Genomic DNA, 72,089 nt, shown 5'->3' with positions numbered 1-72,089 from the left:
CAGTCTTTGCCACCTCCTTGGCAGCATTGGTGTCTTCTTGATCAAGAAGCATAAACTCGGCTGCTAGAATCGTCATTTTCTGCATCATTGATAGCAGAGCAGTTCTCCTGTACTCGGTCGTATGCTTCACAAATGAACTTGGGCCAATAACCCCTTTGACGTCATCAACAAACTTGGCGTACACATGCATGTCCTTAAGCAGATCTAGTCTCAAAAGCGCACAAATCTCAACAGTTTCCCCAAAAACAGGCTTGGTGGATTGTTCACGGCTGCCCACACGAGCAGTCTCATTCTTCTTAACAGACGAATCAATATCAGTAGCTTGGAGAGTGGGTTTTGGCACCACTTTAGTAGTGGAGCCCACCTTATCACTCTTCATAGTAGCAAGTCTCTCCAAAGGTGAACCAGTCTTAGCCCTCAATGGACGCTTAGGCACAAATTTCAGTACTAGGGACACGACGGAACTTCTACGTTAAGAAATCCTGTTAGCAATTGAACTAGCCACATTGGAAGCGGCATGCACCACTGGCACAAATCTAGCAGCCTCATCTTTCTCGCCCTTAGGGGAATTCAAGTTAATCACTAGTTTGGGAGTAGCCGATGAACCTTTGCAAGTAGCAGAATAAGTCTTTGGTTTTTTCTCGGCCAACATCTCCTAAGTAGGCAAGGGATATCTCTTATTTCCACCTTCATGCGCGACAGGCTCAACTGCAATGATCGGACGAGCCAACGCCTCAGCCTTGATTCGCTTTATTTCTTCTTTCGGGGGTAGCCCACCTTTTTCCCGACGAAGAGGACTAAGCAGCCAACGCCACTCACGGTACTCAAAAGGGATACTAAGGGCAATATGTACCTTCTTCATATTTAGAGAAGTTTTAGGGGTCGAGCCGAATTCCGAATCTGCTAGAATGGAGAAAAGCGATTAGTTAATCAGAAATTAGCCTAGCAAAACTGCTAAGCAACCGAATGACTAAGCAGTCTACTTACCGAAGATGAAAACCGTTGGAACACGCAGCCTAGGGGAAGAATCAAACTCCTATTCTCCGTTTATCTCCAAAGTTTCCTTGGCATAGTCATGGTCTCCCTTGCTCAAGTGGTCAAAGAGCCTATAGCGAGATTGTAGCTGCCCAACTCCTTCAATGTGGCTAATGTTGAAGAAATACCAAAATTCGTTGACAGTCAAATACAAGTCAAAGAATTGGCTTAGATTGTGAAATCCCACCATCACACGAACCGCATTAGGGGAACATTTGGCAGGGGTGCACTTCATGGAGCAAAGCACTTTTTGCAAGAAACGCGGTATGAGATGAGTAAATCCCAACACAAAGTAATAAGGATGGAACTTGATGGCTCTCTGATCCACACTATATGGCTCACGACTGCCACCTTCCTTGACGCACTTCACATGCGTCCCCGGCAGAATGACATGCCTATACACCTCGAGAAAGTCTCTAAATGAATCATCAGAGCTAATTTTGAAGTCAAAAGCCTTGAAGTAGCCCACCTTACTCAAAGACCCGCCTTGACGATATAACAGCAGAACAACATCATTACCTTTTTGTCTTGAAGAAGACATGCTGGAAGAAATTCTACAAAGGCGCAAGCAAAAATTCATTAGACGGCTACCCAAAAAGAAAAAAAAAATTGAAGATCCAAATAGCAGGAACCCAGTAGCCGTTCCAGGCCCCACGACTTGGCCCATTCTCTCTCGGTCAATAGGTTTCACGGCCCAATACCATAGCCCCTGCGCCTCCCTCTTCCTCTTTTCCCGTGGCCGAAGCCCAATCATCCGACCTAGGAAGGAGGCTCGCGCCTCCCTTCCTCCCATTCCAGCACAGGCTCGAGCCTAACAAAAAAAAAAAAAAAAAATGGCCTGAGCCTTCTCGGTCCAGAGCCCATCAGCTTGGCCCAAGCCGAGCTACTCCTGGCCTAGCCACTGCCACGCCAAGCAATCCCACGGCAGCAACCAGAGCCCATCAGCTCGGCCTAAGCTGAGCTGCTCTTGGCCCAACCACTACTGCGCCAAGCAATCCCACAGCAGCAACCATGCCATGGCCTACTCCAACCAACTTTTCACACATCCTCAACCCCCGTCGAGCCAAATTTCAAGCCCTGAGGCTCCCAAAAATTACAAAGACAAGGAAAAATTAATTTTTTCTTACCTTAATGCCTCGTGAAGACAAAAAAAGCAACAAAAGACGACCATTTGCATGAGCAAGTGTAGAAGATTGCTAGGGAAGGGGGAATAAATATCCTTTAGCTCTTTCTCTCTTTTGTAGGGTAGAATAAATTACTCTCCAATGTTGATTTAATAATCTACTTAAGGTAGACTTAAATAGGCTTTAGAAGTAATTTATTTCCCCTTCCTAGAAGGATCTAATTTCCAATTAAAGAGGGAATCTATATCAAAATAGGAAACAATCCTATGTTTCCTAAAGCAAGAAGAAATCTACACATGCTGCCCTTTTTCTGTAAGCAACCTAACAGGTGTGGGGGCATTTGTGGAGCCAAAATAATCAAGAAAAATATGGAGGTGACACATGGATTCTTGGGTTAAAAAGATAAAATTACCCTCGAGGCACGCCGGAACTCCCACGCGCAAGAAGTAGACAATAATGGCTTAATCAAGGTCAAATATGAACAAAATAGGTATTTATTCAAAACCTATTTCATCAATCCTCATCAAATCCTCCCCATAAGGTAATCCCTATTTATTCTTTTCAAATTAGGATTAATTACCAAAATTAAATAATTAATTTTCTAATTAATTGGTTAATTTTCTAATTAACTTCCTAATTGATTGCAAGATATTATTTTGACATAATATCTTGCAATTAGAGCCAAAATCCACCATATGTGGCCGGACCCCTTTTCTCCAAATAGTGGCCATACCCCTATAAATAGCTCTCATTTCTCCCAAAAACCTAAGTCCAATTCTCTTCTAAAATTCTCCAAATTCTCTAAACACTTTTCCCTCAAATTCTAACTTTGGCATCGGAGGTTCTTCGATCAAAGCTCCCCCCATTCATCGTGGGTGCGTGAGGCTCTTGGCCTTGACCTAAGGTGTTAATTGTTTTGCAGGTGCATTTTTGTCCAAGAAGAAGAAGGCGGAAATTTGCATCCACAATCCTCATCTTTTATATGACTCAAACTTGAGACCTCTTTTAACTAAGTATAAAGAAAAAGACAAATTATTTGTACTCAATATGAATTGTGGTAGCAAAATTCAGCCATCTTCAGTCCTCACAAAATTGTATGTACAAAACAAATGAACACCTGTGATCAAGGCCAAAGCCTCACGCCCCCACGAGATTGGAGGGGGGTGGGAGGAGTTTTGGCCAATGGATCTCTGATGCCTAAGTTTGTTTCTTTGAATAGAGAGAGAGAGAGAGAGAGAGAGAGAGAGAGAGAGAGAGAGAGAGAGAGAGAAAGTGAGTTTAGAGCTTAATTGTGTAGCAAAAAGTTACCAGAAACTAGTGGAGATGGAGTATTTATATGGGGGTGGTTGGCCTAAGTTTTTTTTCCTACTCGTGGCGGCATCTGATTGGCCAAGGTGAGTCATCCATAAAATGGAGGAGAAAAGAATAATCTTAAAAATATTAATTGTTAAATAATATCTTGGGATTATCTTGGAAATACCTTTGATTGGATATGATTGGAAATCCATGTTTGTTTAAGTTGATCTTGAATCAAGAGAATATTAAAGATAAGATGTAGTAACTAATCATATTTTTAATGTCTCAGACTTTTCCTTCTTACCATGAGCAAATGAGCTTGATGATGGCGTAGTCAGCTGCTTTAGCCTCTAAGATGTTGGACTGTGCATGTGAATTTTTGTGGCCCTCCCCATTTAATGAGGGAATTCTTGTCTTATTCCGAAAAAAGTCCACGTGTGGTCTCTAGAAATTTTAAAATTATTTTTTACTCCACATGAATCATATTCAAATAAGTAAAAGACAATTCTATATAAAAATGTCTTTTTACTTATTCGAACAATGATTCATTTTAAGCACAAATAATTTTTTAACAGTTTGGAGAAGAACACATTTTGTTTCTTCATAATGGGTTGTGGTATATCGGATTCATTTTTTTGTTTTCCAGAATCCCTCCTGTGAAAGTTTTTGAGGCCTATTTTACAAACAATATTGGAAGACAGACGGGCCAAAAACATCTAGATTAATATTTTTTACTTTTAAATTCTGAAATAAAGTGTCTTGAAGTGCACTGTTTTTCCAGAGTCATAACCAACCTCATTGATGTTGATTTTAGACTGCTGGCCTACTGACCGCCCTCAGCGTTACCCCCATCAGGTTAATTAAAGACTGCTGCCCTACTGATGAAAATGATGAACATTAAAGTTGATGGTGAGCCAGGAAATCATAAACCCCTTCTGAAAACCACCACTACCACTGAGTCCACCGCCATGCACGAATAACTTAAGCTTTGAGTTTCATATCCTTGATTCTAACTCCTCCTGAAACCCTCGTCAATTCCTTCTGAAATTATATCGATTTCTTTCTGAAATCATACCCAAATTCACCTACAAAATTCACTAACCTTTATTTAATTCATATCTCCTTTAGTGGCAGAACATTTTGAACTTAGATTTTACCAAAAACTTAAAGCAATCTTCCTTGAATTTAGGTCATTGTTCTACTTTTACTTTCAAACTTTCACTATGGTTCTGAACCCTGCTAAACTTTTAGTTTGTTTTGATCCCTAAATTTTCAATTCGTGCCCACTTCTCCTCAACCATCAATCGTTACAATTTTTCGTTAATTTCATCATATGCAATGTGATAGGGATCTTACCACCTGCAAAAGTAGGGATAAAAACACTTAAAAATACTTGTCAATGCAAATTTCCGCCGTCTTCAATCTTGAGGAAAATACACCTGCAAAACAATCAACACCTTTGATCAAAGACCTAAGCCTCTCACGCCCACAAGGTCTGGGGGGGGGGGGGGTTAGGTCAATGGATCTCCGATGCCTAAGTTAGTTTCTCTAAGAGGGTAAAGTGTTTAGGGCTTTTTTAGGGTTGCAAAAGCTCTGAAAATTTGACAAAATACGGGGTATTTATAGGGATAGGGTTGGCTATAGTGTTTAATGGAGAGATATTCTCTAAATATTCCCCAGATATTAAATAGGAAATAATATCTTGAGATAATGAAGTAATTATCCCTAATTGATTTAAATTAGGATTACTTACTTGATTGGAGTCATTCTTCAAATGGGAATGTATTAAAGATAGGATTTGGATAATTAATCCTTATCTTTAATTCCTTGCCAAGGACAGGTGAGATGTGGGCAGTCGTATTCAGCTGCTGAGACCTCCAAGGATGTGAGCTACGCATGAGAGCATCTAAGAAGCTTGCCCATTTATTGAGGGCAATCTTGTCTTTCTTGAATAAAAGCCCATGTGTCACCTCTAGAATTTTTGGCATTATTTTAGGCTCCACAAATGCCCCCACACCTATTGTGCTGCACACAGGAATAGGATAGTAGGTGTAGGAATCCCAAGCTGCTTAGGCTTGTAGAATTGTTTCCCTAATTTGAACTTGATCTTCTTTCTTGATTTGGAGATAGACTTCTTCTAGAAAAGGAAAATAATTGTCTCCAATACCTATTTAATTCTGCCTTAAGCAAGGGATTAAATAAATTTGGAGAACAATCATTATTCCAACAAGGAAGACAAGCCAGAGGAAATTTTTATTCCCCCTCCCCTAGCGTTCTTCTTTTCTTGCCCTTGCAAGAATTTTTTTCTTCTTGAATTTTTTTGGGAGCCTTGGGACTTGAAAAATTGGTTTGGCAGGGGCCGTCGATGTGGGTGACACAAGGCAAGGAGCCACAAGGCTGCTTGGTTGTGCAGTATGAGTTGGTTCGGCTTACTTTGTGTAGATTCGAAGTTTGGCTCAACTCCAAAGACTTCGGCAGATATGAAGAAAGTACATGTTGCCTTGGGCATTCCTGCTGTGTACCGTGAATGGCACTGGTTGCTTAGCCCTCTTCATCGGGAGAAAGGTGGCCTGCCTTCAAAGGAAGAGATAAAACGGATAAAGGAAGATACGTTAGCTCGCCCGATCGCTGTTGTAGAGTCCGCTGCCAATAAGGGTGGAAAGAAGAAGTCTTCCTCACCTGCTTATGAGCCTTCGGCTGAGGAAAAGCCAATGACTTCTTCTGCTACTCGCGGGAGCTTGTCTGCTGCTGAGAAGTTTTTCATTGATCTAACTTCCCCCAAGGGGGTGAAGAAGACCATTGAGCCTGAGCCTGTGAAACCTACTGCTTTAAACGTGACCGCATCAATTGCTGAGAGACTTGCCCAGCAGAAGGGTTCGGCGGTGTCTCTGAAGTCCAGGTTTGTATCGAAACGTCCATTAGAAGCTATGTCTGGTTCCACTTTTGAGAGGCTCGCCGCTATGAAGAGCTGGAAGGTGGATTCTACTACTAAGGTGGTGTATGGGCCTGTTTCTCCTTCCACCGTGACTGACTTGTCTGCTGAGAAGGGGAAATCTGCTCACATGGGCAGTTGTGAGAGATCCACCGAGTCTAAGGCTGGAGAGTTTCCTGAGGTTTATGCGTTGCTGAAGGCTGACCTGTTTGAGGACGTTAATTCATGTGCTAAGTTAGTTGACAGTGTTGGGAAAGTTGTCATCCGCTTAGACTCCTTTGTGAAGTGTCATGTGATGCGTGATTTATACGCACACAAATTAAACCCTCTTTTCGTCAAATTGTAGTATATGTATAAGTAGGGATCGTTCTAGACCGGGGATTAGGAGGGATTGTTAACCACTTGGATTTGACTCAAAAACGTAAACTAACAATATGAAATACTAACTTAGACTCAAAGAATGCAAAACTAAGCTTTAAAACACTAAGACAAACCAAAAGACTCAAACATCAAACCAAAAGACTCAAACATCACCCAAAACACTCAAAACTGCCTTAAAATCACTTTCTGGGCAGTTTTGAGCACTTTGGTGAATTTGGACGAAATTGGGAAATAAATTGAATCAAAACACTTAGAAACATAAACTAAGACACTTTCTAACTAAATTGGACAATAAAGTAAAGGGGGATTGAGGTTTATACGAAATTAAATTAAATTGCACAGATTGTAAATTAAAGCAAAATGTAAATGTGAATGTGTGATAGAATTGAATGGAATTGAAATGAATGAATGCTAGCTAAGGGGTTCATCTTCACATATGTTACACTTGCATAATAAAATGATTTCCAATTGCATTTCAATAAACCATGAAACTCAACACCCCGGGTTAACCGTGATGCACTAATTAACCTTCAAATCTTCCTAACGTTATTGAATTGGATGGGTTAGCGCATACAACAATTCAAAACATTCCCCACAAGTAAGAATCATTACGCTCTATGAAAATTATAAGTGTTGACGAGGCATTCGTTACTATGGAATACGCATGAAACTTATGCCAAGAATTTGTTTAACGCGATTGTTTATAAGCAACCTCCACTACTTGTGAATATAAGTTCGTAACTATTAGGTGAAACTCACTTATATTCTAGCGTCATATTCATGCATGAAAATTAAGTGTGCACTCTCAATGAACATACATAAATAAGTTATCAATCAAACAGTTAAACGAATTGAATCCACAACTTATGAAACGCAATTAGAAGTATTCAAATCAAAATGCAAGCATAAAGATATATTTGAATCACCCCCTAACCAAGGGGGGTTTAGTTCCTCATGGTACAAAACAAAGAGAATCAAAGAAACACCTAAACATTCCAACAACTCAAACTTGAATTGTATGAACGTTTAGGCCCTCTTATCATCCATTCCTCATTCGTACAAAACAAAGAGCATTGAAATTAAACATTGAAATCAAAGAAACACCTAAACATTCCAACAACTCAAACTTGAATTGTATGAACGTTTAGGCACTCTTCTCTTCCTCTTCGTTGTGGCACAAGGTCTAAGGTGAGTTTGATGGTGTGAATGGTTTGGGGAGTGGTGTTTGGATTAATAGGGAAGGCACGGCACAAGGGTGGTTTTATGTCTACATTTCTGCAATGGATGAGTTTATGGAAGAGTGTTTGGAATGGATGAATTTCTGGCACAAAGGCCTTATTTCTGTGGTGAATGGATGTGTATGAATGAGTATTTATAAGTGAAATGGGGGGAACATGACAGCTAGGTTGCATGTGCACATGTTGGTTGAATGATTATGAGTGCATGTGGCTGAAATAGCATGTGGAATGGCTGGAAATGCAAGGAGAAGGCATGTGCATGGTTTTGGGAGAGAATGGGAGTGCAAGTGGCTGAAATGTTAGAGGAACAAGTGCATGTGGCTGCATTGTGGTGCAATGATGGTTTCTGGTGGTGTTTTGGGTGCATGTGGAATGAATGATTTCTTGGTGAGTGGATGCATGTGTTGATTAAAGGGGGAATGCAAAGGAAAAGCTAGAAATGCATGTGGAGTGGCTGCAAGGTGAATGAATAATGAAATGGGAAAGCATGTGCAAGGTTTTGGTGTGAATGATTGAATGTGCATGTGGCTGCAATGGAGGAGGAATCCTTCAATTTCGTCCATCCTCTTGGCTCCAAGCATATGATATCCATTCTAATCTCTAATTTGCTCCAAAAGGCTCCAAAAGGCATCCTTTTACATACTTTGCCCTTAGAACCTGAAAACACACAAAAGAAGCATAAAGGACTAAAATAACTAAAGAAACATAACGTAAATGCACGAGAACAAGCCATTTAAGTCGCATGAATATGCTCCTATCATCATGCCTACTCGATAAGGTCATCCCTGATTGCTACAATGCATAAGACTTTGATCCTGGCAGTTGAGTCTATATGCATTGATCAGGAAGCTGTCAAGTATGCTAAGGAGGCCAAAGTGGGGTTGATGGCTCAGTTTCGCTCGGCTGCTGAAAAAATCGACAAGCTCAAATATGAACTTGCCATTTTGAAAGGGTCTGATGTCTCTGCCTCCACTTCTTTGCAGCTGGAGATCGCTCATCAGGAAGTCACCCATTTGAATGTTAGGCTTAGTGCAACTCAGGCGATGTTGGAAGCTGTAAAGAAGGAAGTCAGTCGTGTTTCTTCGGTGGTCAAGGACCTTGAGCGTGTCAATTTGGAGTTACAATTTGCTTGTTTTGCCAAGGATGAAGAGCTTATCTTCTTGCATGTTGAAGTGTCTCGTCTCAAAGAGGTTGCCAGTAAACTTAAGTCCAAGGAAGTGGATCTACGATATGTGTTGCCTGCTAGCAAGAACCTGAGAAAGGAACTAGATGAGCTGTAGGGTGCTCACACTGGGCTTGTTGAGGAGAATGTGCAGCTGAAGATTGAGAAAGTTGGTCACGAAGTGGCGCTTGCTTTTTGTCAGGCCGATTTCAACAAGCTTGGCTATGTAGACCATCTTCAGGGCAGGCCGTCGGATTATGAGTTTTCCGAGAAGGACTTCGAGACTTTTTCCATTTCTCCAGTTGATCTGCTCAATTTCTCATTTGAGGCTGCCTTTGGTAGAGTAATTGAGGGTTAGGAAGTCCAGGCAAGGGCGGTTGAGGATGAGCTGATGGAAGCTTTGGTTATTAGGAGCGATGCGGCTGCTGAAAGCGTGGCAGTCGAGGAACCAGTGGTTGCGCAAGCTGCCAATGAGTAGTCTGTTTACTTAGACTTAGGAGTTTTCTTCTTTTCCTTTTTGTTTTGTTTTGCTTGAACTTTGTTGGCCTTCAAGCTGGTTTATCAATTTGCTAGAAATTTAATAAACAAATTTCCTTGTTTTTGCTTTATCTTTCTTTTTCGCCATGCTATTTGTGAAGCTTTTCACCGTAGGACGAGCTACTAGGTAGGCTGCTTCAGTGAAACAGTCGATCATCTGTCGCCACTTAGGTTTTAGCTTCGGCTTTTTGGGCTTCTGGAGCCTTGCCTGATGGAGGCGACTTGCAAAACTTTGATGTAGGATGGGTGGTTGCGTTGGTTACTTCGATGGAGCAGTTGACTCGCGTGGTCACTTTAGGCTTCAGTTTTGGCTTTGATGTTCATAAAACTTTACCTACACAAGGAAAAATGCGAGATGTTTAACTTATAGAGCTGGCGGTCGAACTCGTTGCCTCGTTAGGAAACAGGCGAGTTTGCGTAGCTACTATAGTTATGAATCTCGACTTTGGATGGCTTCATAAGCTTTAGCTCTCCCAGGGTGTATTACGAAATTTTTAACCTATAGGGCCGACGGCCGAACTCGTGCTTCTCGTGGAAAGCAGAGGAGTTCGTGTAGCCTCTATGGTTGTATTTCGGCTTTCCAGTGGCTTCTCGAGCATTGGCCCTCCCGAGGCATGTTGCAAAGTTTTTAACTTATAAAGTTGTTGGTCAGACTCATGCTTCTCGTAGGAAGCAAAGACGGTATGCGTAACTACTACAATCGTGCCTCGACTTTGCTCCAGCAAAACTTATACCATAAATTGTTTATCGGAAGCGCTGCTTTTAAGTAAGTAGGCGAGTCTGCGTAGTCATAGTAGGCGTAAGTCTTGGTTTACGGATTGCCTTGGGCTGCCAACCGTTGGGTCGTCGGCCGACATTTTACTTACAGAAGTAAACGACCTGCATAACCACTTCAAGCATCGTCCCTAGCTCTCGGAGGTGTTTTAGGCATGAAGTGTAGGCGAGATCTCGCCTCAGATGCCATATCCTTCTGAGTCGCAACTTGATTCCGCAGGTCGCTTAATTAGTATTGCAACACTTTAAAACCAAGTCACTTTATAAAGATTTGCACGTCGAGGATGAACCATCTTGTTACGTGAACTCTTTCATGGGAAGGGGTCCTACACTTAGCGTCCTTTTCGGTTAGAAACCCGGGATCTCGCAAAATTGAATATTTCAGTTGGCTAAGTCTATTATAGGGGAAGGATTATCGTGGCTAATTTTGGGAGTCGTCTAGCTAAGGGAGTCGCTATATTAAGGGGAAACTGAGCAGTTGTACCACCCATCCACGTCTGGATATTCCAAATTAGTTTACCCTCTCGTATTGGAAAGCACACGTCATGTTTGAACAGGCAGATGGGCGTTTTCTGCTTGTCACAGGGGTGGTTGAGGAATTAGTTTACCCTCTTGCATTGGAAAGCTTACGCCATGTCTGAACGGGCAAAGGGCGTCTTCTGCTTATCACAAATGTGGTTGAGGAATTAGTTTACCTTCTCTGCTGAAGAGCTTACGCCATGTTTACAGGGTAGAGGGTGTCTTCTGCTTGTCACAGGGTTGGTTAGTTTGTTTATGCGGCTCAGGCTTGCTCGTAGGCAGTAATGGCATAACAACTAATAATTCGCGGCATGCGAGGTCTTGTTCGTCGAGCTACTTAAGTTTTCAAACTTTTTTGTCTTGAATAGGCTCCAAGGAATGGTGGGAGGTCACACGTAGTACTTTCTTAGGTTGTAGGCATTCCATTGCCTGTCGATTTCTTTGTCGCTCATAGTGGTGTGGGTGTAGCTGTTCCTTCCGCTTACTCAGCTGATTTTGTACAGACCTTCCCAGATGGGAGCCATCTTTTTTTAGCCTTCCTGTCGAGCAGTGATGAAGGCTTTTATGAGGACTAAGTCTCCTGGCTCGAACTGCCGGATTTTCACCCTCTTGTTGTAGTTGGAGAGGAACTACTGCTGATAAGTTGTAATGCAGGTGATAACCTTCTCGCGCTCTTCCTCTGCCAGGTCTAAATTTGTGGCCATCTCTTTTTCATTCTGCTCGAAATTCGACAGTACAGTGTTGATGCTTGGCACTACAGCGTTAGGAGGAATGATTACCTTAGAACCATATGCCAAGGAGAATGGAGTTTCGCTAGTTGCTTGTCTTTTAGTGGTGCGATATGCCCATAGAACACCAGGGAGCTCATTTGGCCACTTGCACTTCTTGTCTGAGAGGGTATTCTTAAGGCAATTGAGGATGGTTTTGTTGGACGACTCAACTTGCCCATTCCTCTGCGGATATCGTGGCGTACATATGCTGCATGATGCCATATTTTTTGAAGAATTTCTCTAAGTCTTTGCGCATGAACTGCGGACCATTGTCGATAACGATGGAGTGTGTGATGTCAAAGCAGCAGATGATGTTCTTCCATATGAAGCGCTCTATGTCCGTCTGGGTAGTTGTAGTCATGTGATTAGCTTCAACCCATTTTGTGAAGTAGTCAGTCGCTACAATCATTATGCCTCTACCCCCTAGTAGCAGGCGGCATTGGTCATACCAAGTCAATTGCCCACTGCATGAATGGCTAAGGGCTTATCTGCGAGTGGAGTTCACTAGCAGGTAGTACGGGCACGGGCTTGAAGCCCTGACAGCTGTAGCACCTTTGTACATACTCATTGGCATTTTGATGCATAGTTAGCTAGTAATAACTAGCGTTGAAAGCTTTTTGCTTCAGGGAGCGGCGTCCAGAATGGTGTCCACAGATGTCTTCGTAGATTGAGCTGAGAATTTTCAGGTTGTCGGTGGTGTGAGAATTACTTGACACTCAAATTAAACCCTCGTTTGACAATTGTAGTAGAATGGATAAGTGAGGGATCGTTCTAGACCGGGGATTAGGAGGGCTTGCTAAAACCTTCTAAATTGACTTAAAAACATAAAAACACAATATAAAACACTATTTAATGCTCGAAGAAAGCAAAACTAAAAATAAGAAAGATTAAGACTAAGACTTCAACGAAATAGGGGGGAATTGGATTTGGACGAATTTAAACTAAAATGAATACTTGGAAACAAAACAAATTGTAAATATGGATTTGACGGAAATGAATGGATGGGAAGCTAGCTAAGGGTTCTTTCTCTACACATGATATTTATGCATATGAAACAATTTCCAGTTATTCCTTCATTGAATTATGAACGACAATGCCCCAAATTAACCGTGACATCACTAGTTAACCCTCAGATTTTCCTTATATTATTGGATTGGATGGCATCATTCGACAACCCAAAACATTCTCAAAAGTTCCCTACATGTCATCATAATAGAGATACAATCGAAGATCATTAAGAATAATGAAAACCATAAGCATTGACAAAGCATTTGCAACTATGACATCATGTTACTCATGCTAAGAATTAAACTTAACGCGATCGTGACAAGCGACCTTCACTACTTTCAAGTATAAGTTAGTAACGATTATGTGAAACCTTCTTAAACTTTAGCCACATATTCATGCATGCTAATTAAGTGTCGACCCTCAATCAACAAACACAAATAAGTTAATCATCAAATAGTTAAGCCAATTGCATTCACGAATCAAGAGTTCATAACCGGAATTCATCAATTCATATCACATAAATAATCATGGTATTGAAATCACCCCTAGCCAAAAAGGGTTTAGTTCCTCATAACTTTGAAATCAAAGAAACACCTAAACATTCCAACAACTCAAACTTGAATTGTATGAACGTTTAGGCACTCTTCTCTTCCATTCCTCATATTATAAAACAAAGAGAATTGAATTTAAACATTGAAATCAAAGAAACGCGTAAACATTCCAACAACTCAAACGTGAATTGTATGAACGTTTAGGCCCTCTTCTCTTCGTCTTCGTTGTAGCACAAGAACTAAGGGATGTTGTTGGTGTGTTGAATGGATTGGGGGATTATGGAAATGGAAGAAATGGAGGAGAAAGGGAAGGGAATGGTGCAGAAAATGGAGAGACTCACGGCTAGGGAGAAGATGGAAGTGTTTGTGGTGTGTTGTGTATGAAAAATGAGATCCTGAATGAATGAATGCAAGGGTATTTATAGGAGTAGTGGAGGGAACATATGGCTATGTCATTTGTAGGTGAAGTAAGTGTGTGAGGTTGGTGAAGTAAGTGGAGGTTGTAGGTGAAGTAGGTGGATGTTGTAGGTGAAGTAGGTGGATGTTTGTAGGTGAAGTACATGTGTTTAAATGGTTGAAATGTGTAGATGATTATGAGTGATAAGTGCTAAGTGTATGATATGTTAAGTGATAAGTGAATGATTATGATAAGTGATAAATGAATGTATGATATGATAAGTGGTGAATGATATGTGGTGAATGATAAGTGATAAGTGATATGTGATAAGAGAATTGAATTTAAACATTGAAATCAAAGAAACGCGTAAACATTCCAACAACTCAAACGTGAATTGTATGAACGTTTAGGCCCTCTTCTCTTCGTCTTCGTTGTAGCACAAGGACTAAGGGATGTTGTTGGTGTGTTGAATGGATTGGGGGATTATGGAAATGGAAGAAATGGAGGAGAAAGGAAAGGGAATGGTGCAGAAAATGGAGAGACTCACGGCTAGGGAGAAGATGGAAGTGTTTGTGGTGTGTTGTGTATGAAAAAATCAGATCCTCCATGAATGAATGAATGCAAGGGTATTTATAGGAGTAGTGGAGGGAACATATGGCTATGTCATTTGTAGGTGAAGTAGGTGGATGTTGTAGGTGAAGTGGATGTTGTAGGTGAAGTAGGTGGATGTTGTAGGTGAAGTAGGTGGATGATATGTTAAGTGATAAGTGATAAGTGATATGATATGTGGTTATGATATGATAAGTGGTTAAGTGATATGATATGTGGTGATGATAAGTGATAAGTGCATGTGGGTTAACTAATGAAGGAAATGCATGTGCAATGACAATGTGTTAGAATGGATGTGTGTTATACATGGCATGATTGAGATTAGGAAAGGTTTAAATGTCCTAAAACTAAAGAGAACAAGGTTCCAACACTTTGGCTCCAATTAGGTCTTCAATTTCGTCCAACACTTTGGCTTCAAGCATAAGCTATCCGTCCTTAGCCCAAAAGTGCTCCAAAAGTCTCCAAAATGCATCTTTTTGCTCCTTTAGCCCTTTGGACCTACAAACACACGAAAATAGCTTAAAGTACTAAAATAACTAAAGAAACATAACGTAAATGTACGAGAACAAGCCATTTAAGTCACATAAATATGCTCCTATCAGTCGGGAGGCGATAGGCAGTAGAGATGTGGTCGTAAAAGGGATATTCGAACGAGTATACTGTTTCACATGTAGTAGAGTGTTGCCTTCATCTGGGGCTTCATGGACTCTAGTCTATCTGCAAGGAGCATTCCATTGAATATGTAGTCGACGATGGGATCTTGCCAACTCCGGGTTATGTTGATCTGCGCCACCTCGATTGCTGGTTTGTCATCTATGCTTGGCTTTTCCAAATAATCGACTAGGATGGCGTGTCTGAGCTAATGGTCTAGTGCGGAGTCTAAGTTTGTCAGTACGTCTACTTGGGCATTTTTTGCTTGTGGAACCTAAGTGAGTGTGTACGCCTGGAACGTCGCTAGTTGCTCTCATACCTTCTCGAGGTATCAGACCATCATTTGATGCTTCGCTACGCATTCCCTTGAGGTTTGGTTGGTGATTAGCTAGGAATTGAAATAGGTTGCGAGCTTCTTCACCGCTAGGTCTTTCGCCAATCGAAGACCTACTAGTAGGGCTTCATACTCTGCTTCACTGTTTGATGCCTTGAAGCTTAGAGTGATTGCCTACTTGAGCATCGAATCGTCCGGCGTAGTAAGAACTAGGCCTGCCCCTGATCCTTGGTAATTGGATGATACGTCAACGTACAAGCGCCGAAACTCTCCTGCATATGGGCTTGGTACAGCTACAGTATGCTCGGCTGCCTCTGAGGCGTTCTTGTGCTGAATTGCTGCACTCGTCGGAATGTCTGCCAGTTTCTGGGTTATGCTGAACATCGCGTTATGGCGATGACTGTATACGTCTAAAGGTACGGCTTGAACTTCCAGGTTGTAACAACTAGCATCAAAATTAATGTTTTGATTTTTAGGTATGTGGCTTCTGCATTAATGAAAGCTTTTGAACTGTGGAATATAGGTGGTCGGGCTCCTAACTATTCTCGTATGAAGGTAGAGCTTATTGCTGCTTCAAATACCGCCATATAGATGCATAAATCCACTACTGCCTTCAGCTTGGATAGTAAGGGAGGTGATGACAGGTACTTCTTCAAGTCCTATAATGCTTTCTTGCACTTCTTCGTTTCCTTTGTCTCGCTACACGTCCTGATTGTCTTGAAAAAAACCTGCATTAGTTGGTAGGTCGCAAGAGCAATCGGTTGAGTGCAGCTGCTTGTCTGGTCAAACCTTGGATTTCTTTCAGAGTGGTGGGGGACTTCATATCTAGGATCGCTCAGATCATCTTTGGGTGCGCATTCGGCGTGGTCTAACCGCTGCTAAGGGTCAAGGAAGATGTGCTTGGCGACTTCTTTGGGTTTCTATCCTGATTCATCTTCTAGGGCATTATCGACTTCACTAGCCAAGGTTAGCCCAATATCCCGTTATGGGGAGATGGGTCGCTGACAATCATGAAAGTCTGCGATGAGACAATCAGTGGGCTGGTTACGTCGAGTGTGACAGTGCCAATGGCAGTTAAGGTGAGTTCGTTGATTCTGGTCAAGACATCTGCCTTGCGTTGGATCTTACTTTCCAGGCCCTTCTTTTGGATAAATGATAGTTGTATGATGTTGACCGAGCTGCCATTGTCCACCATGATTCTATAAACTATGACATGGGCCAGTTGTACAAAAATCACCAAGGCGTCGTTGTGGGAGAGTCTACTCCCTCAACGTCCTATTCGGTGAAGCCGACAATTGGTCCAGGTACAACATCTATGGCTTGAACTTGATAGACCGATCTCAGCTACTGGATCTTCCTTTTCTTGGAGTTATTAGTGGCCCCTAAATGCTCGGATTCGGCAAATATTCTGTTGATTCATATTGTCATGGTTGGGGGTTCGGCATCGGTGTCTGCTTCTCGCGTTGGCCGGGCAGCTGGTTTGTCGATATACTGGTCACATTTGCTTTCTTTCACGAGCTGCTCAATGTACCTCCTCCATGTGGTACAATCATTGATTGTGTGCCCAGGGCCTCTGTCAAATGCACAGTACTTAGTTTGGTCCATTTTAAAGGTATCACCCCTTATGGGTGACGGTGGCTTGAACCATGGCTTGTTCCTAAGGTCGCGAATGATCTAGTAAATCGGGATTAAGAACTTAGTGTACGTCTTGGGCATTGTGCCTCCCTTTGTTAGGGACCGATCCCTACATCTATCTCCTGGCTTACTTTTGTTGTTAAGCGATTTATCACTCGCCTTCTTCTAAGTCGATTTCGTGTCTTTGCACAGCTACTTAGGCTGCTTCTATAAACGTTTTTCCTCATCCTAGAGGGAGTGCTTTTCTGCTAAAGCATAAGAGTTTGCCAGGGATAGGTTCTCGCCCATAATCAACTCTCCAAAAGTAGATAATCTGTTGGGAGCCTCTTTCGAAAAGCTGAGCATGCGATGTTGTCATCACATCCGACAATCTTCGCATTTTCCGCCTTGAATCTCTTGACGTAAGTGCAGAGTGGTTCATTCGTCATTCTTTATGTTAAAGAAGTGGTCAGACTTCTTTTTGATCGAGTGGTAGGACGAATATTTCTTAGTGAAAACCAAGGACAATTCGCTGAAGTTCCGAATTGAACGTGGCGGCAGGGTGTGGAACCAGTTTTACACCTCGCCTTGGAGCATAGTGGCAAAGATGAGCGTCATTGTTGGTGTAAAGAGTCATGGCGCTTTGGTAATACATAAAGTGTCTGTCCAGATCTTCATCTCCTTTGAACAAGGTGAAATGTGGTGGGCTGAACTTCTGTGGTGGCTTCGTCTGCTCGATCTAGTCTGTAAAATGTAACCAACTTAGGTTGGCCATGTCTCTTTGAAGGGCATCGTCGGTAGTGTCAATGCGCTAGAATTCGCACATCTGCTCTACTACAAGCTTTTGTACTTCCCCATGGATTTGCGCCTAGTGGGGGAAGCGGAGCCTTAAGCTGCCCTCGGTGTTGACCTACTGGTCCATGTTGCTTTTTGGCATGTTGTACTTGTTTGTACCGCAGTTGCGGTACACGTGGTTCGCCCTTTGCTGCTCGTCATCGCTCTTGGCGGGAGCTGCCAGTAAAACTTGAACTATAGTACTCTCATGCTCTCCTCTAGGCGTCATGTGGCTGCCTACTTTGTTGCTTCATATGGACGCTTCTCTCGGAATGTCCTAAGTGCTCGTCGAAGTGTAGACCCAACCTCGAATGTATACGGACTCATGAGCAGAATCGAGAATGAACACTTCTCTACGATTTTAGGCAGGAGAAGACGTTTCCCTAAGGGTCCAAACGAGAGTGCACACCACCCAAACGCATGGTTCGTAGTAGGTTGAGCGGCTCTTTGCCAGGACGTCGCTGGAATGAGTTACATTCTTCCGCCCTTGTCCTGCTTCGGGGCACTTCGTCTGGGACGCGCTGCATCACGATGCGCTCAAGGAGTTGGTTCACCAATATGGTCTACTGCACGAGGGCGCTCGTCAAATTAGTGACCTGCTGAGGTAGGTGGTGCTGGCCATTGGGATTGGAAGAGTTTGGATAATGGGCGTCTCCATATGTGGTGGAAGTATAGTGGACTGTAGGTACAAAACTTGAGCCCAAAGCAGGTATTCCTGCATAAAAGTGGGGTGAAAGTAACACTAAATCGATCACGGGATCAATGGTTAGAATCCGGATCATTGGAGGTGGCCTTGGAATGGATTGGGCAGCCAATCAGGTCGTCGGAGCGGGTCGCGAAGCCCTCTGGGCTGGCGCCTACTCACCTTGGGCCTGCATGGCTGTTGGGCTGCCACATTATGGCCTGCTGGCTGGGTGCCTTGGGCTTGGGCCCGTTGAGTTGCTTTGCTGGCAGTAGCTGTTGGGTACTGGGCTTGGGTTTGGGCCTGCTGTCGCAGTGGGCTAGGCCTCCTGCCCTAGGCTTGCTATGGCAGATGCCAAGTTTTGGGCCTCCTGCCCATGGGCTTGGAAATAAACCTGGGCCTCCTGCCTAGGGTTTGGTTAGGTGTGGCGTTGCAAGGGCAGCTGCGATGGAAGTGGTGCCGTGGCCTGGTGGCCCTGCAGTGGCTGCTGAGTCACGGTGGTGGTGGTAGTGGCGTGGCAAGACTCATTAAGTTTTGTGAAAACCTTTTGAAAAACCATATAACGCTTACGATGTGTCGTCCATCCTAAGAAGTTACACATATTAACCACAAGAAGCCATCGCCAATTTTAGGGACAACCCTCGGCCAAAATTGCATCAAATTACTTTTTTGAATATCCTAATGGTGGCCAATCATCAAGACAATTAGATAGTTTAAACCAGTGATTAATACTTCAAAACTTGCATGCATAATATCATAAGCAAATTGAAAAGAAACTACATATTCTTGCTAAGGCTCGTAACCTCGCCCTAGCAAACGGAAATTAGTTACTAACAATCATAAAACAAAATATGATTAAAAACATGGATAGAAAACACCTTGAAAATAAAATTGAATCTTCCAAAGTAGTGTGTGCGTTCTCTCCTTTTCTTTCTCCCTAGCTAAATATCTTTATTTATACTACTACAAAATAAAACCCTAAAAGGTCTTAGAATAAAACTAGGAAACATAATAAAATAATAAAACAGAAAATAAAAGGTTTCCTATTTGAACTAAAATTCGGACTTCGCAGATATTTAGTCTTTTGACCGACCAAATCAACTCCAATTTGGTCACAAAAGGTCTCTTTTGAAAGCTAAAGATGTCCCCTACAAATCCTCAGAATGAATCTTCCTCAAAATATACCATCTTGACCTTCAAAATACCCAAAATGTCTAGAAATGTCAATCTGGCAAAGCGCTGGGTCTTCTTTTCTTCGCCACGGTCAAAGGGTTTGGTAGAAATATCTGAAACTTTGACACAATTATTTTGAAACACTCATGAACATTCTCCAATTGGAATCATTCCAAAATTCATTCGTTTGATCACTTCTTGCTCTAGAGGAAGTCGAATGTCCTACATTGAAGATACATAACAAAATATCAAAGTTCTATCAAAATAACCAATAAATTAATACTAGGATTAGGGTAAAATATATAGTATAATATGGACTCATCACAATGCCTAAAAAAATACGATGCTACACTCGCAATAACACTATAAAAAAACAAGTTGCTTTCGCAGCAAAACTTCTCCTAGTGAACTTGGTATTTGTCGGAAAAAGTTTTTTAATCCGGCAAAATTCTAACGTTTCTTCGGACGAAAATTGAACTCAAATTTGTCAACACAGTCGTTCGGAAAGCTGCTTTTTTTTTCCTGTTAGTGTAAAATTAGTAAATACTTAGACTTCTATTATTATTTTTGTCAGACTCAGAATTCTATTCATGGCCCTATTTGGCACACCGTATAAGGTACCGGATAAGACTAATAATACAGTGTATCGTGTTTGGTGACTATTTGGATTAAATAGGCATCGGATTAAATAATCCGGGCCTACCTTTTTTACACGGCGCTTACCCCCTTACAAATATTGTGCAAATTCATGGTATAACTTAGTCGGGCTCGCTGAGAGACCAGTATTCCGCGCCCTCTCTTCCTCTCCAGGCACTCTCCAGGCGCTCTCTCTTCCTCTCATCCCAAGTTCGTCTTCTCAACTTTTTCTTCTTCATTTGAATCACAGATCGTCTTTTTAGATTTCTTCTGCTAGGATTCCACCCCTCCCTCTATTCTTCCCCCTCCTCCTATTTTTCTTGCAATTTTCTTTCAATTGATTAAATCTAGTTATTATTTTCTCTCTAATTATGCAATTGATTATGTAATTTTGTGTTTTAATTAGAATTTTTGAATTTTAGGGTTTGCTATTAGGGTCGAATTTAGGGTTTGTTGTTGGTGTTGAACTTACAATTTTAATGATTGGGTAGAGTGGGAGTGTGCAGGTTCACTTACCTAAACAAAACTTTGTCTCTGGCGCAACTCCCGTTTCACTCGCTGTCTCGCAGCCGCAACACAACCATACGGAAACTTGACCTTGGGTACTAAAACTTGACCTTGGGTACGACGGTGACAACTCTTTACCACACCTGAACTACAAATCTTGTTCCAAATTTTTTTAATTTTTATGTGAATTTTACTTTATATATATATATATCTGTGTGTGTGTGTGTGTGTGTGTGTGTGTGTGTGTGTGTGTGTGTGTGTGTGTGTGTGTGTGTGTGTGTGTGTGTGTGTGTGTGTGTGTGTGTGTGTGTGTGTGTGTGTGTGTGTTTGTGTGTGTGTCTGTCTGTCTATCTGTCTGTGTGTGAGAAAAATTTCGAATTAGGGTTGTTGAATTGTTGATTGGCATTTATTCCAGTTTGTAAAGTAATTACCTTAGAGTGTGTGTTTTTGAATTCGATTCATAACATGCTTCCTTGACTGATGAATGTCAAGACATCTTTCTGATTTCATTATAATTTTTCCTTCTGATCACCACAACAGTCTATAGGATTTATTATCTGCCTATGACATTTTTTTGTAGGACTTATTAACATGCTTCCTTCCGTTTTCAATGTTATTATCCAGTTACTTAATTTTTGCCACTATCTAATAATGTTATTTTATATTTTCACTAGACATGGATCAAAGAAAGATTGTGGTATGCTTCATTGTTAACGTGTGGTACTTGAATATTGTGACTTGGTTGATGATGTGGTTCATCAAGAATCATAATTCAGCTAGAAGGCAGAATCGGCAACTTGCACTTAGAAATCGCACATTTGTTAGGAGAATGGTAGGGTCAGCCTATTTAGATAGCATAATAGGATATGATGATGTTCAGTGTGTGAACCAAATTAGAATGGATAGAAGAACGTTCCATTATTTATGTAAAATGCTTTGTGACCACGGTAGAGTAAAATTGGATGGTGTAGTGACAATGGAAGAACAAGTTTGCATGTTTTTGCATATACTTGCACATCATGTCAAGAATCGTACAATTGGGAGTAGGTTTTGTCGATCGAGGGAAACCATAAGTAGGTATTTCAATTCCATTCTACATGGAGTGTTAAGGCTACAAGGTACACTTTTGAAAGTTCCAGAACCCATTCTGTGACATCCCGTCCCGAGATTATTAAAACGTACATGTGAATTGTCAACTTTGCCCTAGTTCATTTTTTTTTTTGACGTAATTGGTTGTTTTGTGTGTTGGCATGTCCTTGGGCCACACACACACCCCCACACCTGCACCAACTTCTGTCTCTCTCTCTCTGTGAGTTCCCCGAGCCCCATTCCCTTTCTTCTTCTTTGAAAACGTACGGACAAACTCACAAACCACCAAACCATCACAGATCGAGGGAACCAAGACCACCCTCGTGCTCGTGGGGCTGAGAGGAGTCCAGTGGTACCATTTTCAGGTAAGGACTTCGACGTTTTCACGTCGATTTTACAAGCTCCGTTTTAGTCACTGTTCATGCAAGATTAATCTAGTTAGTTTTTGGACTTTTGAAGCTTGTAGATGTGTTGGTGAGGTCCCAAGGAGCTTGGGAGTGCATCGTTGGACGGAATTGGACGTCGGAACCACGAACTGTAAGTTTGGCCGAATTTTCATATTTTTGGAAAGTTTGATTCCGTTGTTTTTAGGCCCTAAAACTTGTCCAACATGGTAGATTATGTTTAGGGCTTCATTTTGGTATAAATTACGTGAAAAATAGATGAAAAACGAAGGAGAATAGTGAGTTTAAAGTTTTCCCAGTTTTCCGGTGACCGGAGTCCGGCGAGGGTAGGCCGGAGAAGAAACAGGAATATTCTGTTAATTTTAACGGAATATTCCTAACGGCAGTAACGGTATCCGGTTAAGTTTAACGGAATATTCTTAAACGGCGTCAATTGACACCGTCAGTGTGCATGGCACGTGGCCGCGCGTGGGGGCGCGTAGGTCCGTGCCTATTTTGGCGCGTGGGGGCGCGTGAGAGGTCCAAAAATTATTTTTAAAATATGGTTGTGATCCTAAGGTTGTGTAGAGCACGTTGGTATATTCAATTGTCCATTTTGAGCAATGTATGAGAAGTTATTACGAGGAATTGGTTATGTGCTTTAAAGTTAACGTTTTTATAGCTATTTCACATATAGGTGACACGTACCCCGAGGACGAATGTGCACACGCGAGGCAGGGGGGCTACGACCCTTCTACATACCAGTGAGTGGGCTTTTGGTTTTTCGTATATACCTATATACTATATTTTTCCCATAAATTGATTAAATGGTTATCAGTTATGCCATGCATTACATTATCGTTAGTCATGCATCGTTGGTTGCATTAGTAGTTGCATATATCTATATATATGCATATTGGGTGCTGTGGACGCACAGGTAAGTGCCAGGTAAGTGTTATTCATGTTTATATTTCCGTAGTGGTTTGAGATGCTTAGAGAGCTCATAACCTGCACCCCCGGTGTCAGTGCTCCCGCCCATAGTAGGGCACAGTCCTTCACGTGATGTTCACCTCCCGCACCACACGCTCAGCTTGGATCCAAGTTAGGTGCACAGTCCTGTCGTACAGACCACTTTAGGTGGTTCCGACTCGTAGGTGACCCGCGATTATTCGCACAGCCTTCACGTGATCGTAGCACTAGAGCGTATATATGTATTACACCCAGGCCTCTCGTACAAACCACTTTAGGTGGTTTCGACTCGTGGGCAGGTTCAGTTGTTGAGTTTGAGATTTGAGCTCTATATGCAGCCGTACAGGTCACGTTAGGTGACTCCGGCTACCAGATTACATGTTATTGACCTACTTTATACCTGAGCACTTGCATTGTATTATGAGATTTCCGACATGGCATATATATATTGAGCATGATTGGCATACCCTTGAGCATGTTTGGCATATCTATACATAGATATATATATATATATATATATATATATATATTTATTTATTTCTGGGAAGTATACAGGTTTTACGGCGAGGGGTTAGAGTGTATTTTGCTAAATGGTTTTCAAAAAGCTTTGTTTTTGCCCACTCACGCAGTCTGTTTTGCGCCCCTCCAGGTTCTAGTTGAGTAGCAGTTCCGGTGGTTTCCCAGAGGGCTTTTCCGGCACTTCTGATAGACACCTATCATAGTAGGGTCACCTTCGGGTGTACTATTGTCGCTTATTTTTTTTTCTTTTGGATTGCTGTTGTCTGGCTCTGAATTTGTGACTCGCACGCTAGCACTTGTATTAGTACATTGTGTGCTAGTTGGTTTTTATTTACTCGTACTTTTTATTACTGTTCTATTAACTTCCGCACGTGCACATGGCTACGTCACCTTCGTGTGATGGCCAGCACGCCCTGATCTCGGTCGGGGTGTGTCACATTCCTAATGCCTACCCAGATCCTAAATAGAATTGGTTTGAGGTATTCTTCATATTTTATAAAAATTACTTCTAAAATTAATGTAATTAAATATATTAAGCATAATAATGTTAATGATTTTTTTTTAGAATTGCTTGGGGGCATTGGATGGGACTTACATTAACGTTCATGTCCCTGAGCGAGATAAACCAAGATATCGATCAAGGAAGGGAGAGATTGCGACCAATATGTTGGGAGTCTATAATGTGGACATGAATTTTATATTTGTGTACCCAGGTTGGGAAGGGTCGGCATCTGATTCTAGAGTACTCCGAGATGCCATAAGTAGACCATCAGGATTAAAAGTTCCCACGGGTAACAATAGATTATTTGTTTATATTAGTAATTTGAATCCTCATTTTTCTTATATATAGTAATATACATTTTTTTTGTGTGTTAGGGTGTTACTACCTTGTGGATGGTGGGTACACAAATGGTCCAGGATACCTTGCACCGTATAGGGAAGTGCGTTACCATCTCTCGGAGTGGAGAAATAGAAGACTCCCGATTAATCATGAGGAGTATTTCAATATGAAACATGCTCAAGCTAGAAATGTCATTGAGAGATGTTTTGGACTACTTAAGATGCGTTGGAGCATCTTAAGAGGTCCATCATTTTTCCCAATTAAAACACAATTTAGGATTATGACAGCCTGCTGCCTATTACATAATCTTATTAGAAGGCATATGTCAGCTGATCCAATAGAAAATGAAATCCTAAACTTGGACAAATCTGAAAGTAGTGATGATGATGAAGGTATGATTGAGAATGTTCAACCTACACAAGAATGGACTGCATGGAGAAACACTTTGGCTATGAATATGTACAATGAGTGGCGTGCACAAGTGTGATTTGATTAAATTTTCTTACATATGCATGTTGTGATTTGGTTATGATTTGTTATTTGAACAAATAGTGATTTCTTATGTATTCGGTTATGATACTTTATTCGAACGAAGTGTGACCTGGTTATGTATTTATTTAAAAAGTGTGATGATTTGCTTATGGTTTTTATCACTTACTATTAATTATATGCATTATTGATTATATGTCCTAATGCCAATACAAAGGCAGTTCCACATGTTGTGTTTGTAATTGTAGGAATGGAAAGTGAACAAAGTAGTCAACCAAAAGGAAGTAGAAGGGTTTGGAAACAACATGAAGAAGATGCATTGCTCTCCATACTTGAGGAGGCAGTTGTTAAGAATTTGCGATGTGATAACGGTTGTTTCAAACCCGGAACAATGGCTCAGTTTGAAACAGCTATTAATTTGAAATGTCCTTATGCCAATATAAAGGCAATTCCACATATTGAGTCCAAAATGAGGAGGTGGAAAAAAGATTATGCAATAGTTTATGACATGATTAATAAAACTGGTTTTGCATGGAATGATGTACGAAAGTGTATTGAGGTTGATAGCACTGAAGTATGGCAATCCTATGTAAAGGTAATTCTCTAACATAATACTAGAATTTAACTTTACATATTTGATTACTTAACATGTTCCTTTACATACAATTTAATAGTATGATTGTGTCTACCAAACCATATCCTTTAGCCCCATTCATTATAACAGCTTAATTAAATAAATAGATGCTTGATTATATCAAGACAGGTTGAAGGGAAAAAAAATAAGATTGTTTGTATTTTATGGATAGTGTGATTTGTTTTCGCATTGCAGGTTAACAAAGAAGCAGAAGGCTGGCTAGGAAAATCGTTTCCATTGTATGACAGATTAAATGTTATTTTTGGGAAAGACCGAGCAACCGGAGTAGGAGCTGCAACTCCTACTGAGATGATGAATGAGCCTGAGCACATTAATGAAGATGAAGATGAGGCGGAGACTAGTTCTCCCTCTGTTGCTTGACGGTCCAGTAGTTCAAGTACCCGGAAAAGGAAGAGAGCTACTAATGATAATGAACTTGCTGTGGCATTTAAAGAAATGCTTTCTGAATCAGTTGATAAGTTGGGTGAAGTTTTACAAGTTGCTTTTGGGAAAGGAGTGGATCAAAAACCTGAGATTGTTTCAGAATTGTCAAAGATGGATTTGTCTATTGAGGATCAAATCAAGGCACTAAATATCCTTTTTGAAAAGCTACAGAATGAGAAGAGATTCTCGTCTTTGGATGGTGCAATGAAAAAAGCCTTTGTACTCATGTTACTTGAACAAAGTAACCCCAATTGACATTTCAAACCAACAACAATATATTTTGTTAAAAGTTGTAGCATGCATATATTTTGTTAAAAGTAGCATGCATATATTTTGGCTATCTGGACAAACTGTTTTTTACTGAAACCACCTTGCATTTGTATATTTTATGAACTTGGATATGTGGTTGGATTATATATCGTAACGATTGTAATTGTTTTTTGTGAACCTTCTTTTATGTTATTGGAAAATATTTTGAATTTGATGTATGAAATTTACTATTTTTCTTTGTTATTTGAAAATTTATGTGGTTTTCAATAGGTATAAATATGAGAAAAGTTCAACAAACAAAGAAAGATCTGTTAAATTATTTTTTTTCTCTTGTCCTATCCGGTTCAGCACCAAACACAGTATAAATAATACGGTCATTAATCCGATATTGTACCAAACGCCTGACTAATTTAGTCAGTACTATCCAGTGGCTATTTATCATATCCAACAAAAATAGTCAGTACAGTTCGAGCTGCCAAACGAGACCTTAATAAGGAGAAAAATTTAAGAGGAATTGAAACTCAACTCATCTACAAAATATCCGAAGGCGTACTGTAAGTGGACGAAAATAATCCTCAAATAGACCAACTTAATATAATTGAGGACTGGGGGATATTTACATGAATGAGATCAAAAGTAAATCGAAAGTTTGAAGGATGTTGGAAAACGAAGCCTATGCAATTCAAGGGGAATTGCTACTCGAATTAAATAATCGAATTCGGGGGTAAAGTGGAACAAATTACAATGCAAGAAACAAAGTAAAACACTTGATAATAACTTATTTATTTACAAGTAATGACAAGGGCTGACACTAGACATAATTTCAATTAATATTTTTCATCCACATATAACCACGGTCTTAACAATTCCTGTCTAGGTGTTAGGAGGCTGTCTATTATCCCAGATAATGCATAGGAGTTTAAAAATTAAAAAAAGGGGTCTAAGCTTTTTTAGGCATTTGCCTAGCCCGTTTAGACCTTCTTAGACACCATTTTAGGTCGCGACTCTCACTTAAACAGAAAAACGATAACTTTCATTTTACATTTTATTTTTATTTTGTTCAGTAAATTGTAAGAAACTTGTTGAATACTTGGATGAATACTCATTATATGCGTGTTCTCCATATTTTTAATATGTTATAATATTGCAATTTATATGTCATTTTATTTTACAATTTATGGATGTCAATACAATTACATTACATATTTTTTAGTATAAATAGTCACTTATTTATACAATATAAATGGATTTACTTAAATCTGTATAGTCAGCCTAGATTCCGCCTAGGCGTTAGGCCCCAACCTACGGAAACTAAAAACAATATCAATTGGAAATTTGGAAACTAAATTAACTTGAAACCCCTTAGTACTATGGTCAAGTGACATTTATCTTCACTCGTAAGTGAGAGATCTTGTGTTCGATTGTCATCAAAGGCAAATTTGAATCACATAATTGCTAGCCTATTGTGAAGCTTAGCCCACTCTCCCATCTCCTTAGTGTAAATAATGTCGTTTGCTCAAAAAACAAACCCTAGCTCCAAAATAACTTGAAGATATATAATTTGGTACACGGAGAAGCTAACAACAAAATGTGAGGTACATAAAACCTCTTCAATGCCTTCATTTATCACAAAATGGTCCATGATCCCAACTTCCAACCTACCAAAAGATTTAGACAGATTTTGGCGCTTGATCACTGGACTTTTACACGAAAAGTAGGTCATGGTTATAGCTAGCTGCTAGCTAGGGCCTATCTAGTGTTAGGTTTCATTTTCATCTTTCCCGTTGATGTATTTTTAAACTAAGTTAAATAATGATTAATTTAAACCAAATTAAACTTGCAAGCACACGATCAATTATAGTAAGATATACAAATAAGAAGTTAAACTCAAAGAGATTACTTTAACACCAATTTGACTAATTAATCACGCTAGACTTAATTAAACAAAAAATAAGTTAAATGAATAATGAATTAAGACTAAAACTAATAATAAAATTAAAACAACAAGTAAATAATATAAACAGAAGTCAAGAAGAATTTCAAAAACAATGAAGCCTAATGTTATGAATCCACCAACAACAATCTTATATATTTTTCCTAGAGCCAACAACTATCCAATTACCAAGCCAATGTTAAAGGTTGTTATTTCTAATGTATGAATTAATCCGTAGCGAGATTTGTGTATCTCTACATGATAACTATATCTTATCAGTTAGGCACACACAAAAGCCCATTAAGCTTACAAGAATTATGTCAACCAAGTAAGACTAACTTGATATTGTTCATCCTTACTAGTTTATCTAATCTACTTAATCTTAAATCCATTAAAACTAATTGATTGGTCATTCTCATAGATTTATTTTGGTAACTAGATGCAAAATTTCTAAAAGTGACCAGTTATTAGAAATTCAAATCTAGAATAAATTGTGTACAAAGATTAAGAATATAACATGGCTTAGAATCAAATAGCAATTAACAAAGTACTTCTCAAATATTCATGTCAGGACTTTATCACAAACCTTAAAAAATAACCTAGTTACACATAAAAATAAAAATAAAAGAAAGAACCCGAAATCCATGGCAAGGCACGTCCCTAAACTCTTCTTTGCGAATTGCGTAGATGGTGATATTGGTATTATGGTGTGGTGGTGATGTGTAGAAAGAGCTTGAGATGCCTTATTAATACTAGAAAAACCCTAAAATGTCTTTTAGAAAGTCTCATAAAACAAAACAAATTCCTAAACAATTAATGACATAAACTAGGAAAGAATCCTTCATGGCTTGGGAAAAACGTTATCTATCTTGCATGCTAGATTTGAGGATGATTTAGCTTTTGGAAAATTCTAGAGAAATAGGAACCATTATAGCTCTATGTCTTAGGTTTGTAGGAATATATCACACGCCACTAGGAACAACCAGGAAAGGCTTCGAATCTTCATTCTCCCACAGATGTGCAGTTTTCACGAGAATGCAACTTCTGTGGGAAGGATTTACAAAACTAGAACATTTGGCTCTATGAAAAATTATGAAATTTAAATGCAATTATATTCAGCCTCTTAACATTCTTCTCCAATTGGCCTTGCATCAAAACTCCTCCAGAAAGTCGATTTATCACCAAAAATGTTATGAACATGTTGGCTGAAATTAAGGAAAAGAAACTAATAAAGCTCTTTTAAAATAAATTTTTAGCAAAACTTAGGGATATTGGCCTGAAAATATGAGAAATACTGCAATTATCAAATAGCTCCAAACTTAACTTTTGCTAGTTCTCGAGCAAAACAAAAGTAAAAGACAACAAGAAATAAATAGATTTTCCATAAATTAGCCTCAATGCAATGTAAAAGGGTCACCAAACTTAAGTGAATTAAACACTTTTCCAAATAGAATTATCCAAACCTTACATAAGATTCTCAAGTGTAGTGAGTGAAATAACCAATATCAATACAACTTACTCAACCTAGACATATATACGTAAACCAAAGCTTCCACTTCAAATTCTCCACTATGAATATCACTCACAAAGAAACCATACATTAAAGGGTAAAGTGCCACTCAAAACATTATAAGCAGTATAAAACCCCATAAGCTTGCTCTTCATATCATCTCTCCCCTTATTTAAATTAATGCAACACCAAAGACCAAAGGTCTTTACAAGGGTTGTAATGTTAGACTAGGCTATAGGCTACGAAAGAAAGGATAAGGAAAAATTAGAACTTAGGAAATACCAAGATATCTTCATCATGAAATTTGGCCAGCCCTCTTTTGAAACTTGATCTTCAATTCTTAGGGTCCAGACTCATATTGTAGGAATAGAACAATTTCAAACTACCATTTTCCTAATTTCTTTGATACTATCGTTTTCTTTTTCTTTTCTTTAGAAAAGATGATTGAAGAAGAAAAAAAAAATATATATATATATAATATGACACGTGGTACCTCGGTGCATGCGACTTCTTTGTGTAGAACCCAACCTTTATCGCCCTCGGCATCACTTTGGGATCTCTCAAACTACAAGGTATGGCTAATATAGGTTAAATGCATAAGGAATGTGGGCAATGAAAGAAAATGCTTAGTGTTTGGCTTCAAAAGGATAACTAGGGATATATAACATAAAAGGTTAGCTAGAAAGGCTCAAACGACCCAAAGATGGCCAAAATCATCTCCCTAATGTTGCATGACTTAGGATTTCTCCTCGAGAGATATTGAAGCAAGTTCTAGTGAATGATAATGTTATCTTAAAACTCACGAGAAAGAATATGCAAGAGGCTCAAAATCTCACAAATGTTCAATAAATTTTCACTTAAAATTCACATATAATTCTCGAAGTTAAAAGCTGGTCATACTAACTGTCTATATAAAATGAACCTGAGAATAATCATGTAGGAATCTGTTTAACCATATAAAATAACTGAAGTTCCACATAAAAAACACCAATTCAAATAAGCTTGTGACCCTGAAAGAAAAGCAAAGTATTATCATTGACTTATGGAATGTCTAACTAAAAGAAAACGACTCTAAGAAAAAGAAAACCTTTGACATTTTTTTTTTACTTTTGGTTAATCTATGTTTACTACCTTGAAGTCTCGTGGTTTTCAACATTTGGTACATGAAATTTTTTTCATCCCAGAGTCATACTTCAAGTCTTAAATTTGGGACAGTTTCATACCTCCATTAAGTTTTCCGTTAGAACTTATGTTAACTGATGATGTGGTGCCCACGTGGACAATAACTGGACAGCACGTGGATATTAAAAAATAATAAAATAAATTAATAAAATAATAAAAACTAAAAAAATTTAAAAAAAATAAATAAAACTTTTGTCTTCCTCCTCCCTCTTCCCCCGCACCCCACTTCCCTCTGTAAAATCCTCAAAACCATGTTTAGGCCTAAACCCACCTCTAGATTTGTCCTATGCACCCTCACCCTCCTACTCCTACTCCATTTCCCAACCTCTGTTTCCGAAAACCACCTCCAAGTTCTCGAATTTCGCCGACCACAATTTTTAACAGCCTGTTACCTCAAAAAATTATGTGGTTTGTCACCAGGTTCGGCCATTTCTGCTTCCATGAAGCTTCAGCTCGAACCCACAGCCACCCACAACGCTGACTCGGTACTGAGTCTGTTCAGAGTCGTCGATCGGAGGTCCAGATCGAACACCCAGACCCACCACCGTTGGATCTGAAAAATTGCGTTCTGAGGCGTCGGAGGTCCAGATCGAACATACAGACCCACCAACAACGCCGTATCCTCCCGTTCTCGCTCTTCCATTCTTTGCCACACTTACTCCTAATGTCGGAGCAGGAATCGCTCCTGACGATGCTGCTTTTCCATCTTTGGTTTTGCCTGCGGCGGGATTTCGGGGTTCTGAGGATTTGATGTGCAACACAATGGAGCTCCTGATGGTGCTGGAAAGCTGAAGCTGGGACTCGACAAGTCGAAGAGGGAGGAGCCTCAGGAAGTTCCTGAGCCGCCACAGGCTGCGGAAGAAGCGGACCAGATATTCATGAAGATGAAGGAGACGGGTCTGATTCCGAATGCGGTGGCAATGCCTGATGGGCTATGCAAAGATGCGCTGGTCCAGGAGGCCTGAAGCTTTTTGGGTCGATGCGCGAAAAGGGTACTATTCCTGAGGTTGTTATATATATACACTGCTGTGGTTGATGGGTTTTGCAAAGCACAGAAGTTCGAAGATGCTAAGAGGATTTTCAGGAAGATGCAGAGCAATGGGATTGTTCCTAATGCTTTTCCGCCTTCGGTACTGCTTTTAGTTCTAGGCATGGTTTTGGGGATTTTACAGAGGGCAGTGGGGGTTTTGGGAAATGCAATGGGGTAAGGAGGGCGGGGGAAGAGGGAGGAGGAAGACAAAGTTTTATTTTTTATTTTAAATTTTTTTCTTAGTTTTTATTATTTTATTAATTTATTTTTTATTTTTTAATATCTACGTGGCGCCCAGTCATTGTTCACGTGGACGCCACGTCTTCAGTTAACAGAAGTTCTAACGGAAAACTTAACGGATGTATGAAACTATCCCAAATTTAAGACTTGAGGTATGATTTTGGGATGAAAAAAACTTCATGTACCAAATGTTGAAAACCATGAAACTTCAATGTAGTAAACAGAAGTTAATCCTTTAATTTTTATGGATTTTTTTTATGAAGAACTATGACACAAACTAACAAGACAAAGATAACAGAATAATTAACGAACTTAAAAAAAAGAAAAAGGACAAAACAACTTAATTTACTAACTAAAAAAATGGACCCAATAACACAACAAATTCCATGCACATGATGGGACAAAATAAGTCTGGATGTTAAAATTGCAACTCGCGGAATTTTGGATAACCAATGTTAATGCAAACAAGAAGCACAAACTCAATACAAAAAGTGAAGGAAATTTTAAGAAAGCTTGAGTTAGTCTCTCAAGAAGCGCTTCTTTATAGTCATGAGCAAGCCGGAATTAAGTGGAGGATGGTGATCATATGGGGAACAACTCCATGAATCTTCTTCTTAATCCCTTTCTTCCATCCTTGTAGCTTTGAAATTCGGTGTGGATTTTTACTTTTCTTCAATCTTAAATGGTGATCATATGGGGAACAATAAGGCGCTGCATATTTTTTCTTTTCTTCAATCTCAAAGCTCGAGACTTCTTTCTCTTCTTCATTTTTTTCGTTGTCACCATATCTTGGCCATTGGTGTGAAATCGAATTTATCATTCACATCTTCAACTTTTGGTTCAATTCCAAATTCTCTTCCATAATTTGAGAAGTGAACTTCAAGCGGGTTCTTGGAAGAATTTATAATGAAAGAATCTTCAGCCTTTGGTTCAATCAAACAATTGAAAATCCAACTACTTGTCACATCCCTCGTCTCTTTCTCTGTCGTACGTCTTCCTCCTTTGGGCTTTCTAACTCTTTGTTTGGCTCCTCCTTGGATTTATGAAGCATTGCAGAAAGGGCAACTCGTCTTCATAAGTAGGATTTTTAAAAAGTGGGGTGACATCGTCTGTTCTTCTCTGCTTCCTCTTTAGTTAGTTCACCGAGTTGTACAAATTTTCCCTACTCTCGAATTTTTCAATTGTATGGCACGCACTTTGCTCAATTGGATTAGCTTCGGGTTCACTTGGAAAAATTACTTGGTCTCTTTCAACCAATTAATATCGCTGCAATTTGACCAACTTGCTAATTTTCCAAATTTGCTATTGCTCGATTATTTGCTTGCCCCTTCCTGTTGGAGAATTTGATGCCCTTCAGTAAGAATTTGCAAAAATTGAGTGGTTGTTTGCTAATATTGCATGTTACCATGAACCAGCTGTGCAAAAGCTTCTACCCTAATCGACCCTAAGGAGGCAAGGTTTGAAATCGAGAAGCAATGAGTTGAAGAAAAAGGCACTAATTATAAGAATAATCTTCTTTATATATATATCAATAATAAAATGAGAATGCACTACCTCAATGTAATATTATTTCTGAAAAGGAAATATAAGAGGTTTAATTAGGACAGCATTACCATTAACATTCAATTTCAAATTTCCAAAAACTATTTCAAATTTTTGGTTACATGGTAAAACATCACTAAAGAACAATAATAATTAAATAGTAGACATGGTCAATACCTATGTCATTGAACTTATCTACTATACTCTCTCAGAAACTTGCATACCAAGTCTCTTTATTATTGTTTTGTGCATTGCCTTAATACTGTGTTTCAACATCGATCGATCAGTAGCCACGAAACATTGGGAAGACAGGGAACCTCATCAATCCGTCCTTACAATGTAAACCATCACGCTCGCCGCAAGCGAAGTAGTAAGGCTGCCACCTCTTGAGAACAAACTCAAAGCCGTCTCCGCCTCCTTGTGTTTGATTTCCCACCATTCTTGCTCGACTCAAGTCACAGTTCAAGAAGCTCCGAAAGTCTTGGAACAAGTAGACGCTGTGAGGATGTGTGGTGTTATTCGGTGGATCATACTTGAAAACTGCAAAACACGCAAAACACCATTTTATCATGTAACTATAGTTGTTCAATTCTATGAACAAAAGAAAAAGCGTTTCTCATGGTGAACAAATTGTGCAGAGAAAACATTCTAGTTACATTAGAATTTAAGTGGGCGATATTTTTTGATTTTAGGTCGACTGCTTGACATGTTATGTTTCAAAGTTTTCGATAAAATTTGCAACAAGAATTGAATACCTGGGGGGGAGCTAAACAAGTAAGATCTTTGCAAACAACAATAAGTAAAGCCGAAAATGCACAGAAAAATGGATACTCACCGAGAGTGTCCTTGATGTAAAATGGTCCATTCTTCAAAGCCCATTCTGTGTAGTTGAATCCGAAATGCCAGTTTTCTGAGCCACCAACAACGATCTTGTTTGGTCCTTGGGTCTTATTGGGGTGATATGAGCCATGGCTGAAGCCCCAACCGCTGTAATTACCATACTGCCAATCCTTGTTGGCTGTGCTAACCGCCAGCATTGAAGCAATTAGCACCATTGCTAGTGTAATTTGAGCATAATTGGAACCCATTGTTCTCTATCAAATGCAACAACTGGAGGACGATAGGGTGAAATTGAGAAGCTAGAGGAGGATGAAACTTAAGAATGAGATTGTGGTGAATTTAGAATGAGTAAGTTGGTGCTTTTGTAGGCCAATTAAGTAATGCAAAATGACCGAATTTATAACACCTTTTCAACGTTGGTGGGTACGATGAAGAAAATAAGTCCTAATTAAGTTTTTAAGTCTCCCCCTAAGAGTCACTCTTCCACTTATGTATCTTAATTTCTCCCTCTCTGTCTCAATCTTCATGCTTAATGCTTTGCTATGTCAAGAATGAGATTTGTGTTTCCTAATCACCAGAGTTAAGGAATCAAATTAATTGTGATGTGGATTAGAAATATCCATATTGTTTTTGTTATTGATTCGAGTGGTATTTGAATTAATCTTGTCTGAACTACGGAAGAAGAATTTGAATTTGGGTGTAAAAGGGAGATCACACTACTCTTAACTAACTAGGCTAAAAATAAGTTTGCTAAGCCTCCAGTTTTAACAAAAATATAGTAACAAATTGCAGAGTCTAGCAAGGACTCGTATGTGATGTGCTTCCTTCTAATTATGTCTCTCTATTTAAGGGACCTAAAGCTGTCTATATCAAGCGTATCGGTGGTATTACTAGCAACCTCCACTCCTCTATGCATGTACTTAGGAGGAAGTTATTAAGAGAGCTACTAGACCCAATCTATTGTCTTATTTTTCCACTCATATTATAATCTCACCCGTCATAAAAAATTACAAAATTAAAATGCTATTTTCTCATCCACTTTTATTCCTAAAATATTCTCATTAGCACTCTCTCTCTACTCCGAGCTTGTCTGGTGAAATAATTTTAGAGCGCTTAGTGATGGACTTTGCACCATTTTTTTTTTCTACTAATCAAACTCAATACACTTTACAGAAGACTACCCTTCCTCAATTCTTCTTCCACACTTGTGTATAGAAATGTTTGCATCTATACATATGCAGCAAGTCCATATTACATATCAATTCATGCTGATATCCATTGTTGAAACATCCAACCACAACAAAAACATTAAATTTGAACCGCACAGTGGCCGGAGAAAGCAGAGAAGAGTCAAACTATGGTTACCTGGTTTTTGGGTTCATCTTCGTCTTCAAGATTTTTAGGAGAATTAATTTGCAAAAATGTAGAAAATGTGTGGAACTGAAACGATTTCAAGCTAAGTTGCACTGGGATTTTATCAGGTGAGTTGGGGTTTAAGGGTAGATAAATTGTTTGTGATCAGAGGGTTATCTTTTAAGGTTTTTATTGGTCATTTTACAGATGAATAAACTTGTAATTAAAATTTTCATTAAAAAGTGGGTGAGGAAATAAGACACTGGAGTGGAAATAGCAACACTAGTTAGTAAATGGTTGAATAAGTGAGAAAAATTAAAAAAACAGAAAGTGAATGCAAAATATGAAATTGAATTTCTATGTATTAAGTTAACACCCTAAAAGCTTCACTATATATTAAGTTAAACACCCTAAAAAGCTTCACAATACCAAGACATACTCTTCTTCCAATTAGAGTTTCAAAACAAAACAATTAAATATAATAAGAATAAAATAGTAATTTTTCAACATGTTTCAAATTGATCTCAAAATCCACCTAGTGGGCAGTTAGTTATTTTTCTTTGGTTTCTATATATTATAATAAAAAATCATTATCATAAATGTTCCCTAAAATTGATCTACACCATTAAGATGATCCCTGAAATTGAAAATCGATCACTGTAGTCCTAGAAATAAGTGTCTCACGTCAGAATGGTCCTTCCTTTGCAATTATATAAAAAAAAAAAAATTGTTATGTGCTGTGTGACACAAAAATAGGTCCCGCAAGTCTAATTAAATTAAAAATAAATTAGAAATAGATTTAATAATTTAATAATTAATTAAAAAAAGTTATCACCAACTACCCGAACTCACACTCATACCTCCATCTATGGTTAGCCTTCACCTCCTTTTCTCTGAAAAAATAAATTTCTCAAGACACCCATCTTTACACCTTTCATCGAATTGCACCAGGATCAAGACCCACTTCGGTGATAGCTTGGATTGGCTACGATTTTTGTGACACCACTATCAACATTTAGGCGATCAATAGTCTCAAAACTTGGCACTCCTCCGGTGATCTTGGTGACGCGGAGAACGGCGAGCTCTGCCTTGAGATAATCTCACTATGCAAAAAGGTATTTGGATAATTTTTTAAATTAATTATTACTCACATCAGCACATAATATTATTTTCAAAAAAATTGTGACGGAATAACTAAATTGATTTGTGACACAATTTTCAGGGACTATATTGATCGATTTTCAATTTCAAGGTATTTATGTGTTACACCAATACATAACAGAACTTTTGACATAATTGTGACAGAATGACCACATTAATTTGTAACACCTATTTTCAGGGATTACATTTATTATTTTTCAATTTCAGTGACAATTTTAACGATTTGAGTCAATTTCAAAGTCCGTTTATGATAAAAAGCCAAAAATATAAAGTTTGATTCCTTAGGTACGTGGTTTCTCTACTTTCCTAGTGAACTTGTGAATTAACACTACGGAAGCGAACACCTAACAAATTCATAAACATTAATTCCTCCCAAAAAAATGAAGCAAAAAAGATCGATACCTTTCCAAAAAAAGATTGATAAAGGAGTCAATGGGTCGATTCAGATTGGACGGATACTTTAATCTCAACCGAAAACTGGGTCAACCATTTTCTTTTGAGTTTGAAAGTTGTTTGAGATAGAAAAATCAATGTCAAATTGTCAATGCAAATTTTTGGGGCATTGCGATTTTAACCGAACTACTCGAGTGGGGGAAACTAGTAAGAATTGCCGCCTATAAGTTGTGGAAACTTTCATCATGGTTATGTCATACGTACGTTGACATATTGATGACATCCACAAATTATATACAAAATCATAGCATAACTAGGAGGAATCTTTCTACATACGAGGAACCATCTCTTTACATCCTGAGGTGAAGTTTTGAGGCGAAACAATAGCGGTTTCATTAACATCTTAATAAAATGTACAAACTTCAAAGGAGCATTTTGGATTAAATTTAAGGGCTTTTCATACAAAATGGACTCCAAAACAAAAAACCAAAGAAAATACGTGGTCAATTTGGCCCATTTAATTAGGGATGGGCATGGGTCGGGTCGGGTTGGGCCCAAATTTGGAAGGACCGGACCGGATCCGTTTAAAAATCTAACAGGGCGGGGCGGGGGCGGGTATAGCAATTCTGAGTTTTGGAACCGGACCTAATTCTAAGTTTTGGAACTGGGTCAACATTATCACCTCTGCTACAAACTCCCAATTCCACACAAGAAAGGGGAAAAACCGGAGCTGACTTTCAGATCAACCCCACAAAACCAAACGGTTCAAAACACTAAATTTCACATATTTTTCATAAAACCCATTACTATAAACACATATTTATGCAATACTTTGCAATACATTTTAGTAAATTTTCAATTCACAAGTCAACAAACCAAAATTTGGACAATGAAGGTGCCCAAACCGAGAGAAAAATACCACCGACAAGCATGAGGGAGAAGCTGAACTACAATGTGGTATCCAATGAGCACCACCGACAAGACCTTGCATAGCCGTGTGAATCCAGAGAACACACCTGCGCTCTGCAACATCCGGAGTAAAAAATTCGAATTGAAACCCGCAAATCAGAAGAAAATTTGAAAGCTTTACCCTTGAGAGTGATGGAGTGCCCATGGCGGGCGGGCGGGCAATGGATTTGCGGCGGCGATGTGAGATCAGAGAATTAGATTTTGGGTCTAAGGAAGGTATGGATTATACAGGTTGCGAATGGGCAAGAAACATGAGTGAAGGTTGTTAAAGAGGAGAGAATCGAGCCAGCAGTGATGTTGTTGAAGAGGAGAGAACCGAGCCAGTGGGATGTCGTCGAGGAGGATGGGTGGTGCCGTCGTGTTGGTCATGATGACGGAGGAGAAGACGACTAAGAGTTGGATTCGAGGGACGGACAGCGTGGAGTGAGAGTGACTGATTCTGGAATTAGGAGTCGACTCGGGAGGAAGGATGACTAGGGTAGAATCTAACGGTTGAGATTGGATGATGGTTGATATGACCAATATTGCGTACATTTCAATGTCATTTAGTTTAGATTTTTGTTATGTTTGTGAGTGAATTTAGTTCGTTTCATTTAGTTTTATATTTTTCTTAGATTTGAAGAGTGAAGATGAAGAAAGAAGAAAAATGAGCATTTTTGCAATTGAAATGAGTTTGGTATGCTGGAAGCAGAAGCTGTGCAGCCGACTTTACAGATTAAACTGTACTTCCTCAGAATGAACCAGCTGTTGAGCTTTATACCATTGGAAATATATGGAAGTCAGCTTTTAGAGGAATTTTACGGTTTGTGATTCCGAGTTTCCTAGAAGACGTTATAGTGGTTTTTGTATCAGACGTCTGCCGGCAAGGTTTACGCGGGATTTGCAAAGAGATTTCAGATTTACTAAGTTTAATAAAAGGAAATGTGCAGAAAAAAAAAGAAGCTTGTAGAAAAGTTCAAGAGTCAAGACTATTCTAAACGGTGCATGGGTGATATATCTAATGGTTTGATGTGCCACATCATCAACATACTAATCCAAGTCATAAGAGAAAGTCAAGAGTCCTATTAAAAGAGGGACTTCAGTATTTTTTGCAGGAAAAAAGGAGGATTTTGGGGAGAGCTTTTGGGAACTCGCTTTTGGGGATAAGAAGGTGTGGAGACGTAGCAGCGGGACACGAATCCAATAGCAGCAGCCATCAACCACTTTAGAGATCCATCTTCATCGTTAGGGAGTTCGTCATGTTTTTAAGATTGTTAATTATGTTTTCATATTCTATGAGTAACTAAACTCTTTTTCTTAGGGTCAGGATGATGCCCTAGCATGGATGTTTATGGTTTTTAATGTTATTCATTGGATTTCTAGTTTCCTTTAGATGAATGCTTAATCACTGTTTGAATTGAAACTTTTTGCTTGAGTTCTTTGATTGAGGACTTTGCATCTAGTAAGATTGGAAGATGAATTTGAGGCTGAACTAGCAATATAATTCAATTAGCTTCGTGTGGTTAAGTGTGGTAAATTACATTGTTGCTTGACAAAGAATAATGGTTTGCTTGGTTCCCTTGTTTTCTAGAGCGTAAAGAGTCCTACTTGTTAAATTTATGCCTTAACCATGATAGATTACATGTTAGGATATACGACCTCTACCTGAACTAGGAGATAATCATTCACTTAAGGAAAACTATGGTCTAATGTGCCTGACAAGGACTTAGATACGGGAATTATCATCTACAGAATCGAAAGATCCATTGAATGCATTGAAACCTGAACTAGATTGCTTGTGGTTGATTCCAAATCCCTAGACTTTTTCATCACTTGCTTTAAAACATAACATTTTCTTCTCTTTAATTTTAATTTTTATTTAAGGTTTTGTTTTTATTTGTTTATAAAATCATGACAACAAACTCTTCACATCTTTGATTGATTTATTAATTAAGATCGAGTCTAGTTCGTTGTTTGGGTTTATATTTTAAAGTTTTGGGTTTGTGTGTCTTTAATATAATTAGATTTGGTTTGGTTTATCAAATTGGAGATTGAATTAGAATCCTCGTGGGAATGATACTTGGACTTGCAAAATACTATATTACAACTATCTTGTGCACTTGCAAGTTTACACCAAATTTTTGACGCCGTTGCCGGGGACTCTAATTGAGTTCCCCAATTTGATAGCTTATGCCATATCTAATAAGTCGTTTATTGTAGTGTGTTCAAATTGATTTTGGTTTGTTATCTAGTTTCGAGTAAGAGTCATAACTATTAAGACAAGTAAAAGTAATTTTTGTCACTGTCTTATTTCAGTTTCTGTATCACTTTTTCGACACAGTTTTGGACTAAGTTATTCAATTTTTTACCAGGCATAAACCCAAAAAAACAAATCAACGATTGGAATTTGAGCTGCAAGAAATTTGCAAAATACCGAGCAGTGGTCAAACAAGGAGCAAAGTCTGATCGTATATGCAAGGTCGTTCGTTGCAACTTGAGTTGATTCCTATAGATCAAGAACTTGAGCGTACTTTAAGAGAACAGCGGAGACAACGAGTGCTTAGAGAACCAGCCATGGGTGAAGTAGTCAATAATGGTAGAGATAATCCTCAACCATTGCCACCACTACAACCAAGGCTCATGCGTGATTATACAAAACCAACAGAGTACAACGCACCTTCCTAGGGTTAGGATGATGCCCTAGCATGGATGTTTATGGTTTTTAATGTTATTCATTGGATTTCTAGTTTCTTTTAGATGAATGCTTAATCACTGTTTGAATTGAAACTTTTTGCTTGAGTTCTTTGATTGATCACCTTAGGACTTTGCATCTAGTAAGATTGGAAGATGAATTTGAGGCTAAACTAGCAATATAATTCAATTAGCTTCTTGTGGTTAAGTATGGTAAATTACATTGTTGCTTGACAAAGAATAATGGTTTGCTTGGTTCCCTTGTTTTCTAGAGCGTAAAGAGTTTGCTTGGTTCCCTTGTTTTCTAGAGTGTAAAGAGTCCTACTTGTTAAATTTATGCCTTAACCATGATAGATTACATGTTATGATATATGACCTCTGCCTAAACTAGAAGAGAATCATTCCCTTAAGGAAAACTATGGTCTAATGTGCCTGACAAGGACTTAGATACAGGAATTATCATCTACATAATCAAAAGATCGATTGAATACATTGAAACCTGAACTAGATTGCTTGTGGTTGATTCCGAATCCCTAGACTTTTTCATCACTTGCTTTAAAACACAACGTTTTCTTCTCTTTAATTTTTATTTTTATTTAAGGTTCTGTTTTTATTTGTTTATAAAATCATCACAACAAACTCTTCACATCTTTGATTGATTTATTAATTAAGATCGAGTCTAGTTCGTTGTTTGGGTTTATATTTTAAATTTTTGGGTTTGTGTGTCTTTAATATAATTACATTTGGTTTGATTTATCAAATTGGAGATTGAATTAGAATCCTCATGGGAACAATACTTGGACTTGCAAAACGCTATATTACGACTATCTTGTGCACTTGCAAGTTTACACCAATGGTTTATCATTCAATCTTCTCCGTCCATTGCAATTACAAACAGGCCGGTCCGGGTACCCGTTTTTCTATACTTTTGGAACCGGCCCACACCTAAAATTTCAAAGACCCGCCCTGCCCTACCCCGTTTCTCATTTTAAAAATTAAGAACCGCCCCGTACCCATCCCGACTTGTGGTTCCTATATCCGTTTGCCCACCCCTACATTTAATAGCTACCAAAGCCATAAGAACTTCAATCCCATCAACTAAAAATTCAATCACTTCATAATTTGTTGCATGGGAGAATATGCGCACAAAACTGCCAACAAAAATGGGGAACACACTTTACATACAAGCAGTGCCGACTTCAAAGATGAATTCCAAAAGAAAGACTGCTACAATAAAGACTTTGGGCATAAAACAACTTGACTTGACAATTTCTTACATGGCATGTTAACGACACAAAAATTACGGATTTCGAGTCAACAGAATAACTAATCGAGTCGTTATCGGGTCACATGATAAGAACCCGTTAATAACGGGTCCTTAACAGGTTTACACGAGAGTGACACGCGAGTAACCTGTTCCGACAGGATAAGGAAAAAGTTATTTTGATGATTTTAATTTTTTAAACTACTAAAAAAACTTACTAGTAAATACAATAGATATAATGGATATGTATATATTGTTTATAAATTATTATTGTATTATTATTCTATATAAATTTTAAAATTTAAGTTTTATTTATTTATTTATTTTTATAGTATACTATAGGCAAAGAGTGATATTAAAAAACATTATAATAATTAATCTACAAGTGCAAAAAATGTGAAAAAAATATGCAAAAGCCCGTAATCACATCATCTACGCTTTGAGGTTGGGTACATTATTGTTTGATTTATAAAACCATACAAACCCTCATGAATAGTATTTTTAAGGGAAAATTCATAATCATTAATGTATAAGTCTAAAAAAATGTGAAAGTGTATATAAACACTCGTAATTGCATCATCTACGTTTAAATGATGGTTAAATGGTCGGTTAGATTTTTAAAACCCTCCAAATCTCATGAATAGTGTTTTTGATTTGAGTGCAAAATTAAAAATAATTATTGTAGAAGCGTGAAAAATGTAATATATATATATATATATAATCACTAATAATAACAAGCTTTACAACTTTCGTGAAGTGGTCAACTCTGAAATTTAGTATGTATATACTAATTTAATTATGTTTTCCTTTTTTTTTTGGGTCAAATTATGTTTTTCATTTTCATTATTTATGACACACCCTGACCGAAATCAAGTCGTGCTGGCCGTCACCTGAGAGTGACGTAGCCATGTGCACAGTGCGGAAGCAAGAGATAAATAATAAAAGTACGAATAAATAAAAACCAAACTATTAAGTAAGCTAGTTAAGGTAACACACTAATGCGAGACTAAGTGTGATAAACATAATCAAAGCACAGAAAATCTAAGTGCAGTCCAGAAGAACGAATACTAATTACAACATCCAAAGGTGATCCTACATTTATGATGTTCTATCAGAACCACCTTCAAGTCCTCGTGAACCACCTTCAAGTCCTCGTGAACCACCAAAGTTGCTTCTAACTAGAACCTGGAGGGGCGCAAAACAAAAAGTGTGAGTGGGCAAAAACAAAGCTTTTCAAAATCATTTTATTATCAAAAGTTCTAACCCCTCGCCGTAAAACTTGTATAGTTTTCCAAAAAATAGAATATACACATATATAGAAAACATGTTCAAAAGTATGCCATGTCGAATGCCTCCACATAAACTGTAAGTAACCCAGGTAATGTCAATCAATGCAAGTAACATGTCAGCCGGAGTCACCTAACGTGACCTGTACGGCTGAATCTAGAGCTCAAATCCCCAACTCACTAACTGTACCTGCACACGAGTCGGAACCACCTAAAGCAGTCTATACAACAGGACTGGGTGTAAATAAATACGCTCAAGTGCTACGATCACGTGAAGACTGGATGAATAATTGCGGGTCACCTATGAGTTAGAACCACCTATAGTGGTCTGTATGACATGACTATGCACCTAACTTGGATCCAAGATGAACGTGTGGTGTAGGAGGTGAACATCACGTGAAGGACTATGCCCTACTCTGGGCGGGAGCACTAATGTCGGGGGTGCAGGTTATGAGCTCTCTATGCATCTCACATAACCACTAATTCACAATCATAAACCATAAACTAACCTGGCACTTACCTATGCGTCCGCAGCACTAAACATACATATATGCAACTACTAATGCATAATTAAATAGGCAAACGCTATGCATGGCTTTTAAAACATATAAACATTCCATATCATTTTCTGGGAAAAAACCACAAGTATATAGGTATATACAGAAAACCAAAAGCCCACTCACTGATATGTGGAAGGGTCGTAACCCCCTTGCCTCGGGTGACTGTGCTCGTCCTCAAGATGGGTCTCACCCATATGCGAAACAACTATAAAACCGTCAATTTAAAGCACATAACCAAAACTAGGTAATAACTTCTCATACAATGCTCAAATGGGGTGTGTGAATACACCAACATGATCTACTCAACCTCATGAACAACCCCATATTTTTAAAATAATTTTTTGAAGCTCTATGCGCCGACGAAGGCACGGCCCTACACGTGACCACGTGCCAGGCACACTGACGGCGTCAGTTAACATCGTTAGGAATATTCCGTTAAACCCTAACGGATTCCGTTAAATCTGATTGACTGCGATAGAATATTTCGTTCAAATTGACGAAATATTCCGTAATCTTCTCCAGCGAGTCACCGGTCGCCGGAAACCTGGAAAAACTTCAAACCCTTCGTTCTCACTTGTTTCTTCACCAATTTCTGTGAAATTTACACCAATGGAAAGCTGGAGATGAGAAGAACAACGTTATACATGTTTGAAACCTCAAAGATCACAGGATCTCGTCGGAAAAATTCAAGAAAAATCGGTCAAACTTGCAACTCACGATCCCGATGTCCAATTCCACACAAGCGTCCTATAAGCTTCAAATTCCCTGAAAGTCAATATTTCACGTGTGTATAAACAGTGACCAATTCGGAGATTCTTGGTTCGACGTGAAATCGAAGGATTCCTTACCTGAATTTGGTATGGTTGAACTCATATGATCTTCACGAACACAAAGGTACCATTTTCCACTTCGATCTGTGATGTTTGCAAAGGTTTTGGACCTCGTTTGTACACGTGAGAATGAGAGAGAGAGAAAAAGAGAGAGATAGAGAGAAATTGTTCGAGACAAAGGGTGGTACACGGAAGATGATGATGGGGAGGAGGGTGTGTGTGTGGTCCAGATGCAACCAGCCAAACAACAAAACCACCCAAAATGACAAATAACTACCAAAGGCAAAATCGTCATTTCACACCTACAGTACAAATAATTCGGGACGGGCTGTCACAACCTACCCCTTTAAGAAAATTTCGTCTCAAAATTCATAACAACTCAAACTAACCACTAATAACCAAAGAATAAACGAGGATACAAATCTCTCATCCGGTTTTCCGTCTCCTAAGGAGCCTCATCTGTGGAGTGATTCCTCCACAAAACTTTCACTAAACTCACATTCTTGTTCTTCAGAACCTTTTCCTTCCAATCCAGAATAGTTACTGGTTCCTCGTCCTATGTCAAATTCGGGTTAATTTCCAATGGTTGATGAGGTATCACATGCGACGGATCCGTAACGTAATGACGAAGCATGGACACATGAAAAACATTATGCACTTTAGCCAGATCAGAAGGCAACTCAAGCCTGTAAGCCACTTCACCAACTCGCTCGGTGATCAAATATGGTTCGATAAACCTAGGACTTAACTTACCTTTCTGTCCGAACTGTACTACACCTCTCCACGGTGAAAGCTTCAGAAACACCCAATCACCAACTTTATACACTCTATCAGTGGCATGTCGGTCCGCTAAGCTCTTTTGTTGATCCTGGGCCGCTTTCAGGTTAGACTTAATTACCTGAACATTCTGAGTAGTCTCATCTACAATCTTGGGGCCCACCAAAACTCTTTCTCCGACCTCTGACCAACATAAGGGTGTACGACAAGATTTACCATACAGAGCCTTAAATGGTGACATGTCTAAACTCGAATGAAAGCTATTGTTGTAGGCAAATTCCATCAAATCTAACCGCTTGTGCCAAGCATCACCAAACTGCAACACCGAAGATCTCAACATGTCCTCCAACGTCTAAATGGTCCTCTCTGATTGTCCGTCTATCTGAGGATGATATGTCGTACTATAGAGTAATCTCGTACCTAAAGCTTCCTGAAAAGCCACCCAAAATTTAGAAGTAAATATTTGGTCATGATCCGAGACAATACTCACTGGAACACCATGGTACTTCACAATCTTCGATATGAATAATTCAGCTAATCAGCCCAAAGAATACTTTTCCCTCACTGGAATAAAATGTGCTGACTTAGTAAGCCGATCAACTATTACCCAAATGCCGTCAAAACCATTATGTGTATGCGGAAGCTTGTACACAAAATTCATAGTAATATTTTCCCATTTCCACTTTGGAACGGGAGGCGGTTGCAACAACCTAAACGGCATCTTCCTTTCAGCTTTAACCTGGGCAAATGGCACACCTACTCACATACTCAGCTATCTATTTTTTCATACGAGTGACATAGCCATGTGCATAGTGTGGAAGCAAGAGATAAATAATAAAAGTACGAATAAATAAAAACCAAACTACTAAGTAAGCTAGTTAAGGTAACACACTAATGCGAGACTAAGTGTGATAAACATAATCAGAGCACAAAAAGTCTAAGCGCAGTCCAGAAGAACGAATACTAATTACAACACCCAAAGGTGATCCTACATTTGTGATGTTCTGTTAGAACCACGGTCAAGTCCTCGTGAACCACCAAAGCTGCTTTTAACTAGAACATGGAGGGGTGCAAAATAGAAAGTAAGAGTGGGCAAAAACAAAGCTTTTCAAAATCATTTCATTATCAAAAGTTCTAACCCCTAGCCGTAAAACCTGTATAGTTTCCCAGAAAATAGAATATACACATATATAGAAAACATGTTCAAAAGTATGCCATGTCGAATGCCTCCACATATACTGTAAGTAACCCAGGTAATGTCAATCAATGCAAGTAACATGTCAGCCAGAGTCACCTAACGTGACCTGTACGGCTGAATCTAGAGCTCAAATCCCCAAATGTACACACGAGTCGGAACCACCTAGAGTGGTTTGTACGACAGGACTGTGTGCAAATAAATACGCTCAAGTGCTACGATCATGTGAAGATTGGGCGAATAATCGCAGGTCACCTATGAGTCGGAACCACCTATAGAGGTTTGTACGACAGGACTGTGCACCTAACTTGGATCCAAGATGAGCGTGTGGTGTGGGAGGTGAACATCACGTGAATGACTGTGCCCTACTCTGGGCAGTAGCACTTGATAGGAGCATATTCATGCGACTTAAATAGCTTGTTCTCGTGCATTTACGTTATGTTTCTTTAGTTATTTTAGTACTTTAAGCTATTTTCGTGTGTTTGTAGGTCCAAAGGGCTAAAGGAGCAAAAAGATGCATTTTGGAGACTTTTGGAGCACTTTTGGGCTAAGGATGGATAGCTTATGCTTGGCGCCAAAATGTTGGACGAAATTGAAGACCAAAGTGTTGGAACTTTGTTCCCTTTAGTTTTAGGACATTGAAACCTTTCCAATTCCCTTATGCCGTGCATCTCCACCTTTCTCCCAAAACCATACATATGCATTCATTATTCATTCCCTCACATGCTTCCATTACTTATCATAACCACATATCATATCACTTATCATTCACCACTTACCACTTATCACTTATCATATCATTCACCACTTATCATTCATCACTTATCATTCACCACTTATCATTCATCAAACACATGCATTCACATGTTTTCACAATCCAACTCACATGCACATTCATCCACCTTTCTCCCTAAAACCGTGCACATGCAAACACATTCACCCACATGCACCCTTTATTCTTTCATCATTCCATCCACTCATTCATCAAACCACTCCCATCCATTTCATCATTGCAAACATTCAAACAAACATCACTCATTGCCGTGACTTCCCCCTTTACATTTCAGCCATTCCACATGCACTCATTGTCATTCCCCCTTTAATCAACACATGCATCCCCTCACCAAGAAATCATTCATTCCACATGCAATCAGAAAATCCACTTCATTGCACATGCATTCCTTTAATCCACATGCATCTCCATAATCAATCAAAAACACCCATGTCATGGCTCCTCTCCCATTTCCAGATTTCCCCTTTGCATTTCCCCTTCATAAATCAGCCACATGCACTTTAATCATTCAATCACACCAACACACATTCAATCTCCAACCTTTGCCGTGCATTACTCATCAGATTTCCAACATATCACATGCACACACATGCATTTCCAGCTCATCCACCACTCATGCCGTGCACAACCCATACCATTCCAGCATTTTCACATGCTTTCCTAGTTGTCATGTTCCCCCCATTTCATCTATAAATAAGCATTCACACTCATTCATACACAATTCATTCTCATACACTCTTCCATATTCCAGAAATTCGTCAAAACCTCTCCACACCCTTGCAGCAGCCACCAAAACACTTTTCTCCTCCATTGCAGCCACTCCAACCACTCCCCAAACCATTCACACCATCAAACTATCCTTAGACCTTGTGCTACAACGAAAAGGAAGATAAGAGGGCCTAAACGTTCATACAATTCAAGTTTGAGTTGTTGGAATGTTTAGGTGTTTCTTTGATTTCAATGTTTAATTTCAATACTCTTTGTTTTGTACGAATGAGGAATGGAAGAGAAGAGGGCCTAAACGTTCATACAATTCAAGTTTGAGTTGTTGGAATGTTTAGGTGTTTCTTTGATTCCAATGTTTAAATTCAACTAAACCCCCCTTGGCTAGGGGGGAATTCGAAATATATGTTTATGCTTGCATTTTGATTTGATTACTTCTAATTGCGTTTCATAAGTTGTGGATTCAATTCGTTTAACTGTTTGATTGATAACTTATTTATGTATGTTTATTGAGAGTGCACACTTAATTTTCATGCATGAATATGACGCTAGAATATAAGTGAGTTTCACCTAATAGTTACGAACTTATATTCACAAGTAGTGGAGGTTGCTTATAAACAATCGCGTTAAACGAATTCTTGGCATAAGTTTCATGCGTATTCCATAGTAACGAATGCCTCATCAACACTTATAATTTTCATAGAGCGTAATGATTCTTGCTTGTATCTCTATTATGCAATTCATGTAGGGAACTTGTGGGGAATGTTTTGGGTTGTCGTATGCAATCATCCAATTCAATAACGTTAGGAAGATTTGAAAGTTAATTTAAGCGGACCTAATTAACTTGGAGCAATGAGTTTAATAATTTATTGAAATGCAATTGGAAATCGTTTTATTATGCAAGTATAACATGTATGAAGATGAACCCCTTAGCTAGTCTTCATTCCATTCAATTCTATCACACATTCATATTTACATTCTGCCTTTAAATTACAATCTGTCCATTTAATTTAATTTCGTCAAAACCTTAATCCCCCTTTACTTTATTGTCCAATTTAGTTAGAAAGTGTTTTAGTTTGTGTTTCTAAGTGTTTTGATTCAATTTATTACACAAATTCGTCCAAAGTAGTCAAAGTGCTCAAAACTGCCCAGAAAGTGTTTTTAAGGCAGTTTTGAGTGTTTTGGGTACTGTTTGAGTCTTTTGGTTTGTTTTAGTGTTTTAAAGTTTAGTTTTGCATTCTTTGAGTCTAGTATAGTGTTTTATATTGTGTTTTTACGTTTTTAAGTCAATTCCAAGTGATTAACAATCCCTCATAATCCCCGGTCCAGAACGATCCCTACTTATACATATACTACAATTTGACGAAAAGAGGGTTTAATTTGTGTGCGTATAAATCACGCATCAAATTTTGGCGCCGTTGCCGGGGATTAGAAAATTTGCTAATCCCTTGGATTGTTTTATTTTCGTTTGTTTTTATTCCAGATTCTTAATGTTGTTTTGTTTCTTGTTCTAGGTACTAGTTTATGACTCGGAGTTCTCATCCGATTCGTGAACATATCCTGGAGTGATTGGGTTCTTCGTCCGGCTGCAAGACGTAAAAGAAAGCGCTACTTGGGAGGCAACCCAATGCATTTTGAAAAAAAAAAAAAAAAAAAAAAACATGGCAGAACGATGGAGGCTTCACAAAGGTTGTTTACTTAAAGACCCACTACGTTGTAAAACTCTTGAAGCGGAAGGCATCGAGACGGAAAGCATCGGGGCAGAAGACATAGGAGCGGAAGGCATCGGAGCTGGAGGCATCGAAGATAGAGCATTCGAGGCCTCAATACTTGGCCAAACGCTGGATGATCCAGGAAAAAGGTGCCTCTGGAGGAAAGACGAAAACCTTTGACGGTCACTTTGAATCCGACCTTCAGACTCTTGCAGTTCATCAAGCTTCCTCTTCATGCCCGTCGAATAGTTGTTGGCAAGCACGTGCAAACTTCTATTCTCATGCTTAAGCAGTTTGATCTCCTGCTTAAGACTTTCCACCTATGCCATCAATGATTCCACCTGACGGGAGCGGGCAAGCAGGCGTTGGCCCATGTTGGACACAGAACTCGCACACTGAACACTAAGTGCGAGGGACTCTTGAACGGCCAACTCATCGGACCGTCCTGACAGCAGCCTACTATCTTTTGGAGTAAGGAGGTTCCTAGCTACTATTGTAGCTGTTGTGGCGTCCTGCATCACGGAGTCTTCACCTGTGAGAGGACCGTTAGAAGATAAGAAAGAAGGGCGCCATACATTACCTTGACGCGGCGCGCCTGTATCACTGCTAAGACTCAATTCTAAGCTAAGGTTCGATGGGTTTGCCATTTTTCAAAAGTGTTCAAAGAGATGGGGTGGATGTAGTTAATTCTCAAAGGGCCGGAGTCGATTTTCAAGAATGGGAATTCTTCAGAGTGTGTTTGTTGTGGTGATCGATAGCTCTATAAGAAGCCAAGGCGACGCGTCCACCAATTCAAAAAGCCAGAATTTCCGGCGTAAGTTCGGCGACGCTTTCTCAGCTTTTCAGAAAACGCGTTCAACTTTGTCAAAAGATTTCTGATAAAGCTGAAAACACGTGGAGGCCATCATCGCAACTACACATCTTTAGCCGACAAGCGCAAAGTTCGGCGACGCTTTCTCAGCTTTTCAGAAGACGTGTGCAGCTTTGTCAAAAGGAGCCGCATCTGCACTACCACGTGTCGTTCAGGAAGCGAAGGGGCGTCGCTCAGAAATCGAAAAGGCGCCACTATTTCAAAAAGCCGGATTTGCGGGATAAAAACGTTTGTCGACAAGGGTAAAAAGTACCACCACTTGATATTATCTCTATATATGTCGACCTTCATCTTTTATGGCAGGGCAAACCTGAAGAAAATGCCCAACTCTCCCTCACCTCTGAGGGCGCACTCCCAGCAAAGCCTTTCGAAATACTCAATTCTTTCTTCTTCCCCAAAGATGATACCAGATGCCTGGAGTACATATGACCCAGGAGGAAACGGCAGATTGAAGCATGTGCTGATTCATTCACCGCTTCTTCAAAGCAAAGGTATCTCATATCATCAAGGTCAAAAGCAAAAATATCTCATATCATGCTCTTTCCCTGTCTTTTTCTTTGTCCTTGTTCTTACTTGCATGGCAAAGTAAAAGAAGCAATCAGCCGGCACTTGGAGTCAGTCTACCGATCTGGTTTCGACTGCCTGGAATTTATTCCTGGTTGCTTACCTAGCGTTGCTCTCGAGTAGTCATCTTCAACGGTTGATACACTTCCAGAGAAGGGACCACTCCTGCAAAGATTGAACAAAGATACAGATAGCAGGAGGAAGCTCAGACCTTCGGGGGAAACCAAAAGAACCATCCTGCTGCCCAATTCAAGAAGTAGCACAAAGGAAAATCAACGATGGGCAGAAACCAGTTCAAGAGTAAGCCTGTGGAATCACAAAGATCAAAGCCTCAATGCAATCACCAAGGAGAAGAGGGAATTTACACTCCATAACCAGATTTGCGTCCCTAAACTCTTCTCTTTGTTAATTACATTCTGCCATGTTTAATATGTTTAGTTGCTTTTTGTGTGTTTACTTATGTTTTGTGTGAATCTATGCTTAAAACATTGAGGACAATGTTTGATTTAAGTGTGGGGGGGTAACTAAAGTGTTTTGATGCAAATTCGTAGGGTTTTATCCACCATAACTTCTAATGTTGTTCCTTGCTGTTTTAAGGTGTTTTTAAGTTGTTTTAGAGTGTTTTAGTGTGTTTTGTTTTATAATTCGAAAATCCCATAAAATTTTGAAAAATTGTTTTGAAAAACCCAAAAAGAGTTGTTTTAAAAGTCGTTTTTGTGTGTTTTTGTCTTAGGGTACCTTCCAACACAATGATAAGGATTTGGTGTATAATTGCATGACGGTTAGAAAGAGTTATAAACATAGAGAAAAGTTTGATTTACTCTTGGTATATGCTTGATTATGGTTATAATGTATGACTTCACATGCAATCATAAAAGAAAAAAATTCGTTTTTGTAACATGCTTGAAGGAAGGAACTCAAACAAACGCTACAACCCTGAGAGACTTGAGCCTATAACGTTCTTTGGAGAGTATAATCTGTGATTTCTTGTTTTCTAAAGTCGTTGCATGATCTCATTATTCTTTGCTTGGTTACTACTTAGAAGGCGTTTCATCATATAGTTCCAAATGCTAGAACTCATGCCCATTTCATTCAAAGCATGTTATTGATTTGCATAACACATATTCAAGAAGAAGTTGTGTAGTGACCACCACCATAGCCAAATAGCCTTACTTCCCATACTTCGTATATGTTGTAAGTTTTAACCCCGTTGAGCCTTGTTTAGCCTTTATTCTTTGTTTACCCACATTTTCCTCACCTAGCCTAGTTTAGGACAATCCCCACCCTTGTTCTTAAAGATAGTGAGCATGACTTAATTGAATTCCTTTTGAGTTACATTATGAAAGAAAATAAGTGTGGGGGAGAGAATGTTTAAGTGTTGATGTTTTGAGATTCAAAAGAAAAGAAAAAGAAAAAAAAAATGAAAGAATAAGTGATTGAAGAAAGGTTCCAAAACACCAATTCTGGGCGTAAATTGTCTAAATTCTCCCTTTTTGTTCAAAAGTTGAGTTTTCATTCAAAAGTGAATTCTAAGTTGATTCAAATGCTTTGCTCACTATTTCTTTAAAAATCTTTGTTTTCCATATCCCTTCTTTGTTATCCACATACCCCAAGCCCCGTTACAACCCTTGACTTCTATCTTGAGTGTTGTGTATTTCAATTTGTGGAGTTTGAACTTGGTATGAGCATATGGTATCACTGGTTCTCGCGTCTAAGTAGTAGCATTCCATTCATGAGATCATATCTAAACATGCTTATTAACTCCAGAAATTGCTTCCTTTGAAATACATATATGTGAGTGTTCGTTTTTATGATTACATCAATCTTCTCACATATAACTAGTTTAGGGTGTGTAGTCAGAAAATCTGTGTGAAAAACGAGAGCATATCTTGTAAGGAATTGAGCAAATTCTCTAAGGCATGTTACTACATTCAAAATATAGTTTTAAATGCTTAATTGTGAATTAGTATGTGGTGACTATGATTAAGAATGTACTTAAGTGTCAAGATGGCTAAAATCTGTGGGAATAATGATTTTTAACTTGTCTTGTGCATTGGAAATCCGTGAGACGATTGTTGGAAGGTGTAGGTTGTGTTTTGTTCGTTTTGTCTAGTTTCGTGTTCTTTTGTTTCGTTTTGCTCGAGGACTAGCAAAAGATAAGTGTGGGGGTATTTGATAGGAGCATATTCATGCGACTTAAATAGCTTGTTCTCGTGCATTTACGTTATGTTTCTTTAGTTATTTTAGTACTTTAAGCTATTTTCGTGTGTTTGTAGGTCCAAAGGGCTAAAGGAGCAAAAAGATGCATTTTGGAGACTTTTGGAGCACTTTTGGGCTAAGGATGGATAGCTTATGCTTGGCGCCAAAATGTTGGACGAAATTGAAGACCAAAGTGTTGGAACTTTGTTCCCTTTAGTTTTAGGACATTGAAACCTTTCCAATTCCCTTATGCCGTGCATCTCCACCTTTCTCCCAAAACCATACACATGCATTCATTATTCATTCCCTCACATGCTTCCATTACTTATCATAACCACATATCATATCACTTATCATTCACCACTTACCACTTATCACTTATCATATCATTCACCACTTATCATTCATCACTTATCATTCACCACTTATCATTCATCAAACACATGCATTCACATGTTTTCACAATCCAACTCACATGCACATTCATCCACCTTTCTCCCTAAAACCGTGCACATGCAAACACATTCACCCACATGCACCCTTTATTCTTTCATCATTCCATCCACTCATTCATCAAACCACTCCCATCCATTTCATCATTGCAAACATTCAAACAAACATCACTCATTGTCGTGACTTCCCCCTTTACATTTCAGCCATTCCACATGCACTCATTGTCACTCCCCCTTTAATCAACACATGCATCCCCTCACCAAGAAATCATTCATTCCACATGCAATCAGAAAATCCACTTCATTGCACATGCATTCCTTTAATCCACATGCATCTCCATAATCAATCAAAAACACCCATGTCGTGGCTCCTCTCCCATTTCCAGATTTCCCCTTTGCATTTCCCCTTCATAAATCAGCCACATGCACTTTAATCATTCAATCACACCAACACACATTCAATCTCCAACCTTTGCCGTGCATTACTCATCAGATTTCCAACATATCACATGCACACACATGCATTTCCAGCTCATCCACCACTCATGCCGTGCACAACCCATACCATTCCAGCATTTTCACATGCTTTCCTAGTTGTCATGTTCCCCCCATTTCATCTATAAATAAGCATTCACACTCATTCATACACAATTCATTCTCATACACTCTTCCATATTCCAGAAATTCGTCAAAACCTCTCCACACCCTTGCAGCAGCCACCAAAACACTTTTCTCCTCCATTGCAGCCACTCCAACCACTCCCCAAACCATTCACACCATCAAACTATCCTTAGACCTTGTGCTACAACGAAAAGGAAGATAAGAGGGCCTAAACGTTCATACAATTCAAGTTTGAGTTGTTGGAATGTTTAGGTGTTTCTTTGATTTCAATGTTTAATTTCAATACTCTTTGTTTTGTACGAATGAGGAATGGAAGAGAAGAGGGCCTAAACGTTCATACAATTCAAGTTTGAGTTGTTGGAATGTTTAGGTGTTTCTTTGATTCCAATGTTTAAATTCAACTAAACCCCCCTTGGCTAGGGGGAATTCGAAATATATGTTTATGCTTGCATTTTGATTTGATTACTTCTAATTGCGTTTCATAAGTTGTGGATTCAATTCGTTTAACTGTTTGATTGATAACTTATTTATGTATGTTTATTGAGAGTGCACACTTAATTTTCATGCATGAATATGACGCTAGAATATAAGTGAGTTTCACCTAATAGTTACAAACTTATATTCACAAGTAGTGGAGGTTGCTTATAAACAATCGCGTTAAACGAATTCTTGGCATAAGTTTCATGCGTATTCCATAGTAACGAATGCCTCGTCAACACTTATAATTTTCATAGAGCGTAATGATTCTTGCTTGTATCTCTATTATGCAATTCATGTAGGGAACTTGTGGGGAATGTTTTGGGTTGTCGTATGCAATCATCCAATTCAATAACGTTAGGAAGATTTGAAAGTTAATTTAAGCGGACCTAATTAACTTGGAGCATTGAGAATTAATGGTTTATTGAAATGCAATTGGAAATCGTTTTATTATGCAAGTATAACATGTATGAAGATGAACCCCTTAGCTAGTCTTCATTCCATTCAATTCTATCACACATTCATATTTACATTCTGCCTTTAAATTACAATCTGTCCATTTAATTTAATTTCGTCAAAACCTTAATCCCCCTTTACTTTATTGTCCAATTTAGTTAGAAAGTGTTTTAGTTTGTGTTTCTAAGTGTTTTGATTCAATTTATTACACAAATTCGTCCAAAGTAGTCAAAGTGCTCAAAACTGCCCAGAAAGTGTTTTTAAGGCAGTTTTGAGTGTTTTGGGTACTGTTTGAGTCTTTTGGTTTGTTTTAGTGTTTTAAAGTTTAGTTTTGCATTCTTTGAGTCTAGTATAGTGTTTTATATTGTGTTTTTACGTTTTTAAGTCAATTCCAAGTGATTAACAATCCCTCCTAATCCCCGGTCCAGAACGATCCCTACTTACATACTTACTACAATTTGACAAAAAGAGGGTTTAATTTGTGTGCGTATAAATCTCGCATCAGCACTAACACCGGAGGTGCAGGTTATGAGCTCTCTATGCATCTCACATAACCACTAATTCACAATCATAAACCATAAACTTACCTGACACTTACCTGTGCGTCCGCAACACTAAACATACATATATGCAACTACTGATGCATAAATAAATAGGTAAACGCTATGCATGGCATTTAAAACTTATAAACATTCCATATCATTTTCTGGGAAAAATCACAAGTATATAGGTATATACGGAAAACCAAAAGCCCACTCACTGATATGTGGAAGGGTCCTCAGGATGGGTCTTGCCTATATGCGAAACAACTATAAAAACGTCAATTTAAAGCACATAACCAAAACTAGGTAATAACTTCTTATACAATGCTCAAATGGGGTGTATGAATACACCAACGTGATCTACTCCACCTCATGAACAACCCCATATTTTTAAAATAATTTTTCGAAGCTCCACGTGCCGCCACGCCCCGGCGAGGGCACGACCCTACGCGCGGCCACGTGCCAGGCACACTGACGGCGTCAGTTAACGTCGTCAGGAATATTCCGTTAAACCCTAAAGGAGTCCGTTAAATTTGATTGACTGCGTCAGAATATTTCGTCCAAACTGATGGAATATTCCGTCATCTTCTCCGGCTAGTCGCCGACTGCCGAAAACCTGGAAAAACTTCAAACCCTTCGTTCTCACTTGTTTCTTCACCAAATTCTGTGAAATTTACACCAATGGAAAGTTGGAGATGAGAAGAACAACGTTATACCTGTTTGAAACCTCAAAGATCAGAGGATCTCGCAGGAAAAATTCAAGAAAAATCGACCAAACTTGCAACTCACGATCCCGACTTCCAATTCCACACAACGAACCACCCCGAGCTTCCTAAGGACCTCACTAAGCGTCCTATAAGCTTCAAATTTCCTGAAAGTCAATATTTCACGTGTACATGGACAGTGACCAATTTGAAAATTCTTGGTTTGACGTGAAATCGAAGGATTCCTTACCTAAATTTGGTATGGTTGAACTCTTATGATCCTCACAAACACAAAGGTACCATTTTCCACTTCGATTTGTGATGTTTGCAAAGGTTTTGGACCTCGTCCGTACACGTGAGAAGGAGAGAGAGAGAGAGAGAGAATGTGTGTGTGTGTGTGTGTGTGTGAGTGTGTGAGTGTGTGTGTGTGTGTGTGTGTGTGTGTTCGAGACAGAGGGTGGTACACGGGAGAGGATGATGGGGATGAGGGTGTGTGTATGGTCCAGATGCAACCAGCCAAACAACAAAACCACCCAAAATGACAAATAACTACCAAGGGCAAAATCATCATTTCACACCTACAGTACTAATAATTCAGGACAGGTTGTCACAATTTATTGATTTAAAATATATTTTTCTTAACGGGTCGATTTCAGGTCGGGTCATATTACCCATTTACTTTAACGAGTGTTACATGACATGACCAGTTAAGCTATCGGATATGACACAAAAACGACACAAACACCAGAAACACGTCACGAATGTCAGGTCTAAAAACAACCAACGAAACTACAAGTTGCATCAGAATTTTGAACATTACTTGTTTAGTTAAACTGACCTTGAAAAGGCCAAAAAAAGGATTGCGGACATCAACTTGTTTTTATCATGTGTGCATTATACCATGGGTTTTTATCACAAATGGTTCCTGAAATTGACCATCAGAATCAAGATGGTCCCTGAAATTAAAAATCAATCAATGTAGTTCCTGAAAATATGTGTCGCAAATTCATATGGTTCTTCCATCACAATTATGTTAAAAATTCAGTTAAGTGCTGATGTGATATATAAATGGGCCCCACAAGATTTACCGGTTTTTATCACAGATGGTCCCTCAAATTGACCCACACCATCAAGATGGTCCCTAAAATTGAGCCACACTATCAATATCGTCCCTAAAATTGAGCCAAACTATCAAGATGGTCTTTAAAACTGAAAATTGATCAATGTAGTCCTTGAAAATAGATGTCGCAAATCAATATGATTTTTCCGCATAATTTTGTAAAAGTTTTTGTTATGTGCTAATATGGGGTTTAATAATTAATTAAAATAGTTGTCTAAATACCTTTTTGCACAATGGAATTTTTTTTCTTCTTATAGTAAGGCCTACGCCGAAGAGAAATCTCTTCCATAAATTCTCAAAGGTAAGAGAGAGTGTGGAAATAGTTCAACTAACAATAGACTCAACTCGGGTATAACCTCATTATCTCAAGGCATACCTCGCTATTTTTTGCATCATCAGACCACTAGGGAAGCGCCGAACAAGCTCTCCAAGATTAAGGCTGTGAGAATGTTGATCACCTAAATGTTAACGATGATATCCCAAAAGTCGTTGCCAATCGGTCAAGCCGTCACTAAAGGTGATCTCGATCCATGTTCAATTCGGTTAAAGGTGTCGAAGTGTGTAAATATGAGTATATTGAGATTTTTTTTAGAGAATAGAGAGTGAATGATGTAGAGAAATGTGGATTCGGCTCAAAGGTGATTGCAGGACTAGGTTTTTGGGTTGACAACTTTTTTATTAACTATTAAATTATTAAGCATATTTGTAATTTTTTAAATTTGATTAGACTTGTATGACTCGTTTATGTGTCACCTTAACACATGCAAAATTTTTGACAAAATTGTGACGGAAGGACTCCATTGATTTGAGACACTTATGAGACTACATTGATCAATTTTCAATTTCAAGGACCATTTTGATGTCCCAGGTCAATTTCAAGGACCATTTGTAAGAAAAAAAAAAAAAAAGACTTATGGGGCCCATTTATGTGCCACATCAGCACTTAGCATAATTTTTAACAAAAATTGATTTGCGACACCTATTTTCAATGACTAAATTGATTGATTTTTAATTTTAGGGATCATCTTGATGGTGAAGGTCAATTTCAGGGACCATTTGTGATGAAAACCCTTATAACATTGATGTTTTGTAAAATTAAATTAGTATTTGTTAACTTTTTTTTTTTTTTTTTCTTTTTTGAAGAAACGATATTATTTACACTAAGGGAGAGGAGGTGAGCTTAGCCTCACAATGGGCTAGTAATAATATGGTTCAAATTCATTTTTGGCTATAATTGAACCTAAGACCTCTTATTTAAAAGTAAAGAGGAATACCACTAGACCGTAGTACTAAGTGGCTAATATTTGTTATCTTTGTTCTGCAGGATGTGCTTGTTCTTATAAATTACAAGGTGAACGATTGATTTTAATGCCATGGCTATTCAATTAATTGTACATGCGAAGGAGTTTTTATCACTTTACTACTTCTGCTTGTTGTGGCATGTTTCTTACTTTAGATAGTTGCGAACCCCGGCTCTCGATTAAACACCACTCCTACAAGTTGTGATCAAATAGACTTCAGTTAAAGTCGCTAGTTGTTACTAATAGGGTTATAGTTATAGTTGTTATTACTAATTTTTTTTAATCATGAAGAGTGGTTGTGACTCAATGCTTATTAGTTCTTATAAGGGATGACACATGATTACTATGTTATAACTAAAAGGATGTTATGACTGAAAGTTAGAATTTGGTTTAATTTTCTAGTAACAAAGTATGTTGTTGCTAATGCATTTTAGTCAGTCAATATGTTTTCTTGTGATTAAATCAATTAGTTAAGAGGTTTTTAGTCACAATCCTTTCTCTTTTAAAGCCCCAGCAAACCAATTCAAACCGTACTACTCCAGTTACTTAAAAAAATTCCCATATTTTCTTCGGTTAACACAAAATCCCCCTATATTAACAAATCCATGTTTAAGTAAACCTGCATTAAGCTTCTAGCAACGACCCACCTAAAAACTCACTCAAATTTTCTTCGTGCAAACTCAATTTGACATGGATAATCTCTTAATTTTGTCATTAACACCAGAGTGTATAGATATGATTGTTTTCTGCTATTGTAATAAAACGTCACCTGAAATGACGAATTTACAATTAAACTAGAAGCAGAATGTAACATTTGATTGCTCAATCTCCAGCCTACTCATATCCATTACCTTATTCATCATTTTTTTGGGTGTCCCAATCAAATTATTTTGTGTGTATTTATCTATTGTTTGACAAAAATAAAATTACAAGGCTAGAGAAAAAAAGAATGAAAAGAAAATGAGAACATAAAAATTATATTTATTTAAACACCCAATAATTTTAGTGACAGGTGGGATGACATAATTGGCTGTGAGCAGAGTCTGATGGCAGACTAGTAACCCCCAAATCAAATCTCAGACCATCCCTGGTTTTCAAATCGGCGCGCTGCCTTTTGCCACCCACTCTCTCCACTCTCAACTCTCCAGAACTCTACTACCATCGTCCATCCCAGGCACCACCACAACCCAGTGCGATCGGACGGTGCCGGAAACTGTAGAGATGGGCCCACCGAAGAACGCCGCCCGTACGATCTCTCAGGAGGCCTTCGACGAGGTGGTGAAGGAGAACATGGAAGATCTCGGCATGGACCCCACCGAGGCCCTCGAAGACGCCATCCAAACGCTAACTCTCCAGGGCGTCGATCTCTCCGGTACTCTTCTCTCTTACACCCCCAAATCCCCCAATACGATTCGTTTTGTAGAAAAAGTAGAGCAAACAGAGAGATTGCTGCAATTTCTATTCCCGCATTTTCTCGGAAACCAAACAGAACCCATTTGATGAATGCAGCATTTGTTTCGTTTTGTTATGTAAATTTTAGTTCTTTTGTTTGGCAGGGATCGTGACCTGTGTCCCCGGAGAGGGTAGTGTGAAAGACAATCCTGTGTTACAGTGCTTGGATAGATTGAGCCAGTTGAATTCTAGTCCAAACAGTCAAATTGGCGATGAAGTTGTGGATTTACTTGATAAACTTACCGAGCTCTGTAAAGCCGAAGGTTCTGGGAATGCAGCAATAGCTTCTAGAAATGGAGGGGTTGAAATAGTTTGTTCTATATGTTCTAAGATTGAGATCGGGTGCGAACGCGCTGTTTTTTTGGCGTTGAGGGCATTGGCTTCATTGCTACATGGTATGATGGACAGCCTATCTTGCTTCTTTGGTTTCTCATGAAGTCTTTCTAAGACGTTGCATGAGTTGTGTGTAATTTTCTGGATTTTTGTTGATTTGTAGATTTGCAAAGTAGAGAAGCATTTAGGGCAAGTGGTGGACCAAAGATTTTGGTGGGTATTCTAACTGATGGATTTGAGAATATTGACATAGTGAGTAGTGGTTTTTCTGTCGTTGCTGCGGCTGCAACGAGTAATGAGGTCATAAAGGAGTTATTCATGGAGTTGAAGATTGATGAGCTTATTCTGCGAGTATTGAGTGTAAAAAGGGAAGTCAGCATTGAGAGTTTGTATGATGCTATACGGGTTCTCTTAACACCTGATGATAATCGTGTTTTGGCTTCACAAGTAAGTTGAGGTTTATTGCAAAATTCCAGCAATTTTTTTTTTTTTTTTTTGTCTCAAATGTAGAACTGTAATAAACATAAATGAGTTGAGCGATAGTTCATGATTAGATATCCAGAAGCTTCTTTATGGAACCTTTTCATTCAAGTGTTTATAACATGTTCCTTGACGACTAATGCCGTGAATGCAAAATTCAGGTTTATGGTTATGCGCGGAACTTTGCCAAAATTGGAATTGCTGGAGCTCTGGTTGAATCAGTACGTGCGGGGCTTAGCTCATCTAGTCTTGTTTCAGCAAGCATTGCTTTAAAGGCTGTCGCTGTCAATGTAAGACTTTTGTAATCTGATGCGATACAAATTAAGAGTTGATGTTTTAATAATGACTGTTTGGCCTTCATAGTTTTAATGTTCAGTCAGTGTGGAACATTCTGACTTGTGTGTTAGACTTTGTTATAAGATCAGTTAATCAATTCATTATTTTCACCCTATATGTCCTTTTTGTTCTTTGATCGGTATGACTTATGACTGGAAAATGTGTCTGAATGATATGGAAATTTACTAACAACTAATGTAGTATTTTGTACGCTGAATATTTTCTTGTTCTAATTCTGTTATTTATTGGTCTTCAATTTTCCACAGGATGATATATGTACATCCATTGCCGAAAATGGTGGAATTGATGCAGTTCTCTTATGTATTGATGACAGTAGTGAACAAGGCAACAAAACTGTTGCTAAAGTTTGCTGTTCTTTGCTCTGCAAGGTCTAAATCACACTTATCATTTGCATGTGAATTGGCTTACTATTTAGCTTTTGAATCCAAAATTGAATGTTTTAAATTTCAACTCTATCTTCTATGGTTTTATATATAACTCTTGGACCACAATTCGTGTGAGTAAATACATTCATTATCATTTACTCGTGCTACTTAGAAAATTATTGGTGTTACTTTCTGGTGAAGCATTTTAGTGCCTCTTATGCATTATTGTATTTTAGTTGGCAGGAAGTGACACAAATAAGAATGCCATTGTTGAGAAGAAGGGTATGGATAGGCTAATGAAACTGTCATCTAGATTTTTTGATGACCCTTCTATCCTTCAAGAGGTAAGGAACCACAATTCTTTCACATTGAATTTGCATACTTTTGAACACATTATGGGGCTGAGGTTTCCGTTCAAGGGAAATTCTCGGTTTATGTGCTAGTATCGCTAGATGTTAGCTGTATTTTTCTGAATGTTTCAACTCTTGCATTCTGTATTCATCTGAATCTTTCAACTGTTGCATTTTAGGTTTCTATAGTGTCACTGTAAGTTGATTGGATGACTTTAATGATATGGCAGAGTTAACATTCTCGTTAGCAAGAAAATGTTGTGTCTTTGTTTGAATTTTAATATGGAAGAATGCTGAACAAAATATTTTCAGCGATGAGATCCTTGCGAAAGCATAATGTTGAAATGATTTCCCAAACTGCTAATTCTAACTGTGATTTGCAGTTGATACGAACATTTGTTCTTTTGCTCAATCTTCGCATTGATTCTTTCTGTTATGGTTCAGATTATGGCTGTTATTTCTGTACTCTCCTTAAGGTCCCCAGACAATGCAGCCATTGCCATTGAAGCTGGGGCTGGAGAACTTGCCCTCCAAGCTATGCAGAAGTTCCCTGCGGCACAGCAAATGCAGAGGAACTCCTGTCTCATGATTCGGAATCTTGTCTCAAGAAACGCAGCCAACAGGCAAGTCTTTTTGTTATAAATGCATCTCACTCCCCGTGACACTTTCTCTTCCCGTCTTTTTGTTTTCAGTGTCACATCTATTTTCTCATATCATGCATGGCATTGTTTTTTGCTGTGGTTCTTGCATAATACCCAACTCTTGTGATATCAATTTTTTCACTTCACAGAACTATTCTGCTCAATAGCGGTATCGAGAAACACATAAGGATGGCCAAGCAAAACCATGTAAGTTGTAAGGAAGCCGCTACCGATGCATTGAGGGATCTGGGACTTGACGACTACAACTTGTAAACTTCAAAGTGCATATACTCCTGTTTCTTGAACCACAATTTTGCGTGCTTAGATTATCTTCCCTGTTTGCTTTAGCATTTGCATGAGCGCTACTTTAATGTATCTTTTGTGACAGTATGTTGTTACAGCCTTTTAATTGGCCCCGTTGCTGAAGATGGTACAACAGACCGTAATCTTTATTTTTCCTGAAATTCCTTTTTTCCTTTTCATGTTTTAGTTTATGCTCTTAGGCTTGTGATTAAAGTAATGAACTATCAACCGATAATTATATAGGTCTCGTTTGGCAGCTCGGACTGTACTGATTATTTCTGTTGGATAGGATAAATAGCCACCGGATAGTACTGACTAAATTAGTCGGGTGTTTGGTGCAGTATCGGACTAGTGATCGTATTATTTATACTGTGTTTGGTATTATACTAGATAGGATGAATCAAACTTAAAAAAAAAATTTAAAAAAAAAATGAAATCATTTTTTTGTTCCCAGATTTCTGCGGACCCCCCAAACACCCTCCCTCTCTCTCCCTTCTTCCTCGACTGTCGAAGAATCCCAAATAATTGTTCCCTAGCTCTCTCTGCCACACCCCCCAAGCTCCCTCCCTTTCTCTCCCATATTCTTCTTCCCCAACTAAATAATCCGGGCGTTTTGGTTGGTTTTATTAAGCGGGTGTATATCGTGTTATCTTATCGGACCGGTTAAATTAATCCGGTGCTTATTTAGTACGAGTGAACGCCAAACACCCAAGTCCGTATAACTAATCCTATCCGATCTTTTATCCGATCTGCCAAACAGGGCACTACATAGGCTTGGCAATTTTTGACACGATCCGTTATTCTGACACGAAATTAACAGGTTTTCGGGTCGATAGATAATGAATCGAGTCATTAAAGGGTGATTCGATAAGCACTTGTTATGATAATGGGTCGTTCTAGCTATATACATGGGTAATCCGTTATACGATAAGAAAAATATTAATTTAATAATTTTATACTACTGAAAAAAAATACTATAATTAACAAAAGTAGGATTTCATTCCAAACTGAATTGAAAGTTAAAATATAAATATATATAGATATATTTAAATTAGCGAATTTTTATTAGCATTCCAAAAATCTCATTCTACACTTCAAACTTTCTATATTGGGAAAGAAAAATACACTTGTGAGGAGTGTAGAATGAGATTTTTAGAGTGCCAATAACAGTTCCCTTAAATTAAATTTAAAAAATTGATAACCGTTGGATCGGTTGAGATCTAATCTCGGCCGTCCAATGTTTTTCTTAGCCATAATTAGACTCTTTCTCTCATTCTCTAAGGTTTGAATTGAAGTAGCTGCGCTCTCTCTCTCTTGATCTGAACTCTCAAATCTCAATCTTGAATCTCAATTCCGGCACACCATGACTCCACAACCACCCTCTCTAGTCTCCTTCCACCACACCATTGTTACCACTTATGACCCAGTAACCCACCACCAGTTGATCTGCTACTTTTGTCTTCGATTCTCTCTGGATCGAGCGAATCTTGTTAAGATATTTTGTAGTAATATTTATGTGGTAATGTGGTAATAATTTTTCTTAATAGGTCATAACGGGTTGGTCATTTTACTTATTGGGTAAAATGACCTGACCCATTAAGAACCTGTTAAGATAATGAGCGTGACACAACATGGCCCGTTAAGATAACAGATATTACACGAAAACGACGCGAACACGACAAACACAATCTGTTTGCCAGGCTTACACACACATATATATTTAAAATAAATCATCATAAATAATTTACAGTCCAACATAGTTTTGTTTTGTTTTTTGGGAAACTATAGTCCAACAAAGTTACAAAAGCAATAAGAATTCTACACTTATCGAAATCTTTCTCATCATATCGTTACGCACTTGGGGGAGAGCTTTTTCCATGAAGGGGTGAGCATGGGGCACTTGGTGCGAAGGATAACACCCATGTCGTGAGCCAATAAGCTGTTGAAATTTTGGCTCGCTTACTGATGGAGTGGGCTGTAATCTATCATGATCCGGTTTTACAATAAGCATGTGATCTGGTTGGAGGCGCTTCTACAGGTCATTCGCACTTTGGTCTTCTTTCCGGTTGGGAGTTCTCATCTCCCTCCGTGTACGTTACTGCAGAATCGGCATCAGTCTACGCAGCGTCAACAGCGTAAGTTGGGGTTGGCATAGGCTCGTGTTGTCCCTAGTTGTGAAGACACTTGGCAGATTGGAGCATCCGCCCCGATGCATCAGATGTACTGGGCATTTCTGTTGCCGGGTCATTCTGACCAGAAGCTAAGCTAGAGTGTTGGCCACTAGTGATCAACCGCGATGACATTTGTAAGAACCAAAATACCACCTCCCTAGAGTGATAACAGTGCACGCTCACTATGCAAGACTAGACCCGGCGGGAAGAGAAGGCCAAGTACTGCCCCATGGGGGAATGATCTATCAGGTGGTTCCCAGTGTGAACAAAAGTAATCAATCCCGTATCGTGGTCAAAGCACTCCTGGCGACTTCGGAGTACGGACTCAGCCAGCTGTCTTCACTCAGGTGCTAAATTGTTTTATCAATGTGTGGTGAGATACCTTCTATATATTAAAAATAAAAGCTAATACACTGTTGACGATGAACAGAAAATCTAGTTTGGTCTAAACCACACTTGAGAAAAGAATGAGGAAGTTAGATAGTGCTGGTTTCAAGAATTTTTTTTTTTTGTATATATCTTGTAGTTTTTACAAAAATGATCTCTGAAATTGACTCACACCATCAAAATGGTCCCTTAAATTGAAATTTGATCAATGTAGTCCCTGAAAATAAATGTCGCTAATCAATGTGGACATTCTATCACAATTCTATAAAAAATTATCTTATGTGCTGATGTGACACACAAATGGGTCCCACAAGTCATTTTTATCACAAATGGACCTTGAAATTGGCTCACACTATCAAGATAGCCTTTCAGATTGAAAATCGATTAATGTAGCCCCTGAAAATAGGTGTTGCAAATCAATGTAGTCCTAGAATAGGCGTCTCAAATCAATGTGGTACTTTCGTCACAATTCTTTTAAAATTTTTGTTATGTGTTAATGTGACACGTAAATGGGTCCCACAAGGCTAATTAACTTAAAAATAAATTAGAAATAGGTTTAATAATTTAAAAATTTAATAATTAAAAAAGCTTTCAACCAAAAAATCAGTCTTGCAATAACCTCGGTTTCCAACCCACACTCGTCTACCTCCATCTATGGTAACCTTCACCGTCTCTTTTTTGAAAAAAAAAAAAAAATTATCACGACACCCATCTTTACACCCTTCGACACCATTCACCGAATTGGGCCAGGATGGAGACCACCTTTGGTGACGGCTTGGCTTAGAATGATTTCTATGACATCGCCATTAATATTCGGACGATCAACAACCTCATAACCTTAATCTTGGAGAGCTTGTTGGACGCTCTCCCAGTGACCTTGGTGATGCACAGAACGGTGAGCTCTGCCTTGAGATAACCCCCTTGTGCAAAAAGGTATTTTGACAATTAAAAATTAAACCCACATCAACACATGACAACATTTTTGACAGAATTGTTATGGAAAGACCACTTTGATTTGTCACACCTATTTTCAGGGACATTGATCGATTTTCAATTTCAAGGATCATTTTGATGATGTGGGTCAATTTTGAGGATCATTTATGATAAAAAAAAGTTGTAAATCTTATTGGACCCATTTATGTGCCACATCAACATATAATATAAATTTAGACAGAGTTATGGTAGAATGACCATATTGATTTGTGACACCTATTTTCACGGACTACATTGATCAATTTTTAATTTCGGAAACTATTTTAATGGTGTGCATGAGTCAATTTTAAGAACTATTTGTGATAAAAACCATATATTTTGTTGTGACCTTCAAATTTCCACACAACTAGATATGGTGGACACAGAAGATCAGCACAAAGAGCAGTAGATGCCATATATTGTGTACGTCCTACATTCTAAAATGGTGTTGGTGTGGACAGTAGTGGACTGGTGGTGGCTGGTTGGCATGGAAGCTGGGACAAAAGCTACTCGCATCACGTGGAATTTTCATAAACCAACACACACAGCAACAAGAGTCACCCATCCATCAACCTCTTTAGGCCACCATGTGATGATGTCGTCGGATAAATATATGAAGGTGGAATTTCCATATGTCCAATTTTGTACGATTTTCCTCTATTATTTGCTTTTTGTTTCTGCAAAAGGAAATTATACGTACATATATAACATATCAGCATCAGTCATTACCATATACAGAAGAACCAAGGTTTGCTTGCTGATTCTTTAGCCTCTATATATATGTTGAAGAGCTCAGCTAGCCAGAGGTCTAGGTGTCTCGGTCTCCGACTTATCATTGGCAATAATCAGGGCTATCAGGGCATATAAACGAATGTGCATCACTCTCGACACTGATATGACTCACCATATATAGTCCAATCCAACCAAATAAGTTACAAATACTAGTAAACATTTCTGTATTTCGACCTAAACAAAAAGTAAATATATTTATGACTGTTGTAATATTGTCTCAAAGAGCAAAGAACGTAATCACGAGCGTTTACATATTTTTTTTCAAAACTTTCATACTTGTAAATTAATTATTATTTTTTTATTTGCTTTGGTACTTTGTAAGAAAATATAAATATTCATAATAATTAATTTACAAGTGTGAAAAATGTTAAACAAATATGCAAATGCCCGTGATCTCCTCCACGCTTTGATGATGGGCACATTGTCATTTGAATTTTTAAAACCCTGTAAACCCTCGTGAACATTATTTTTAAGGGAGTTCAAAATAACTAAAAGTTCATAATAATTAATATATATGTTTGGAAAATGTGAAAAAAAATATATAAATGCTCATGATTGCATCTTCTACGTTTGAATGATGGTTATATTGACGTTTGGATTTTTAAAACCCTCCAAACCTTCATGAGTAGTGTTTTTTGTTGAGTGTAAAATTAATCAAAATTCATAATAATTAATGTATCCGGTGTGAAAAATGTAAAAAATATATACAAACGCTTGTAGTGACAAGCTCTACAACTTTGTGAAGGGGGTCAACTTCTAAATCGACGCCAAAATCCACAAACCCTAGATTTGTATTTAACCGTCAATTGTCATTTACATTTACACTCCATTCTTCTCACTGGGTTTCGTTTTTCAGATTTTCTTTTCTAAAAACGTGATCTTTTAGGGATGCATAAAGATGAATGCTTTAGACCTTTGATATCACGTTCAGATTTTTACAGTTGGTGAAAGTATTGCTTGGAGTTTATAAAGTCTCTAGAAAGTGTACAATATCGACTCATATTTCAGTTGATCATAAATATCAGATGATATCAAAGATTCGACCTGTTTATTATTATGCATGCATCCACTAAAAGATCATATTTTCAAAAAAGAAAATTTGAAGAAGAAAATCCGATGAGAAGAATGAACTGTAAACGACAATGACAACCAATGGTTAAATACATATCTAACGTTTATAGATTATGGTGTTGAATTCCGGAGATGATTCTTTTCATGAAAGTTGTAAGGTTTGTCATTACAAGCATATGTATTTTATTTATTTATTTTTTTACATTTTCGCACCTGTACATTAATTATTATGAATTTTTCACTCAAACAAAAAACATTATTCGTAAGGGTTTCGAGGGTTTCAAAAATCCATACAACAATGTAACTATATTCCAAGTGTAAAGTATACAATCATGAGTGTTTGTATATTTTTTTTTCACATTTTGTCACACTTGTATATTAATTTTATGAATTTTTTATTTATTAATGTAGAGAATTCGATCATGAGCATTTACCTTTTTTTCATATCTTTAACACTTGTAAATTAATAACAAGAAAAACAAATTACATTAAAATTTATAATAATTAATTTACAAGTGTGAAAAACATAAAACAAATATGCAAATGCTCGTGATCACATCCACTATACTTTGACAATGAGTTGATCACTGTTTAGATTTTAAATCCCTCCAAACCCTTGTGAACAATGTTTTTTAGGTGGTGCTGAAATTGTGTGATAATTCATAATAATTAATTTACAAGAGCAAACAATGTGAACAAATTATGGTGATAGTCGTGATTGCATCCTTTACACTATGACGATGGCTACATCGTCGTTGGAATTTTTATGGTTTAGGTTTAGGATTTAGGGCTAGGGTTTAGTGTTTCGGGTATTGAGACACTAATTTAGTGACAACATGTAGATACTAATTTAGTATGACGTTTTGCATTTATTTTTAACAGGTTGAGTTCGAATCGGATCATATTACCTGTTCACTTTAACAGGGTTGACACGAACATGATCTACTAAGATATGACACAGATACAACAAACACAACACGGTTGTCAAATCTAAGAATATGGATGACCAACATAGTGAAGAAGGTGAATAAAATAGTAAGAAGTGTAAAAACAATATATATATATATATATATATATATATAATCTAATAATATCACAACTTTCTTCAAAGTCATTGTCCCTCATTTCCTACCCTACTCTGACATAGAAAATAAACAAAGAGATCTATCACCTAGCTCCACTTCAATCTCTAGTAAAGATTATCTCTCATCTGTATACCACTGTAACATTTATTTGTTTATCAATCACAACAGAAGATCAAAACTTGTTTGTTTAATTCATTATTTCTCTTTGTTAACATAGGGTCCTTTTTGGTCCCTAAAATAGTACATGCTTGAAGGAAGATAAAAGCCCAAAGGAGAAAGGAAGACAAAGGCTCAAATAAGAAAGAAAGACAAAGGCCCAAAGGAGAGAAGACCAAGGCCCAACAGAACTGGGAAGGACAATCCCGAACATTATGGACGGCCACTCAATGGTCTAGTTTGCTTGCTAGTAGTAAACTCGAGCATTTCCCCATAAAGTACTTCTTGACCGCTAAAAGTAAGTTGGCATTACTAACAACTTTTGAGCACGAAGTTCTAGGGGCAGGCCTACTTGGGTGGCAACCCCTAGGTCATGTGGTGGCCATTAGTGAGAGCAAAAGCTTAAGGGACATAAAGACTGACAGATCAAACCCTCGGGCTTGGGTTTCCACCAACCCCAGGGCCAAGAAAGGTGCTTAGTACGCGTTGACCAAAGAAAATATGCAAGTGGATATGAACGAGTGTCACTTTGTCACCACGTGTTGACTAAAGAATGGAAAGGCATCTAGTAGGTCATGCCAACGTGCTTGGTTCATCAAATGCAAATGCAGTGAAAAACTCGATTCTAGACTCTTGAGGCTCAATGAGAGCCTATATAACAAGGACAAATATTCCTTATAACAAGTCTAAATAAAAAGAGAGACTAGATTATATTGAGCGACTAGTGTAACCTTTATTCAATATATCTTAGCACCACAATTGACATAGCCCAGTATTAAGGGTAAACCACTTAAGTCCCGTTGTTAAGTTCTTATTATTTCAATCCCGAGCCCATCTTGGGCTGACCACATTGGTCTTTGTTAACCTCCGAAATTTGATCATTAACACTCCTTTACTTTAGACAGAAAAGACCAAAACTGACATAAACCCCAAATCCTAGTTGTGCTATATGATTAAAAAAATGTTAATTATTTTAAGAGTATTCTGATAAACATATTGTCACATCCCGACCCAGGCGGGACCATTTCCTGGGCTCGACTCCACCGTAACACGATATTGTCCGCTTTGGGTCACTAGCACACCCTCATGGTTTTGTTTCTGGGAACTCACACGAAAACTTCCCAATGGGTCACCCATTATGGGAGTGCTCTCATGCACTACTCGCTTAACTTCGGAGTTCCAATGGAACCCGAAGCTAGTGAGCTCCCAAAAGACCTCGTGCTAGGTAGAGATGGAAATATACATATAAGGACCACTCCCTTGAGCGATGTGGGATCTCACACATATGTTATTAATTTTTACTTGCATTAAAAACTGAAAATTCGTTGGTAACTATTTTCAATTTTTTATTTAAAAAAAAAGGAGAATTAAAAACTAAAAAAATAAAAAGTGAAAACTACATTTTTTAGTATATAAAATTTGGCTATGAGTTTTCAACACTGTTCTAGGTATCGCTAGGCGGCTAGCCACTATCCCGATTAATGATTAAGTATTTGAAATTT

The 72,089-nt window shown here is 38.5% G+C and overlaps 4 protein-coding genes, 1 long non-coding RNA gene and 1 pseudogene across 5 annotated transcripts; 4 read left to right on the top strand and 2 right to left on the bottom strand.

Annotated features, from left to right (window-relative positions):
* The first annotated feature begins 24,199 nt into the window (after positions 1–24,199).
* LOC125480500 (protein ALP1-like) lies at positions 24,200–25,052 on the top strand. Its single transcript, XM_048591444.1, has 2 exons — positions 24,200–24,515; positions 24,601–25,052. Exons 1-2 carry the CDS (start codon positions 24,389–24,391, stop codon positions 25,050–25,052), a joined length of 579 nt encoding a protein of 192 aa, XP_048447401.1. The 5' UTR covers positions 24,200–24,388.
* LOC125468345 lies at positions 24,971–26,295 on the top strand. Its single transcript, XM_048563999.1, has 3 exons — positions 24,971–25,046; positions 25,303–25,649; positions 25,884–26,295. Exons 2-3 carry the CDS (start codon positions 25,305–25,307, stop codon positions 26,067–26,069), a joined length of 531 nt encoding a protein of 176 aa, XP_048419956.1. The 5' UTR covers positions 24,971–25,046; positions 25,303–25,304; the 3' UTR covers positions 26,070–26,295.
* On the top strand, positions 26,145–32,235 carry LOC125480497 (annotated as a pseudogene).
* A 1,660-nt stretch (positions 32,236–33,895) lies between these two features.
* On the bottom strand, positions 33,896–35,099 carry LOC103940670. Its single transcript, XM_009350829.3, has 2 exons — positions 34,675–35,099; positions 33,896–34,379 (listed from the first exon to the last, which is right to left on the bottom strand). The coding sequence occupies exons 1-2, from the start codon at positions 34,925–34,927 to the stop codon at positions 34,123–34,125; spliced, it is 510 nt and encodes a 169-aa protein (XP_009349104.2). The 5' UTR covers positions 34,928–35,099; the 3' UTR covers positions 33,896–34,122.
* Positions 35,100–38,184: 3,085 nt separating this feature from the next.
* Positions 38,185–39,333, bottom strand: LOC125468339. The gene is made up of 2 exons (XR_007250733.1): positions 38,677–39,333; positions 38,185–38,609 (listed from the first exon to the last, which is right to left on the bottom strand). It is a non-coding gene; the product is annotated as an uncharacterized LOC125468339 (long non-coding RNA).
* Positions 39,334–60,757: 21,424 nt separating this feature from the next.
* Positions 60,758–64,123, top strand: LOC125469959 (armadillo repeat-containing protein 6-like). The gene is made up of 8 exons (XM_048568244.1): positions 60,758–61,044; positions 61,229–61,519; positions 61,621–61,904; positions 62,099–62,227; positions 62,540–62,662; positions 62,896–63,003; positions 63,454–63,632; positions 63,800–64,123. Exons 1-8 carry the CDS (start codon positions 60,894–60,896, stop codon positions 63,921–63,923), a joined length of 1,389 nt encoding a protein of 462 aa, XP_048424201.1. The 5' UTR covers positions 60,758–60,893; the 3' UTR covers positions 63,924–64,123.
* Positions 64,124–72,089: the final 7,966 nt, after the last annotated feature.

This window comes from the organism of the source record quoted next, unplaced genomic scaffold (assembly GCF_019419815.1).
Source record: "Pyrus x bretschneideri cultivar Hongxiangsu unplaced genomic scaffold, Pyrus_bretschneideri_v1 Contig10, whole genome shotgun sequence".
Classification (NCBI taxonomy): Eukaryota; Viridiplantae; Streptophyta; class Magnoliopsida; order Rosales; family Rosaceae; genus Pyrus; species Pyrus x bretschneideri.
This window is presented reverse-complemented; position numbering and strand designations above follow the sequence as displayed.

What these genes read in the sequence shown, in the direction of transcription:
- LOC125480500 (XM_048591444.1), top strand. Translation starts at nt 24,389, where the DNA reads ATGTTGGGAGTCTATAATGTGGACATGAATTTTATATTTGTGTACCCA. An exon ending in AGGATTAAAAGTTCCCACGG is followed by an intron (nt 24,516 to 24,600) that starts GTAACAATAGAT and finishes TTTGTGTGTTAG; the next exon opens with GGTGTTACTACCTTGTGGAT.
- LOC103940670 (XM_009350829.3), bottom strand. Translation starts at nt 34,927, where the DNA reads ATGGGTTCCAATTATGCTCAAATTACACTAGCAATGGTGCTAATTGCT. An exon ending in TTACATCAAGGACACTCTCG is followed by an intron (nt 34,380 to 34,674) that starts GTGAGTATCCAT and finishes CGTGTTTTGCAG; the next exon opens with TTTTCAAGTATGATCCACCG.
- LOC125469959 (XM_048568244.1), top strand. Translation starts at nt 60,894, where the DNA reads ATGGGCCCACCGAAGAACGCCGCCCGTACGATCTCTCAGGAGGCCTTC. An exon ending in ATCGTGTTTTGGCTTCACAA is followed by an intron (nt 61,905 to 62,098) that starts GTAAGTTGAGGT and finishes TGCAAAATTCAG; the next exon opens with GTTTATGGTTATGCGCGGAA. An exon ending in TCAAGAAACGCAGCCAACAG is followed by an intron (nt 63,633 to 63,799) that starts GCAAGTCTTTTT and finishes TTCACTTCACAG; the next exon opens with AACTATTCTGCTCAATAGCG.
- LOC125468345 (XM_048563999.1), top strand. Translation starts at nt 25,305, where the DNA reads ATGGAAAGTGAACAAAGTAGTCAACCAAAAGGAAGTAGAAGGGTTTGG. An exon ending in TATGGCAATCCTATGTAAAG is followed by an intron (nt 25,650 to 25,883) that starts GTAATTCTCTAA and finishes TTCGCATTGCAG; the next exon opens with GTTAACAAAGAAGCAGAAGG.